Source organism: Microchirus variegatus (assembly GCF_963457635.1).
Source record: "Microchirus variegatus genome assembly, chromosome: 21".
Classification (NCBI taxonomy): Eukaryota; Metazoa; Chordata; class Actinopteri; order Pleuronectiformes; family Soleidae; genus Microchirus; species Microchirus variegatus.
In genome coordinates, this window is record NC_139822.1 from 17,307,716 (window position 1) to 17,379,804 (window position 72,089).

General features: G+C 41.0%; 3 protein-coding genes across 3 annotated transcripts; all 3 read left to right on the top strand.

Moving 5' to 3' along the window:
* Nucleotides 1–359: 359 nt before the first annotated feature.
* On the top strand, nt 360–8,869 carry uba3 (ubiquitin-like modifier activating enzyme 3; the record flags this gene model as incomplete). The annotated part of the gene is given in 19 exon segments (XM_083907627.1): nt 360–379; nt 515–530; nt 532–554; nt 1,732–1,852; nt 1,955–2,035; nt 2,118–2,200; nt 2,374–2,454; nt 2,753–2,796; nt 3,161–3,225; nt 3,357–3,512; nt 4,507–4,609; nt 4,698–4,811; nt 5,691–5,744; nt 5,898–5,934; nt 6,013–6,094; nt 7,012–7,112; nt 7,219–7,282; nt 8,305–8,359; nt 8,469–8,869. Coding segments are annotated over 19 exon segments (1,389 nt in total). The 3' UTR covers nt 8,558–8,869.
* Nucleotides 8,870–9,730: 861 nt separating this feature from the next.
* On the top strand, nt 9,731–25,131 carry tmf1 (TATA element modulatory factor 1). The gene is made up of 17 exons (XM_083908208.1): nt 9,731–10,239; nt 11,904–13,330; nt 14,877–14,980; nt 15,238–15,364; nt 15,463–15,568; nt 16,030–16,172; nt 16,727–16,893; nt 18,221–18,377; nt 19,134–19,226; nt 19,340–19,496; nt 20,417–20,609; nt 20,881–20,950; nt 21,101–21,193; nt 21,867–21,992; nt 23,523–23,681; nt 23,846–23,971; nt 24,936–25,131. Exons 1-17 carry the CDS (start codon nt 10,104–10,106, stop codon nt 25,074–25,076), a joined length of 3,525 nt encoding a protein of 1,174 aa, XP_083764334.1. The 5' UTR covers nt 9,731–10,103; the 3' UTR covers nt 25,077–25,131.
* Nucleotides 25,132–26,861: 1,730 nt separating this feature from the next.
* eogt (EGF domain-specific O-linked N-acetylglucosamine (GlcNAc) transferase) lies at nt 26,862–47,183 on the top strand (the record flags this gene model as incomplete). The annotated part of the gene is made up of 16 exons (XM_083907976.1): nt 26,862–26,871; nt 28,543–28,811; nt 29,589–29,689; nt 29,778–29,886; nt 30,754–30,848; nt 30,939–31,043; nt 33,579–33,685; nt 33,881–33,984; nt 35,799–35,891; nt 36,992–37,063; nt 37,732–37,818; nt 43,672–43,740; nt 44,069–44,130; nt 45,291–45,410; nt 46,697–46,799; nt 47,031–47,183. The coding sequence occupies exons 2-16, from the start codon at nt 28,596–28,598 to the stop codon at nt 47,181–47,183; spliced, it is 1,596 nt and encodes a 531-aa protein (XP_083764102.1). The 5' UTR covers nt 26,862–26,871; nt 28,543–28,595.
* Between the last annotated feature and the right edge of the window lie 24,906 nt (nt 47,184–72,089).

Sequence of the window (72,089 nt, forward strand, 5' to 3'; positions counted from 1 at the left end):
AATACAATGCACATTGTGTCTGCCCAGTTCACCACATAAACAAAGGATAAACGCTGCCACCTGTTGGTTGTTTAGTGTAATCGCAGACTGTCGACGGCGCTACTTTCATGACTATCGGAAAATATTCTTACTTTCGAAACTACATAGCTACAGCTTTCACCGCGTTTAATTTTTCTTATCCTCTATACAACACGTGACTGTACGAAACTTTTTGACTTTATCGGTCCAGAGTTAAAACAGGGTCCGGAAACAAAACCCCCGAACGATATTAATTTCACTATTTGTGACTTGACTGCCGGAGAGTTGTTTGGATTTACGACCGCCAACTGCGACACCTGAACGCAGCTAAGTTTCCAAATATGGCGGACGCGGATGAGCCGTAAGTAGCTGCCAAACAATCAACAATCGGAGAAAAACTGTCATTAACTGACCGGAAAAACGATGCTTTTACACCCCCGCTAACCCGCGAAAGCGCCGCACGAATGAATGAACGCCTTTTATTCTCTGTTTCTAGGGAGAAGAAAAGAAGCAAGAGTAGTGGAGCTGCCTGAAAAGTTAGTGATGAAACGGTTAGACGCTTTTCAGGTGGAGGCTTGAGGTGACGGCACTGGAGGTAGCCGTTAGCTCGCTAGCTAGCTAGCTCAGGGAAAAGCCTCACGCTCTTCTGGTTTTAAACAAAATAAAGACAAAGTGAGTTGTAGCGAGGTGATTTAGCAGCTACTTATCACATATACTTATAATTGTGTGGTGTCATTCGCTATTATTCAAGGTTACGGGGGTTTTTAACTCATTGTTGACATGTTAGCTCATTAGCCTCGTAGCAGCTGAGAGAGTACTGGAAATGTACTGTATGTGTGAAATGTGATGTTAATGAGGGAATACATATTCAATTATATTTCATATATGATTTTAAAGCTACACCAACTACTATATACGGGAAATTAGCTTAAAATCCCGATGATATTTCACAGAATTTCAAAGTAAAAGTGTTTGTTATGATATGATGGAACGAAGGACAACTGTAATAAAAACACGTATCAAACTCGTATATATCATTTTTATTAAATGTAATAAAGTTTGATATATATATATATATATATAACCTAATGTATAATTATTATTATGAATACGATATTACTCTCTGCTTATGACAATAGCTAATAATCATATGAAGCATGATTAAACCTATATTTACATACATCCAGACTATTATTCTTCATAATAATCATATATAATAGTAAATTGCCTGTATTTATATAGCTTTTTTCTAGTCTTGAAGACCACTCAAAGTACTTTATACAAGCACTTTTTGCCATAAACTCATTTATACATTGAATTTACAGACACAGGCCACTTTATTAGGTACAGAAAAACCTCATATTAGTGTATTGTTGGTGGAAAAATACATAATTACACATATGTTTAAAACATCATATTGGTTGAAATACTAGTTATATCATATACAGTATCTTTTAATGCTATAATTTCATATAGCCTGGGGGATACATATGCTATGACAATATCTTATCATCATAGGTGACATAATTTATGTGGTTTATAGCAACATTGGTCATATGTTAAATTTGCGTATGTGCAGATGCTAACCAACATCTGCTGTGAGCCATGAATGCCACCCTCACCTCATTTCTTTATGCATGATGTCTGTATGCTGTGTGTATTATTATTATTATTATCCATTAAACACTAAAACATTCTCCTTGTTGTCTTCAGTATGATGGTGGATGGAGGAAACCGTCCCGTCTGTGAATGGAGTGGTCGATGGAATCATATCAAGAAGTTTCTGGAGCGATCTGGGCCTTTCACACATCCGGACTTTGAACCAAGCAAAGAGGTTACAATTGTGAACACATATATATTATTTAATCTATACGTTATTGTTTTGTAATACTCTAAATATTCAGCGTGATGTGATGTCTGTCATCTCTGACCACAGTCGCTGCAGTTTATGTTAGAAAGCTGCAGAATCCTGCTGATCGGTGCTGGTGGTCTGGGATGTGAGCTGCTTAAAGACCTGGTACGATGACACCCTGTATATGAATAGGATTGTCTCACAAGTTAAATATTTTGCTTACTTTTTATTTCTTCTCGTGGCTCAGGCTTTGTCCGGCTTTCACAACATCCACGTTGTTGACATGGACACCATCGATGTTTCTAACCTGAATCGACAATTCCTCTTCAGGTCAGTATCATGAGAACACATTCAGTTGAATGTTTATAACCCAGGTAACCAGGTCTAAGAAGTACAACTTCTAATTTCGCCCGATGTTCTAAATAATATCTAATTTCTAATAAATGTGACTGCCTTAAGTAAATACTTATTCTTAATTGTCATTATTTTCTTTTTTTGACTAGGCCAGACGATGTGGGTCGACCTAAAGCGGACGTCGCTGCAGATTTCATCAACAGGCGAATACCTGGATGCCGCGTCGTCCCGTATCCTTTTGGCAGTGATGGACAGAGTGTCAGAGGTTTTAGAAAATGTCGGAAGATTGTTGATTTTAGAGAATTAAAAAAGAGTAGGGCTGCAAATCATTAAAAACAGAATAATTTTGGTTAGTTTACAAATAATATTGAGATATTAATTCATAAAATCTAAACAAAAACAACATGGTAGACGTAACGTAGCAGGGGAAAGACTCTGAAAATGTAATTGTGATGCTTCTATAATCTTTATTTGATGCACTTCTTTGCGCAAGATCTGTACAAATCTGTCCTTAAACGCTCCGCGCAGACATTTTAAGAAAATCCAAGACTTGGATGAAACATTTTACAGACGTGAGTATGTGGCTTCTCGTTTCCTCCTCGTAAGAAACGGTTCTTTGTGGTCGTAACAGCAGCACACGTGATAAGATAAGATCCTTTATTGTCGTGGTAGAAAACATACAGTTAGATTCAGGTGCACAACACGCAGTAATTCTCATGATATGATAAACGACTTGAACAGACTCTCGTGTATTTAACAGGAGCCCAAATTCACTCCGCTCTGCACTGCTCACATTACCAAAATAATTAGATTCCTTTTTTTTTTTAACATTACGAAATGTTGTCCCCGCAAGAATCAGTTACACCCCTGCTGGCTGGATTGCATCATGACCGCAGATTAAAGACTGCATGTTTTCATCATTCCATTTTCATCTAGAATTCCACATAATCGTCTGTGGCCTGGACTCTGTAGTTTCCAGGAGGTGGCTGAACGGTATGCTGGTAGGTTCTTCACATTCACTGCACTTTTAGTCCTCATTCTCCTCTTGACTAATGCTGCTAGATGTTTCCCTCAAGTTTGTGTTCACTTATCAGTTTAATTTGATTTACGGTGTTGTTTTTCTGCGTCGTAGCTGTCGTTGCTGGTGTACGAGGACGGAGTCTTGGATCGGAGCTCCGTCGTTCCTCTCATCGATGGTGGCACCGAGGGATTTAAAGGCAACGCCAGAGTCATTTTACCCGGCATGACGGCGTGCATCGACTGCACTATTGAGCTTTATCCTCCTCAGGTGACGTGAATATTTCATATCATAGTGTTTAAAGTGAAAACAAACACCTAAACCACTTTTCAGGTGTCTACTTTCTCTCTCCCTCACTCTGCTCTCAGTCCAGTTCTTGGCATTTTTCAAAATCAGACATCACATGGGTTTCGTTACCCTTTAAACCTGCTATGTCATGTCTTGCTAGCTTGACGTTTGTCATTCAATTAATGTCTATTTGGACGCGACAGTGCATATTATTAATGAACATACAATACATTGAGGTAAATATGCCAGATTTAGCAAAATGCTCATTTCCATCCGCTGTTCCAGACATAAAAGAAACAGACATAAAAACATAGAAACACAAAAACGGTGCAGTAGAAATGACAAGGAACAGTTTTTAAAGGCAATGTCTATCAAAAAGTTGTTTCTTTTTAGTTTCCTAAAAACTTAACTTAAAACTTTAAAGCACCCCAGTGTTTCAGCTCCCTGAATCCATTCAACCGAGCTTTATTGTGAACTATTTCCGGGGCAAATTGACGTGTAGCTTTGCACTGAAGCGTCCTGGCATTTAGTCGATTGAAATTGAATATTTGTGGTATTTATATGTGCATTTTTCAGATGTTTCACTCTGTAAAACAGAGCAGCGGGCTTGCGGCAAAAACATGCCCTTGAAATATCTAAAATTGCAATTCACATGGTGGGGAGAGAAGTGTGATAGCACACACACACATCTCCTGACCCTGTAATCCTACAAAAATGTTATATTATTACAGATATTTGTTATTTACCTTTGCTCAATGACACATTTCCTAGGTTTAGAACTCATATGGATCCTCTATTACATCCTCAATGCAGTTGGCTTTCATTTTTTGTACTAAAAAAGGTCTTAAAACTGATTTGGAGTTCCCTGATACAGGAAGTATTTCCCCATGTAATAAAATTGCTGTGGACATGGTACAAAATGCCCCTGAAACATATTTCACAGAAAGAGTTCACGGTCGTTTTTCCGTCTCTGTAGGTCAACTTCCCCATGTGCACAATCGCCTCCATGCCTCGTTTACCCGAACACTGCATTGAGTACGTGCGGATGCTGCTGTGGCCGAAGGAGTCTCCCTTTGGAGGTGTGAACTCTTGCGTACTCTCTGTCGTCAATGACTTGACTTGTATCCTGAATCCTGAATCTTGAATATTGTGTGTGTGTGTGTTTAGAGGGCGTGGCTCTGGATGGAGACGACCCCGGTCACATCCAGTGGGTTTACCAGCGCTCTGTGGAGAGGGCGGCAGAGTTTAACATAACAGGAGTCACGTATAGACTCACACAGGGTGAGTCTGTCATTTACCACAACAACAACAACAACATTACTTTATTACAGTGTCACTGGGAAAGGTATATTTAACTCGGGCTGCAATAATTATTCAATTATCAATAGAGAAATTAACTGTCAGGTATTATCTTGATAATTGAGCTCTAATGAGTTTTGCAGCTTCTTAAATGTGTGGTTTTCTTGCTCCATGTTACACAGATATTATTAAACTGCTGATTTATTTTGGTTTGGAAAACAGTTGTTAACATTTTTTTTGACATTTTGCTGACCAAACAAGGACTCAATTAATCAATTAAAGGTCTTTAGTCTTTCACCAAAAACATTTGCATACGTTTTACTTAAGATTCATTAAAAAACGTGCTTACAATTAAGTTGAGATCAATCTTTCAATCCTGTCTCTTATAGAAATGTCTATTTTACCTCAGAAAACACTCAGAAACTTATATATTACTATATTATGCCCGTTTTGGAAGATCCGATATCGATTCATAACACATTTACTTTTCAATATGACATTTCCTGGATCCCCAGCACAAATCTCGCGGGGCTAGTGCAGTTTGATTTGATCTTTAATTTGCCGTTTGTGGCGTAGAACCAGAAATACTTCCACATGCCGCTTTTTCTGATGCTTTAGCGTATTGATTCTTCTCTCAGGAGGACACTTTTGTTCGTCTGTGTCGTCCATTGTCACCTCAAAACACCTGTTACGACACTGCGTAGTTGCACCGTGTCGTTATATTATATCATAAAGTGCATTTATGTTCACATCAGCAGTGAAACCCAGCCCTTCTCACACAAGAACACTGTCTTCATCCGTCTTTAAAACAGTGTTTACTTTCATACAAGTAACTACGGCGTGTTTTCTGTGACGTCGCAGGTGTCGTTAAGAGGATAATCCCCGCCGTAGCGTCCACAAATGCCGTAATTGCTGGTAAGATATGATAAGATTATGTGAACTACAGAGCTGCATGAAGAGATTTTATGTTCCAATATATCAAACTTAATGATCTACTATACACACAGCAGACATCTGTTTCTCAGGTGTAACTTTCTCTACCTTTCGTTTCTGTTTTATTTGATATAGCTGCTTGCGCAACCGAGGTTTTCAAGTTAGCGTCAAGGTGAGTTTATGGGTTTTATCTTCACAACAATATGAATAATTCTTCCAACAGTTTGACCTTTTCTTGTTTTTTCTGCAGTGCCTACATACCTCTCAACAACTACATGGTGTTCAACGACGTCGACGGCCTGTACACGTACACTTTTGAGGCAGAACGAAAGGTTCGTCCTTTTACTGTGCGAGTAACGGCAAATGCATTTAAGTAAATTACAGCTTAGGAGTTAAGAAGTCTGAAAATATCCCCTTCAAAACATGTACAATTATAAAAAACCCTCAACAAGGTTTAATCAGGGGTTTACTGTCCACTCGTGAGGAACTGCACCTGCTGTTTTGATGTTTTGTCCTTAAAAATGCGTCTCACCTAGATGTGAAAACGCACATAAAATCTCTGCCGCTTCATTTTAAATTCCCAAATGAAGTAGAGACGAAGAGCAGACGCCTGCTGTGGCGAGGCTGCAGTACCACTGATCGGGAAAGGGGGGAGACAGAGAGCAGGACTGTAGCTAAACCGGCTCTTTGTCTGTGTGCGATTATATGTCGTTTTAACTGCGACCAAATGTCACTTGAGACGTTAATGTTCTGTACAAAACGCTCCTAAACCACTAAAGCGTGTGTTCTTGTATTTGTTGCCTCTTCAGGACCAGTAGTCCTCATGGAGACCAAAGCCTGGTCCTGATGACGCAAGAACCTCATTTGTGAGGAACTGGTTCTTAGGTTTAGAGCTAGCATCTGTATTCTGGTTGTGGTTAAGGTTTGGGATAACACTTTTTTGAAGCTTTCCAAATAAATGGAAGGCTTTGTGGGTGTGTGTACAATATACATGTTTTTATATTTTTGTGGGGACAAAAAACCCATACAAACCTGTCTTTGTGGGGACATTTTCGCCTTTTGCGGACATTTTGTCTGGTCTTTTTCAGGTCAGGATTAAGACGTTAAGAGTTAGAATTAGGGTTGTGGTTAGGGTAAGGGTTCCAGGGATGTGTCACAGAAGAGATATTTTTCATATCACTTTAAACTCTTTAATCCGTGTTTGCCACAGTGATTAAACGAGCTCTGTCGATGTTCTCTCTCGCTGCAGGAAAACTGCTCGGCCTGCAGCCAAATACCTCTGGACTTGCACTTTGCTCCGTCCTCTAAACTCCACGAGGTTCTTCACTTCCTCACTGAGAGTTCTTCTCTGTACGTTTGACTTCCTCGTTCTCATTATTCACAGCAGCATCTAACTCTTAACTAACTAATGAACCAACACACTGTGTCTTTGTTTACACTCTTTATTTTTTCCCAGACAAATGAAATCACCTTCATTAACAGCAAACGTGGAAGGAAAGAACAAGACGTTATATTTACAGGTAAATCCTTTTGTTATTGTATGTTAGTGTAAACCCTCATTTTTTCCTTACACGGTATTTCTACGGTTCCTTGAAATCCTTGAAAGTCCATTGAACATTTTTGATAATTGCCCTAAATAGACACGGGTCATTGAAAGTGCTTGAATTGTGATATCTAGGTAAATGTCTCCCTTGTTTTGTCACGACGCCACCTACTGTTTCACGCCCTACGTTGCTTGATGTACGTAAACTCGGCCTACACAGGACGAACGTAAAAACGTCATAATGTCCACTGTCTCTCTCGTCGCCAATGATGTGAGATTCTGGTGCAGAACAATGAGCAAGTAAAGCTAAGCAAGAGAGCTCAAATGACGACGTGAGGCCTTGGAAATTAGAATTCCAAGAACTCGAGGAAATTTGAGGAAATCTGTCCTGGATAGCCCTTGCATTTGATGTCAACCAAGGTTTTTGGTAACCATGGTTACAGTCACATATTACCCTTACCGCCCTTACCTTCCTTTGATCTATATGCGTGTTACCGTGGCAACCATGGCCAAAAGTATGTTAGCAGAAATAGCAACGCAGCCGGCTTCTGCCTTTGTCTCTACTGTATTCTTTTTCCATCTTCCTTTTTGTGCCAATTAAGTCCACGGTGATAAAAGAGCAAAGCCAGTTATTGCGCCACCTACTGGCAACAAGAAGGATGCTTTCAGTGACAGGGGTGTGGACTACATTTGCTTTAAAGGTGCATTATGTAATAAATCTTTGGATTAAAAAAAATATTTTGTAGACTGCAAATCATGTTTATGTTTTGAAATCATGTTTTGGCGTCATGTGGCGCCACCTACCGCCGTCTACCAATCATTGCAGTTGGTAGAGTCTCAGCTGCCGAGCAAACCACGGGTTGAATTTGAATGTAGTAACCGTTTTTGGCCACATTCTTACATATGGCACCTTTAAATTAACTAATTATTAGCAGCCTCTCTCTCTCAGCCCAACCCTGACATGCTAGTTATGTTTTTGTTTTATTTATTTTTTTGCAGTCTGTCGCTTCAATTGAACAGAGGACACGACCAAATCTCTCCAAGACTCTAAAGGGTGAGGGTTTTTCCTTTAATCAATTTATACAAAAACTGGCCAGAACTGGCGAATGACGAGGCCGTGAATATTCTGACTCATTTATTCTGCGACCGCGTTTTTTTTCCAGAGCTGGGGCTGAGCGACGGGCAGGAGCTGGCCGTGGCCGACGTCACCACACCGCAGACCATGTTGTTCAGACTCTGCTTTACCTCGTAGGACAAACTGAAGCACTACCTACACACGACGACGACCCGTCGATGTCATTTTTTTGTTTTTGTTTCGTCTCTTGGCCCCGACGATGACTGGACTCCGAATATTAATGCAATCGTCTGGAACCGTTTACAAAAATGTCTATTTTTTATTGTTTTAATGTACACATGAACTAAAGTTGCACTGAAAAGCCAAATTATACTTCACCATGTCGTCACGTTCCCACCTGCAGTTGTCATAGACGACCTGCTTCGACGTGTTATTTGCACTACAGCTCTTCAGTGTTCAAAATGAACAACAACTAAATAACACAACACATTTCTGTACTCGTCCATGTTTTTTGTTGTTCATATTTGTTTTCATATTTATTTATTTCAACACATTTTTAGGTGCAGTAAAGACTCAATAAGCAATTGACTGATATATGACATTAAATGTATGTTTGTTTTTTAAAAAACTGTTTCTGTTTTCTTTATGTGACACAGGATTGTGTAAATAAAGAATGATGCACACATACATATTGCAGAATATCAGGTTAAGTACAGTCATTTAAACTTAAAATGTATAATTTTTCAAGTTGAAGACTATTAATAAATCCAGTTTAGTCATAATTGCAGCTAAATATATATATATACATATAGTATTTTAATCAAAATAATCAATCTAGAGTTAGCTTTAGCTATTCAATGCTAAAATGGCTGTACCGAGTTTTAATTTAATATTTTTTTAAAAAGAGAATTAGAGCTACATGTGAAAACATTTTGGAAACAAAAAAAATATTTGAAAACCCCACTGAATTCTGACATAAAAGGCAAAATTCTGACTTTTAAAATCAGAATTTTGAAATTAGGCTATGACCCTCATCCTCTTCCGTAGATGTACAATATCATAAGTAAATAAAAGATAATCAATAATAAATGAAAATATGTTTTAAAAAAAATCATTAAAATATAATCATACACTGGCGTATGTTTACAGATTTAAATACGTTTATTTACGTCATCTAATAGATTAAAAGTGTGTTAAGAGTTAATTTCACAGGAGAATCTCAGACCGGATCGTGACGTCATGTTGCTACGTGGAAAAGGAAGTAGCGAGCAGGCTAATGCTAACGCTAGCTGGACTACAAGTTGAGAGCGACCAAAACAAACCGATGACGGCCGAGAAAATGCGGCGGAAAAAGCCTGGATTAACCGCGGGAACTCGTCTGTTTTGATGGTGGAGGTATCGCTGTTAAATGCGGAATTAGAAACAAGAGTGTTTCTACTCGATAAACCCGCAGACATTCGGATATTCTTGAGTGGTCTTCTGTCGCGCTGCTTTGCTAACGAGCTAGGCAGTAGCTTTCCTGTCAAAACAGGTTTCCTGGACGGGCCAACATTCGGAATAGTTAAATAAAGAAGCCGCACCGGGTTTAATGTTTACCGGTGTAACGTGCAGGGAACAAACAAAGTGACAGTTGTTGTGTGGTGACGCCACATATCCCGGCAGTATCCGTGTCACAGTTCCTGGTTGTATCTCGGTGGCTGTTAGCTGGCTTCACAGGTGAAAAATGAGCTGGTTTAACGCCTCTCACCTGTCCAGCTTCGCCAAACAAGCTTTAACGTCAGCGCAGAAGTCGATAGACCGTGTTCTGGACATCAAGGAGGAGGACCAGTGGGGGAACACCACTGTGATGCCCTACGACGGTAAGTAACCTTCTATAACGAGGCTTGTTGTTGCTGCAGTCAGGACTAAAGTGTGAGGAAACCAAGAGTAGTATGTTCTGATGAGACCAAAACCACAGTCAAGACTAAGACCAGGGTGATTTAAAACCAAGACAAATGGTCCAGATGCCAGAGATCACCAGGACGGGGACTGTGCTGACACCAAAACAAGGACAAGAGTAGAATGTTGTGGTATTGAGACCAAGATGAGACACAAATCAAGTGTATTTAGATGATCAAGATGACTCAAATCAGAGTGTATAAAGACAAGGACAAGACCAAGACTTGAGTAAACTCATCAGTGTACTGACACATGACCAAGATCAATGTTTACAGAGACCAAGATGAGACCAAATCCAAAGTGTGTTTAGATCAAGATGAGACAAAGAGTGTATTTAAACGATTGCACCGATATCAAACTAAGCCATGAGTGTACTGAGACCAAGACTAAACCAAGACCCCAGTGTACACGCTTAGAAATAAGGGTTCCTAAAGGATCCTTCTACAAGGGCGGAGGTTCTACCCGGAGCCATTTGCTTCTGTTTCAAGGGATCTTGGTAACACTAATTTTGATCCAGAGAACCCTTTAAAACCCAGTTGCTGAATAAAGGATTTTAAAAGGGTTCTTGGTAGAACCTTTCAAAAGGGTTCCAGGTGGAACCTTTATAAAAAAAGGTTCTCCTATGAGGACAAGCCGAAGAACCTTATATGGTTCTACTTATCACTTTTATTTCTAAGAGTGTACCAAGATTGAGATCAAGCCTAGAGTGTTCTCATACCAAAACAAGACCAGGACTAGAATGTTCCGAGACCAAGACCTGCCTTTATCGTCTTGTTGTTGTTTTTTTTAAAAGTCACTTGTTTTGAAAAGTGCTTTGTCAATTAGATTTGATTGATTGTCTCGCACTAGCATTTAACAACGTAGCACATTTGACCTTTAACCGCGTCGACAGACGGACTCAACACGAACAATAACAAAGTCACGCCTCCTTTGTTTTTACCCAGAAAAAGAAGCCTCGTTGATATACAGTACAGTTTTGTCTAAACTGAAATGGCTTCTTATTGTTTGCGTGACACTAACATCTTGTCCACAAGGAAACAGAAATGTACAATCCTTTTTTGAATAGACACAAGTATTCTGTAAACACAGCACTGTTTGAAGAAATGAAATCCCCCTAAAACAACTCTAAATGCTGCAGTACATATGCCAGGCCTCTACGTGGCACCGTCACGCTGCTGGAGGTATACGCTAATAATGTGTATACCGCTACCTCTGTTGACCGAAAATACTATATGATAAAAGACTTGCGCAGATTCACCTAAACTTGTTTTTGTGTGTAACTGTACTTATTTTGAAGGGACGGCAGGAAGAGGTAGAAGCTGATTCCTGGACAAAATGTTCTAACTACATACGTTACGCGTCGCACAAAAAATACAAGTTTTGTGCGACAACCAGTTGTGGTCTTGACTGGTGTTGATTTAAAATCTTGAGTAAAAATGGGTCATCAGACCTTCGAAATGTGGTCCTGAGACCAAGAGTGGTCTCGATTACAACACTTTTAAACGGGCTATTGTTGCCGTATGCAAAATTTGGACCACTTCTACAACCACTGAAGAGATTAAAAAGCAATGTTTGTTCTTCTTAGATGTGACGTTGCCTGGGAAGCTGTCATTAAGCGGAGGATGGGGAATGACGCAGTGGGAAGCTGAGCCCCCTGAAGAACAGGACCCCACTACCCCGCTGTCCTCTGAGGCCATCACGACTCCCGTCACGCGCATGGTTGTGGATGAATCGGAAGACTTTTTCGGTGCCTTCCTGCCGCCTGTAGATATACAAGGCGTGACCCAACCCCAGGTGGTGTCTGTCCCGCCCACTAAGTCCCAACGGCGGCTTCAGGAAGAGGAGGAGGAGGAGGAGGAGGAGGAGGAGGAGGAGGACAGCGACAATGAAGATGCTGTGATCCAGGAAGACGTGGACGCTCAACTGTCGGCGCCTGCTAATAACGAGAGTCAAACTGTGGTTGAAAGGCCACCGGTGGAGTCTGAGTCCTTACCAGCAGCACCTTATTCAGACACTATCCTCCTGCAGCCGGTTTCTCCGGTTGCTCCCGCCGGCGATCTTCCGTGCAACCCTGGCAGTAGTGCAAAAACAGTTCCTTCAGAGTTAACAACGGAACAGTCGTCAGAACTCCGGGACGAGCAGGAGGACACCACCGACTCCTCGGATCCTTCGCCCGTCACCCCTGAGCCGAACGTCTCTCCGCCCTCTGGTTCTCCGCCCCCCGCGTCGCAGAAGGAAGCGCTCGCAGAGCAGAAAGACTCCAAGGTGGAGGATCATCGCCAGAGCGATACCCCGTCTCCTCCGGTCAGCGCCTTCTCCTCGGGGACCTCCACCACCAGCGACATCGAAGTGCTCGACCACGAGAGCGTGCTGAGCGAGAGCTCGGCCAGCTCCAGGCAGGAAACCAGCGAGGTCAAGGCCGGCCTTCACTTAATGCAGGGCTCCTTCCAGCTCCTCTCCGCCTCCACCTGTGGGGATTTCCCGCGCATGGAGGACTACCCCAAACTCACGGAGAGCTGCGGCTCCTCGTCGGACGCGTTCGAACGCATCGACTCGTTCAGCGTGCAGTCGCTGGACAGCCGCAGCGTCAGCGAGGTGAACTCGGACGACGAGAACCCCGGTAGCCGGACGCTGGCGTCTGTCACCGCCGGTTCGACTCCTCCCGCGGTGTCGTCGGCCGCGTGTCAGACGCAGCAAGATGGAGTGGCGGCGGCGGAGGAGGAGGAGGAGGAGGCAGGAGGAGAAGAGGAGGAAGAAGAAGAAGAAGAGGAGGAGGAGGGATTGGCCGAAGCGATGAGGCAGCAGTCGCTGGACGAGATGGAGGAGAGCGGCCGGAGCGCAACGCCCGTGAACACGGAGGAGCCTGAAGAGTTGACGGAGGAGGAACCTGTGGCCGAGGCTAACGTCGCCACGCTTTCAGACCCGTTCTTTGGTGCTGAGAATCGGATCGCTCCGCCAATCACAGAAGAGATGAAGAGCGTCTCGACGGTCCAGATACTGGAGCTTCAGAAGGTAACCATTCGGATTAAAGAAGTTCTCTTTCCAGTTTATTGTGCTTTTTGAAGAGCGATGTGAAGGTACTTTGAATTTGCTTGAGGTTCCTGAAGACGTAGCACTTTATAATAAGTACACGCTATTGGCATTAGTTAAAGGTGCATTATGTAATAAATCTAAAGCAACTGGCTATAAAATCCTACTAATATGTCACAGAGACTCAGGAATAATGTTCATATAACAAACCGAACTCACCAACAACAACAGTACAGACAAAATATTTGCATTAAAACAATGTTTATGTTTTGAAATCATGTTTTAGCATGTGGCACCACCTAGCGCCATCTACCAATCATTGAGTCTCAGCTGTCGAGCAACCACGGGTTGCCAGTTGCGTCTGAGCTACAGTGGTGGAGAAAACGAAACCTAAAAGACACATCGATATTTTGAATTTGAGTGTAGTAACTGTTTTTGGCCACATTCTTACAGATGGCACCTTTAAGTATCAATAAATAATGAATTCTTAATGTATAAAGCATGAATACTCATTAGTATGTAGTTTTATAAATGCAGTTATAAATGCTTTACTCATTTAATTGCTGCTTGGCTGCTTGACTACTACATTTGGACACTGTTCCTCATCTGATGGGATAAAACACTTATAACTGTGTTTATAAACTACTTACTCATGAGTATTCATACGTTACAAAGGACAAATTCAATATTTATTCATGCTAATAGTGTGTACTTATTATAAAGTGTTACCGTCTGACCTCTTATGAAACATAAAAACAGAAGAAAACCTACCGATGTGACAATAACGCGATTCATTTTGCTATCTTAGTAAAGTGTCGCCGGATTGCCGAGCCACATTCCAAATGTAACTGGAATTTCTAGACGCAGCTAATTTACATTCAGTCCTCCGCGTTTGACTTTTGAAGAATAACAAGAATATTACAGCACTTATCCCCACACACACGCATGCAGACTAGTATTATGATCATCACAATTAACAAATAGGAAATGAAATGGGAAAACTTACTTCTTCAGACCAAGATTTCAGAGTTCTAAGTTGTGTCTATTGTACTGGGAATATTTACTTAGATAATAAAATCTCCTGCATATACACACAACGACACTTGCCACATCACTGGTAAACAAAAATTATATAATTGGAATTAAGATCTTTACATTTTTTAGCTTCTTAAATGTTAAGCTATTATGGTTTCTTTGCTCCCTGTGACAAAAAAACAATAAAATCTGAGTAATGTCGGTTGGTTTGTGGACAAAGCAAGACTTGTGAGGCTTAGGAAACATAGATTAATGTATTATGACATTTTTGTGGGACCAAAAACTACTCAATTAATAGAGAAAATAATCAATAGATTTAGTAATTATGAAAAATAATCGTCCTAGATCTCATAAAGTAGTTGAATGAGTATATAAACTGCTCTAATACGACTCATCCTCTCTTGAAAATGAATTATCTCACATGTTTGAACCAAACTTTTTTGGAATTTTTGTTAAAATTCACAACAATAACAATGTTGTCGGCGTGTTGCAGGTCATCGATGAGCTGTCAGGTCGTCTGGAGAAGAGAGAGTGTCAGCTGCTGGCGGTCAGCAAAGACAAGGCCAAGCTGGATGAGGACTGCGACAACCTCAAGGAGTCAGTATATTATTATATTATTATTATACGATACATGCCGCTGCTTCACAAAGCCATTGAGCTTGTTTTTAACATTGATATCCAGGCGTAGGCTTTGCCAACACAATAGAAATGGAGATTTTGACGTTTTCAAAACCTAGTATCTGCTTTTCTCTCTGTAACTTGCTAAGTAACGTACCTGCACAGATTTGTCTCGGCCTCGAGGCCGTATATAGATTTTTTAACAACTTCCGCTAACGACTTTGCTCACGCCGCAGTGAAGTGCTCAGCCTCAAGGAGGAAACGTCCACCGTGCAGTCGCTGAAGGACGAGTTCACCCAGCGCATCGCCGACACCGAGAGGAAAGCTCAGCTGGCCTGCAAGGAGAGGGACATCGCCAAGAAGGTACCCTGACATCGAACAAGTGCATAAATAGTCATCTGTAAACTTCATTCTCAAGGTCAAAAAACAGTTATAAATATATATTTTTTTCATATATATAGGAGATAAAGGGCTTGCGGGAAGACCTTTCTACGAGGCTGAACTCCAGTGACACGATGGAGCTCATCAGGGAGAAGGAGGAGCAGATCAGAGGTCTGCTGGAAGAAGGTACGGAGCAACAATAACACTGCTTCTTTTGAGAAATGATTCACAAGGCGCTCAAGAGATCCCCACATGCACATCATCCCGGTAATTACACATCATGCGGTGGTTAAAAATACGACAAAAACCTGGTGAAATCATGCAAAGTTTTGTCGTCACAACTTGGAAACGCGGAGCGACCTCACGTAGCCTCAGTGTTTCAGGATTCCAGGATACAAACACTGCTACTTTTAAAGTTAATATTACAGTAAATCAGTTGTACATATAGTGATATTTCATTTTTAAACATTGTTACACTGTTAAAATAGGAGATGCGTTTCCAACTTCTCAATTGGAACGTGGTGAACTTGAGTGTTAACCTTCATAAATTACTAAAATAACCCTCAGTTGTGGTTATTTGTCTATTTTATCCAAATTTTTAACGTTTCCTGAGTGCATCTTGATATTTCTTCCCCCCTCCCTCGTAGGCGAGAAGTTGTCCAAGCAGCAGCTGCAGCACAGCAACATCATCAAGAAGCTGCGCGTGAAGGAGAAGGACAGCGACGCGAGGATCGTCAAGCAGCAGAGGAAGATCAAGGACCAGGAGGAGGAGCTCGGGCATCTCCAGCAGGTCAGAGTTCAACGCAGCGACAGACAAAGGATATACACTGTGTCAGGTTCACAGTGAATCATTCGGGGGGGAAATACCCGGGTCTAACCCTTGGGTATCAAGAAGAAAGCATTCTGATACTGATTTGTTACGTTGCTCGACTTGCTTATCAGGTTTTTTCTTGTGGAACATACTCGGAAAGGATTTTATAAACAAATAACTGTTATGGGAGCTTTGCTAAATTAATTAAAAGTATATATTAATCTTCTTTGGGGACAAAAAAACCATCCCATGACTCAACCCAGTCTATGGGAAATTAAATAAATCATGTAAACTGATGCCCAAATACTCACCAAGTCATGATAGACTTGGTTTTCTGAAGGATTACGGTAGACCTGCGCTCTAATTGTGTCAGAATTATGTCAACATTTACATCTTGCAACGTATCAGGCCTTCAATGCACCCTTTCTTGTTCTAGATACCATGACACAACCTGTTTATTCTATTTATTTATAGCGCAGTAAAGCTGAAAAATGTTGTTTGTCTGTCCGTGAACTCGTTTTTTATGCGTTCAGATCCTCGAGGGGAAGGAGGAGGTGGAGAAGCAGCACCGGGAAAACATCAAGAAGCTGAACGCGGTGGTGGAGCGTCAGGAGAAGGAGCTGAGCAGGCTGCAGTCGGACGCCGAGGAGCTGCAGGAGAAAAACCGGAGTGTGCAGGCCGCGCTGGACAGCTCTTACAAGTAAACACCAGCCGCGCCCTGCCGAGTTAACACAGATTACTCATGACTGTAAATATATCCACAGAGTTCAGGGAGCAAACAACACCAGGACACCAGTCTATGAGGCAGTCTACGTTATTATAGTTCAAATGGAGAAATAATTTTTTACATTTATCTTTATTTTAAGGTGTGAAAATGTCGCTATTTTAGAGTTCTCCCACATAAATTGTCTTAAAGTGAGAGTTTTTTGAAATCTCAGCCAGTGTAAACATTGCTCCCAGCAGGAAAAACTGATTATTAGCCACTAAACAAAATGCTTGCCTACGGCGGTTAACGCACAACACGTTTCCATGACGACTGACTGGCGTGACGTCATGTTTACGTGCCGCGGCACTGTTTACCAGTTAGCTCCGTTAGCTCCTGTAGCTGCATTAGCTCCTTTAGCGCCGTTAGCATGCCTACAGTGGAACTGAACCAGGCACCCTTTACCAGTTAGCTCCGTGAGCTTTGCTAGCTCCTTTAGCTTATTAGCGGCACCTACAGTGGAACTAGAGCGGTCTGTTTATTAAAGGAAAAGAGCAGCGCTACAAATAACCAGCGTACCTGTGTACTGCGTATGTGCGTCTCCGTTTTTTAAAGTTTAGCGTTACTTTAGAGACTCATTTTAACAATCGGGAGTCAAGTAAACATGACGTCGCGAGGCGTATTTTTCTGGTCTCTAAAGTAACACAGTTTTTCGAGACGCAGCACCGGAGTCCAGGCACCGTTTACCAGTTAGCTCCGTGAGCTTTGCTAGCTCCTTTAGCGCTATAAGCGTTACTTTAGAGACTCATTTTAACAATCGTGAGTCACGTAAACATGACGTCACATGTATTTTTCAGGTTAGTCATCATGGAAACACGTCATGCCGTTAACGTGCCCAGCACTAATCTTAAGCTCATCTTTAGACACCTTTTTCCAACCGGAAACTGAAGTCTGTCACCTGCTCACTCTCCCATACCAAAGTCCATAAAGAAAAGTAGTGCTTTTAGCTCACGGGGGGACACAGGAGCTGCCTCATTCAGTCAGTTTGTGCTGCTATCATGAAACTGAACTCAGGTTTTCAAACACAGAAGAAGAAAAAATAACACATTTGAGCTCACTAATGGAGGCAGCTGTGGACAAACACTGTGTAAAATCACTGATTTTTTTGGTCTAAAAACAAGATGAAGTCAGATTTTGTGGAAGACTTAAACAACTGTTTGCACAAAGACATAGAGACATAGCCAAAAAAACGATAAATAACTGTTTCTCTGTTCTTCGTATGCGCCCACTCACTACGCTCGTCGTCTTCACCCTCTGTTGTCAGAGAGCTGGCAGAACTCCACAAGGCAAACGTCAGCCGCGCCAGCGAAGCCGAGGAAGCGGCTCATAGCAGGGAGACGCGAGCCAAGGAGCAACTGAGCGTGACCCTGGAGAAAGCTCAGGAGGAGGCCAGGATTCAGCAGGAGGCCCTGGGCAACCAGGTAACACACACACACACCCACACACACACACACACACACACACAAACAAAAACACACCGTTCAACTGTTTACTTGTTGACAAAGTAGGTTTTTGGATTGTCTTTGTTATTTATTTCCAGTAAAATCACACCAGCCGACATAAATAGTGGATTTTGTATCAGCAAGTTCATGTTTAATGTATTCTGCCCTCTAATGTTGGCCAATTAAACGTTAAAAAGCCGGATTAGAGGTTGACTGATGTGAGTTTTTCTATGACCAAGGACCAATTTTAAGAAATCAGAGCATCAGATGGTCGACAATCATTATTTTTATGGTCATGTTTGGCTGTTTTTTTCCAACTGATACAGGAAAAACATCATCATTCAGTTAATTTTATTGTTAGACTCAAATTCCAAATGACTAAAAAGACAGAAAAATACATTAAACGTGTGTGTCATCATAACTACTGCAGCACCTGTTCAATGTTTGAATATTTGCGTATTTTGAGCCTGACGAGCAAACCTTTCAGCACATATGTGATGAACAGACAGATTAGAGGATTATCCATGTGTGTGTGTGTGATATTTACCGATATCTCTTTCATTTCTTATCCAAACAACATAGAAGTCAGGAAGTTTGAAGCTTATTGTCTGTCAACGCAATTAGAAATAGATAAATAAAGGGGCAACCTGTGGGTTTATTGTGCTGAATTTTCTCCACCTGATATCCTGACTCTTGAATGTTGAACCCTCTCTCTGTGACGCCTCCGTGACACAGGTGGCCGACCTGAGGCTGGCTCTGCAGCGAGCCGAGCAGCAGCAGGCGAGGAAAGAAGATTATTTGAGGGAGGAGATCAGCGAGCTTCAGCAGGTAACGAGAACAGAAACACGTTGCCTCATAGATCACAGATGAGTGTCCCAGGACAGGGTTTTTTTTTTTTTGACGAATGGACGTTTTTGTCTTTTGTCTTCATGGTGCCACAGAGGCTTCAGGAGGCAGAGGCGAGGAACCAGGAGCTCAGTCACAGCGTGACCTCGGCCACGCGGCCTCTGCTGCGGCAGATCGAGAACCTGCAGGCGTCGCTGGGCGGACAAACGGCATCCTGGGAAAAACTGGAGAAGAACATCTCCGACAGGCTCGGTAATTACGGTTATGGCCGATTAAGCCAATTTTAAAAATAGTTTATGGTCGTTTAATGTAGATTAATAGTCATTTAATCGTCCCTAAACTTTTATATGTAAAAGAATCACCACAATACAGTTATATACATACATGTATGTGTGTATATATATATACATATATATATGTATATGTATATACGTACGTACATGTGTGTGTGTGTATATGTATGTATGTATATAGATGTATGTGTGTGTATATCTGTAAATATGGATGTTTGTATGTATATGTGTATATATATATATATATACGTATGTGTATATATATATATGTGTGTATATATATATATGTGTGTATATATATATGTGTATATATATACATATGTGTATATATATATACACGTATGTATGTTTATATATATATACCTGTGTATATATATGTATGTATGTGTATATATGTGTGTATATATATATGTATGTATGTGTATATATGTGTGTATATATACGTATGTATATGTATATATGTGTATATATACACACGTATGTATATGTATATATGTGTATATATACACACGTATGTATATGTATATATACACACGTATGTATATGTATATATGTGTATATATACACACGTATGTATATGTATATATGTGTATATATATACGTATGTATTGTATATGTGTATATATATAAACGTATGTATATGTATATATGTGTATATATATACATGTATGCATATGTATATATGTGTATATATATACACGTATGCATATGTATATATGTGTATATATATATACATATATATATATATACATATATATGTATATATATATGTATATATATATATATGTGTATATATATATATATATATATATATATATATACATATATATATGTATAAATATATATTCTCCTACTAATCGTCTTGACTTTTTAACACAGCCGATGCTCAGTCACAGCTGGCCGTCGCCGTGGAGAAGGAGCGCTCGGCGACGGACGAACTGCTGTCCTTCAGTTCCCAGCATGCCTCTCTGGAGTCCCAGAATTCCTTGCTCCGCCACGAGAAAGCCCGAGTCCTGGCGCAGCTGGACGTCGAGAGGAACAAGAGGGAGAAGCTGGAGGATGAAAGCAGCAGGTGATTAAATTATCAACAAAGAGTTTACACATCGTTTATTGACGATGACGCTCACGTTTACTGCTCCATTCTGTGCTACACAGAGGCCATGATACTTGAATGCAGTATGCAGTTATTTTGAAAAATCACAGTACCCTACGCATAACTCACTGCGACTGCTGCTTATTTGACCATTAAAAACAAGAGTAATTGGCTTGTTTGAGGTAGTGGTGTAAGAAAATATGAATTTTAAATGTTAATACTTGGCTTTTTGCTTGTTTTCGTAATGTAGGGAACACGTCGAGTTGGAGAACCTGCGAGGAGAACACGGCCGATTGTTGGAGGAGGCCAAGAAGGAAAAGGTACGACGAGAATGCTCTCTCGACTTTTTTTCTCTTGTCATACTCGATTAAAAACGGCTTTTTTTCACACATATAATTTGCTGTTTCTTCTTCTTCTTCTTCTTCTTCTTCTTCTTCTTCTTCTTCTTCTTCTTCTTCTTCTTCTTTCAGCTGCTGTTGGCCAATCAACTAGAAATGGAGAAGATGAAGGTGGAGCAGGAGAAGAAGAAATGCTACTTCGCACAAGAGGCGCTCAAGGAAAAGGTAAAGGAATTATTTCATTTTTTTTTTTTTTTTTTAGAATTTATCAACAGTATTCTGTATATTGTTGTTTAAAAGTCCAGTGTGTAACATTTAGGGTTTGAAATTCAAGTTAAGTATGTTTGTCTAAGTGTAAATATGCTTTAAAATAAGAAAAAACACTCGTTTTTGTAGCCTTTATGTGGCTTTAAGACGAGGGTTTCACTCAATCCTGGTCCTGGGGACCCACTGTTCTTCATGTTTTAGATGTTTTAGATGTTTTCTGCTCATCAGCAAACACTGAAGACGACCCATTTGTATTATTTTGAGCTCGGAACGGGGTTTTAAGGGTCGAGTTTGAATTAGATCTGAAAAGATTCATCCATTTCCTTCTTAAAACAAGATTTTAGCTTCTTAAATGTGAACATTTTCTTTGTTTCTTTGCACCACATAAACAAATAAATCATTGAAATTGAAATGGATTTTTCCATCATTTGCATACAAAGCCACAGCCACATGGTCTTTGTGTGAACGGCTGCCTTTGAAATAGAGCCTGAACACCAAAGACCTCCACAGTTCCGTACTGGCCTTGAGAGAGGGAAGAATGACCTTTTGTAAACGAAGAAGAAGAAGAAGAAAATGTTTGTTTTTTCTTGTCTTGTCTTTAACTGACAGTTGTGCAATGATTCTTTCTCAGGAGCGCAAGGTTCTCATGACTCACTCCGTAGGAGAACCTCCAGCATCGTCCACGCCCTCGCTGTCGCGCTCCAGCTCCATGAGTGGCACGGATAACGGCGGCCTCCACACCTCTCTTCTATTCCAGGTAAGGGGACCTGCGTAAAGAAACTAGTGCGGCTAACGCTAACGCACGTTAACGGACGGCGCGTTTCCATGACGACTGACCTGAAAAAGATTGCGCGTGACGCCATGTTTACGTCCCGCGGCACCGGAGTCCAGGCACCGTTTTACCAGTTAGCTCCGTTAGCTGCATGAGCTTCTTTAACGCCGTTAGGTCCTTTAGCGCCATTAGCTGCATTAGCTCCTTTAGCGTTGTTAGTTGCGTTAGCTCCTTTAACACCATTAGCTCCTTTAGCGCCATTAGCTGCGTTAGCTCCTTTAGCGTTGTTAGTTGCGTTAGCTCCTTTAACGCCGTTAGCTCCTTTAGCACCATTAGCTGCGTTAGCTCCTTTAGCATCGTTAGTTGCATTAGCTCCTTTAACGTCGTTAGCTCCTTTAACGCCATTAGCTGCGTTAGCTCCTTTAGCGTTGTTAGTTGCATTAGCTCCTCTAACGCCGTTAGCTCCTTTAGCGCCATTAGCTTTGTTAGCTCCTTTAGCTGCGTTAGCTCCTTTAGCTAGTCTACAGTCGATCTGGAGTGGTATGTTGATTAAACGAAAATAGCAGTGCTACAAATAACCAGCGTACCCGTGTACTGCGTATGTGTGCCTCTGTTTTTAAAGTTTAGCGTTACTTTAGAGCAGGGGTCACCAACGTGGTGCCCGCGGGCACCTGGTAGCCCGCAGGCAGCCAATACGGTGCCCGCGGGCTCACTTCACTTCACCTCACTTGCATGTATCCGTATGATCGCTCAGTAAAATATCTTTGATATTGTTTATACAAACTGATAATCGTTAGGAGTAAGCACTGGAATGAATGTGTATGCAGTTGAATGCATAATATTAATCATTTAAATGGTAAACAAACAAAAAAATATTATATGGTAGCCCTCCATATTATTTTTTACCCTTAAGGTAGCTCTCTGTCTCAAAAAGGTTGGTGACCCCTGCTTTAGAGACTCCTTTTAGCAATCGGGAGTCACGAAAACATGGCGTCACGCGGGTCGTTTTTCCGGTCAGTTGTCATGGAAACGTTAACGTTGATGCGGTTAACGTTGACCCAGCACTACGTACGATACATAAGTACAGTAAGTGTCATAAACTTTAAGACTTTTAGCGCGTCAACGTTAACGCATGGCGCGTTTCCATGACGACTGACCAGAAAAAGACGCGACTGACGCCATGTTTACGTGACTCCAGATTGTTATAATGAGTCTCTAAAGTCACGTGATTTTTTACATCCCACGGCAGCAGAGTCCAGGCACCGTTTACCAGTTAGCTGCGTTAGCTCCTTTAGTGCCGTTAGCGCGCCTACAGTCGAACTGGGGCGTACCTGTGTACTGCGTATGTGTGCCTCTGTTTTTAAAGTTTAGCGTTACTTTAGAGACTCATTTTAACAATCAGGAGTCACTGACGTCATGCACATCTTTTTCCACTAAAAAACATATTTACTTACATTTCTTGAGCTTGTTTTGGTTTCATACTTCATACTCTTCTTCTTCTTCTTCTTGCCACAGGACGACTACTCGGAGCACTCGCTCAGCACCATGACCATGTCCATGTCCATGAGCGGGACCAACCTGTACGAGGCCGCCAGGCTCTCGGGAGGATCCACCATCATGGAAAACCTCCAGTCACAGCTCAAACTCCGAGAAGGAGAAATCGCTCAGCTGCAGGTGAAACACATGCATTTAAATGTGAAATTGTGTGGGTTTTTTTTTTTTTTTCCCCAACAACAAAATTAACATTTTGATAGAAAAAACAAAACCCAGAGTCATCTCCCGTGGCTTCTTTTCATTTTTTTTTTGTTTTGTTCTTTTTTGTCCCTCTGCTGCTGCAGCTTGAAATCTCAAACCTGGAGAGGAGTCGCTCGGTGATGTCGGAGGAGCTGGTTCGTCTCACGAGTCAGAACGACGAGATGGAGGAGCAGGTGATGGAGATCCCCAAGCTGAAAGTTCAGCTCAAGGTGAGAAACGGACCAATCAGATATGGATGAATCGATGTCACGATCTCGGTCATTGAAAGAAATTTGCGGCCCCCAAATCAATGTTTTCTTTTTAATGGCTATATTCAACTTGCATCATAAATACATTTATATTGTGAACTTTTTATTGTTCCATATCAAAACAGACACTTTTATTGTGAAATGATGTGAAATAACATGATAAATATTAATATTTCAATGTCAAAGTTGTCTTAAAAAGTCTTAAATCCAATAATTTGAATTTAAGGCCTTGAAATGTCTTAAATTCTCCTAAAATCTCATAAAAGGTCTTAAATACAATTTTGAAAGGTCTTAAAAAAATCGTGACTTTTATTTAAAACGTGCATAAACTTCAGTCTCGCATTGAAATGTTTCTGTTTTTGAGGATGCGATAACACAACTACAATGCGGAACTAAAGTAAGGCCACCTGTGCCGCCGGTACTCAATTTTATCGAGCACCACTAGCTAGCGTGCTGTGCGCACCGCCGCGGTGTGTTACAGCTTAGCACAGCAGCGGAGAAAACTTAACGAAAGCCCACAGCTAAGCTGAATTTCAGCGATTAGTGGCTCCAATTCTGCTTCATGTCTTTTGTACTTTTTAGCCAGTATGGATTTGAAATGGGTCATAAATTGTATTCATTATGGTCTTAAAAAGTCTAAAATTTGACTTGTTGAAACCTGCAGAGACCCTGCCGCCCCTCAACTGACCAAACTAGACAGTCAGTGGCCTCCAGTGTCCAGCCCTATGTTTGGAAACCTCTGTGTTATCAAGGTTGCCGATGCCTGTCCTAGACTAAACTAGATGAGCATAAAAGTAGCAGACCAATCTTTGCTAAAAGAGAGGGGAAAAAAAGATCAGAAAATGGAATCGAGGATTTGGGGAATCGTGACACTAACCCTAATCAGAAATGATCACACTTTCACCCTCTCGTATTTTCTTCACAGGAGCTGGAGCAGAGGCACAACACCATCCTGCAGATGTACGGAGAGAAGGCCGAGGAGGCCGAGGAACTCCGCCTGGACCTGGAAGACGTGAAGAACATGTACAAGACCCAGATCGACGAGCTGCTGAAGAACCAGAAATAAACTCCTTCTCGAACCGCCTCGAGTCGAAAGAGACGGACGCGGGCTTCATTTTTTTTCATCGTTATGTAATTATTTTATTTTGTTTTAATTCTTTATAACATATTTAAGTTGGGGGGGGGGGGGGTGTGCGGGGATGAAGGAATGTTCCAGTTTGTGATTGTGAAATGTTACTGCAAAAATCGACCCTCTTTGAACCCATAGTGTCGTTTATAGACAGTTTATAACTGTAGGAGATGGTAAAGTTCTATTTGCACTACACAGTAAAATCGGTCTCGTTTTATTTCCTGACGCATAATCACAATGGGTTTTTAGATAAAGGTTTGGAAACGTGTACAAAGAAAGAAATGTATGTATTCTTAAATCCTATTAAAAAAAGAGACAAAACATCACTATCACAAAACGCGGTTTAGACCCGAGACTAGTGTGTGATTTAAAACTGTATTTTAAATTATCTATAAATATGTAAATGAATAAACTTTTATTTGGGTGGTGAAGACGGCTGATGCTCTTGATTTAAAATATGTGAAATTCTAATTTCTTTTTTTTACGAAGTTGGAAGTTTATAAAATGAATTACTGGAAAAAAAAAAACATTCAGTGACACTAAATGTATACAATAATATAAACAAACACTTTTTATGTAGTAGAATTGAATTTCTAGCTTAAAAAAAATAAAGGAACAGTTTGATTTTTGTGTGGGCAGGAAGTTGGACAAGTGTACCTAATAAAGTGGCTAGCTAGCTCTCGAGATTTTTTATTGTTTTTTTCTCACCAGTCAAGCACATTTGTAGTTAACCATATATGGACATGAATAATAAAACAACAAATAATTTTTAAGAGAATTTGTATATATATATATATATATATATATATATATATATACGTATATATGTTTAAAAAAACAACAACATTACATTAAATTAAATCACAAATTCAGAAAATAAAGATTGGAGTGCAATTATTTAAAAAATCAAGATATTAGGGATGCACTATATTGGGATTTTTGCCGATATGCCGATATAGTACCTTTCATTTTGCCCAACTGCAGCGGCCATTTAGTCTCTTTTATTGTGAAATAAAGTATTTTGAAAAAATATTTTTCATACTCGCATAGTCACAGCAGATGTGTATATAAAATATGACACTTGACATAATAATAAATTAATAAAAAAAAAAAAAAGTATTAAATAAATAAATGAATGAATAAATAAATAAAAGAAAAAAAATGTATAAAACATTTTTTATTAATTAATAAATGGGCCAATAAAACAATTAATCCATAAATAAATACAAAAATATGTATTAATAGTAAATAATGTATTTATCAATGTGATTTTTTTTAAATGGTGATTTTAATTTTGCCCACGTTTGATTAAAAAAAAATTTCACAACTAGTTAACCATATTTGGACATAAATTTGAAACAAATATATATGTTAAAACAAAAAAAACAATATAAAATTAAATACATTTAAATTCAGATTTTAAATTAAATTCAGAAACTAAAGATTGGAGTGCAATTATTTACTAAATCTAAATATTAGTGATGCTCTTTATTTAAATTAATGAATAAATGGGTCAATAAAACAATAAATCCATAAATAAATACATAAATGCAATTTAAAAAAAAAAGGCGTGTAAATGTGGTACAACAGCGCCACTCGGTGGACGTCACTGCGCATTACGTGCCGGTCTGAGGTTTCCGGTGTTATGGCGACCACCGGCAGAACAACACAGTTGTCAGTCACCACAGTGTGGAGGAGAGAGTAGCGGACCAGAGAGTGTCTAAGTGTGCAGGTAAAAAAACTGTCACCGCAGCCTCATTTTACCGCATTAACACGAACATTATCACCCAAAGCTTGTGCTCTGTGTTAAAGTTTAACAGTTTTAACATTAAACCGCTTCTCCTTTTTGTTTTTATATGTCCACGTTTACTGTGAATGAAGAACTGACGCTAAACGTTAGCCCGACAACTTAATATCAAAACACACTAGCATAATTGCGTCACGTACTATCTTTCTTTGTGTACGTGTTTTATACGTCATGAAATTAAAAAAAATACGTTACTCTTGAGTTATTACTTTAACGCGTGATTTGTCCGCTTTAACAGTTTTAACGTAACTGCGGTCGTTAAAAAACGTTAACTCGTTAACTAACTAGCAGGTTGTCGCGGCTAGCTAAGTTTGACACCAGTGAAGCTAACTAGCTAATGACGTTTCATACACGCAGGGGCGGTTCTAGAACATAACGGTCAAAGTGACCTGGGGAGCTTTAAAATTATAATTAATGTGTTATATTGTGACATCAGGGGACTGATATATACAATCGTGACATATTAAATATTAAATATTATATTTAAATATGTGGTCTCTAACCCTTAAGGACACACTAACTATAAATCATCACTACATTTAATGAATTTCCAACAGATTTTAACCATGAAGTAATGGAAGTGGCTGCAACTATTGATTATCTTTCATTATTTTCATGATTTATTGACAAGATCGTAGTTTCTAAATCCTTCAAATGATATCTGAAAATGTCTTTGTTTGTCCACAAACCAAAAATTATTATTTTGTTATATGGAGCAAAGTAGCCAAGACAGATATTCACATTTAAGAAGCTTAAATATGTTATATGTATAATATGATAACTTGTTTTAATTGTACAAAAAAACCCACTAAAACAGATGAATTGAATATCAGAATTATTGAATTGTTGACTATTAGTTTAGCAATCTATTTTTTAGGTGTGGGATCTGAAAAAAAAAAGTCCAATCTAATGTAAACATGTTCAAAAATCAAATTTTTCCAATTTTATTTTATTTTTATTTTTTTTTTGAAACAAGGTTTTAAGATGTGTTTCAAGAAAGCTAGAGTGTAAATAATTAAAAATAAGCCAATAATTGAGAACATCATTTTGAGATTTTGGGAAATGGCTATCAACATTTTCTAACATTGTAAGTAAAATAATTGACAGAATGACGAATTATGGAAAATAATTGTTAGTTGCAGCCCTAATAATCACATTTTTAGCAGCCACACAGGAGTTTTCAGTCTCGGTCAAGTAATTGATCGATTACTAAATGAATTGTCAGCTATTTTGATCACCGATTTCACGGTTTTTCTATGAGTTTTCAGCTTTGTAAATGTGACTATTTCCTGGTTCCTTTGCTCCATATGACACATAAATCACCTCCAGGTTTGTTTTGGTATTTTTACGTTGCATCAAGTACTCGATAAATCACGGGGGAAATAATTTGACACACCGACAGTCGAGGCTGTTCAGACAACAAGTGAGACTTCCTGAACGTTTCCTTGTGTGGACCTCAGATCCCACAGGGACTCACTGTTTCCACATATGTTGTGCTTATAATACACACACACACACATGCTTGTGCTCAGCTGTGTGTGTGTGTGTGGTTTCCAGGCTCACACACACTCTCTAAAGTCTCTTATCGTCCGACAGAAGGCTGCGAGGACAGCTGTGTCTCACATGTCTGTGGAAGTATCCTCACTACTATGCTGCTCTTGGTGGCGCTGGGCATAGTTTCCTGTCACCCTGCGGTCGCCGCCGCCGCCGCCACCGCCGCCGCCGACAACGACCGCAAACCAGGCGCCGCGCCGCGGCTCGACTACAGCGGAATCTCGCTGCCGCCCGAGCACGTCCCCTACTTCCTCTTCAACAACAAGAAGGTCGCCAAGCTGTGTCGCCTGGACCCGCTCTGCCCTTTTAAAGTAAGATAATAATGTGATCTCTGTCAACATCTCAGTGCGGTGCAAATGAGGTCCGAGGTGACCTCGAGGCTTGGCTGTCAATCAAATGCTATGATTGAAAGTATTATTAAAACAAGTTTTCTGCTCTTTCGGCTTCTCAAATGTGAATATTTTCTGGTTTCTTTGCTCCGTAAAACAAATAAATAATTCAATCTGAATCATTTCTGGTTCTAGAAGATTACTAATTTTAATTTTCATCGATACCGATGCTAATATCACAATCTTGAGTATCTACTGATACCGATATCAGTCCGATACAGTAATTTTACATTTTTACAATGTCTTTATAATCAAAAATGGAAAACAAAAAGCTGGTTTAGTCAATAGTTTTTTTTATTATTCATTTAACTTTACTATTATCAATATGCAACCTTTCTGCTGTATAATGGAAAAGAAGCAGGCTCCCTCTAGTGGTACGTAATAATAATACATCTAAGCTAGACATTGGAGAAATTAAAATTTTCCCCATTCACAGTCATACAATAATGAAATTTCAATCTTTTTATTGTGCCAGTATTGTAAATAAACCCATTTCTAGTCACAGTTTGCATTTCTTTAATTTTAATAAGTTTTTTTCTTGATGGAAACTGTGGTATCTTGGACCTGTGATGACCTTTGATATTATCTTTAAAGGATTAGTAGTACCTTTGATGATTACGTGCTATAATAGTATATTGCTAGACAACCCCATGTCAAGTGATCTTGTTGTAACTGCTGGAGCGACTGTTTGTATCCCAGGATGCACTGCGGGACTCGTCGGCCTGTTGGGGATACGAGAAGAACTGCGATCCAGGGAAGCGATTCGGCTATCCAGTCTGCACCAAAGCCGACTCTGGATGGTACTGATCCTCACGTCACAGTCAGTTCAGTATCATAAGTTGCTTAATTCATAGCGCGCATCACCGATCTGCCCACCTGGTTTGTCAGGGCTCGGTCACTGGAGGCGTCCCGGCAGGTTTTCTGGGAGCAGGCGGATTTCGGCTACGTCAAGGAGCGTCGCGCTGAGCTGAAGACTCTGTGCAAGGCCAGCGAGCCAGTGAGTCTGCTCATTTCCTTAGTTCCCACAGGAACTCCGACTGTGTCGACAGGAAGAAACAACAACAGGTAGCAAAGAGACGCAGCGGCCGTTCAACAGGAGGCCGCAGACAATAGGCCTGAGTTTTTTTTCCCACTCTCATAATCTAGCAACTTTGGAAGTTTATTTTTCACAGTCCAAAAACATGCAGATTTGGGCATTTTGCAATTTGGAAACAATAAATTTCCCCTTATATCAGCTGAGATTGGCACCAGCGAACCCCTCATGTGGAGCATAAAGCAGTGGAAGATGAGAGTGAGGGGAAATATCACCATTTTCGTTGAAAAAAGTTGCTGCTGGGTGTCTAGTTTGGCCAGTAGGGGGCAGGTCAAGTGAAAAGTCGCAACTTTTTGAGAAAAAAACCACATTGAATTCACATCATTTCAAAATAAAAGTGTTTGTTTTGATATGGAATGATAAATAGTTCACAATACAAACACATTTATGAGGTTAAATTCAATTTATTAATACAAAAACATAACAAAAGTATCTCAATATAACTTGGTATTAAGTGGCGGGCCACACGAAATTGATTTGGGGGCCCGTGGGTTTGAGACCTCGGGTGTAAGCTAACTTTTGCTAAGGCTCCTTCCCTACCTTTAATTCCCTCTTTACTTTCAGCTGTGTTTATTTTAACACATCTCTGCAGACACTCATTTTTCTCTCTTTGAGACACTTTTGAGAGGGGTTTTGAGGCTTTTTAAGTTGGCTAACATTGGACATTTCTGACCCGTAGCTGCAAATCTCTTGTTTTTAAATAACACGTTCACTGTTTAAATGTTAAATCTTCAACATCATGTCATGTCTTATCTTTTAATTACGTTCCAGGGTCAGTCTACATTAAAATGCAGCAGCCACGCCAGGTTCTGCAAGGCCACGAACCTTTACCTGGACTTACGAAAGCCACGCAGGAGTCATGAGAGGTCGGTACAAATCATCAAAGTTAACCGTCCAGTTAACCGTTAACGGGTTTAACCGTTTCCTTTATTATTCTTATTTTTCTCCTCCTGCAGATACAAGGAGGACTTCTTCCAGCCGGGTGAGATCGGAGGCCACTGCAGACTCAACAAGCGAGCGCTTGCCGCACAGGGAGAGCACAAGAGCCCCCTGCAGTCCTGGTGAGGCAGGAAACGCATGTTTTTCATATGATCACATGGTTAAAAATAGCATTGGTATTGTGAATAGAAACTGTGATGAATCGTTTGTTTGTTGTTAAGCACTGAAATTGCCTGTGTGTGTGTGATAGTATTCAATGTATATCCTGCTCATTTAGTGTGGAGCCAGAACAGTGACACTATGTTTTGGCACTGAAAATTACGGAAGGGTATTAGGGCCACAAAATGTTAATTCTGAGATCAAAGTCATAATTCTGACTTTTTTCGGGAGTTTTAATTCTGAGATCAAAGTCATAATTCTGACTTTTTCGGGAGTTTTTATTCTCTTTAATCTCAAATAATTCTGAGATCACTCGTAATTCTGCCTTTTTTTCGGGAGTTTTAATTCTGAGATCAAAGTCATAATTCTGACTTTTTTCTGGAGTTTTTATTCTCTTTAATCTTAAATAATTCTGAGATCAAAGTCATAATTCTGACTTTTTTCGGCAGTTTTCATACTCTTTAATCTCAAATAATTCTGAGATCAAAGTCATAATTCTGACTTTTTCGGCAGTTTTAATTCCGAGATCAAAGTCATAATTCTGACTTTTTTTTTAGATCAAAGTCATAATTCTGACTTCTTTCGGGAGTTTTAATTCTGAGATCAAAGTCATAATTCTTACTTTTCCGGCAGTTTTAATTCTGAGATCAAAGTCATAATTCTTACTTTTCCGGCAGTTTTAATTCTGAGATCAAAGTCATAATTCTGACTTTTCGGGAGTTTTAATTCTGAGATCAAAGTCATAATTCTGACTTTTCGGGAGTTTTAATTCTGAGATCAAAGTCATAATTCTGAATTCTTTCATGTGGCTTTAATACTCTTACGTAGAAGAATAAAACTTTCTGCATTAAAGGCCATTTACTACGTTTATATATTTTTTTGGTAAATAACTGTCTGTTATCGACTGTATTCACTTGTATTACCTGTAAAAATTTAAATATTTGTCTCATTACTATGTAATCGACAAGGACTAGTACAGGTTTCCATCGGGCTAGTGGCGCAATGGATAACGCGTCTGACTACGGATCAGAAGATTCTAGGTTCGACTCCTGGCTAGCTCGAAATTTTTTTTTTTAGTTAAGTTTAGTTAGTGGGGAAAAAAACATAGTTACGTACATCATGTTTCTCCAAAAAGTTGGAGGAGTTTAAACCGGGATACGTTGCGTTCAGGTTCCGCTCTCTCCTCTCCACAAACACGGTGCAGTAGTAGCAGCTGCACGGGGCTGTGCGTGTCATCGCAACCGGGGGATTTCACTGCGAGGCGCCGCTTCCGCCTTCGTCTCTCCGCTGAAACCCGACGTGTGTGTTATTTTACAGAGGGAAAAAGAAGTGTTTTCGAGCATTAAACTCGAGTCTGTTTGACGTTTGTTAGTGAAAATGTGGCTTCGCGCTGACGCTGCACACGAGGCTAGCCGCGAAAGCTAAACCGGACTGTGACTGACAGACGCGAGTTCGAATCCTGCTCTCGTCAATAAAGTCGTCTCCGTTTAAAGTTAAGCTGAATTTACTCCACGTGTTTTAAAAACTACGACATATAGCATTATATTTAAAAAGAAAACAATTCGCACGTTAAATGACCGATAATTACGTGTACCATATAGTTTAATTTAAACCGGACTTCTCCCTGTGACTGACAGTTGAACGCGAGTTCGAATCCCGCTCTCGTCAATAAAGTCGTCTCCGCTTAAAGTTCAGCTGAATTTACTACTGCGTTTTTAAAAACGACTTCATATAGCATTATATTTAAAAAGAAAAAAAAAATGCTCATTAAATTACCGCTAATTATGTGTACCATATACATTTATTTAAACCGGATTTCTCCCTGTGATTGACAGGCAAACGCGAGTTCGAATCCAGCTCTCCCCAATAAAATCGTCTCCGCTTAAAGTTCAGCTGAATTTACTACGTGTGTTTAAAAACTACTTCATATAACATAAAATTTAAATATATATATATATATATATATATATATTTTTTTATTTTTTTTAAAGTTAAATTACCCATAATTACTTCTCCCTGTGACTGACCGGTGAAAGCGAGTTCGAATCCCGCTCTCCCCAATAAAATCGTTTCCGCCTACGTTCAGTTGAACATGGCATTTAAAAAGAAGATATTTGCCCGTTGTTAAATTACCGATAATTATATAATAACAATATAATGAATTCATTTATTAATTGCACCAGAGTAAGCTTAATGCTAATTCACATCTGGGCAAACAAATAAAACCAATATTAGCTTGGATTTCAGTATTCACTATTCAATTTCTGAAGCAACACTGACAACAAGATTTTTAATTTTTTAATTTTTTAATTTAGTTCATTTTAATTAAAACAAAAAAAGATTTTAACCTGGAATGTTTTAAATACTGATGACTGATCACCAATGTTTTGTCTACCTCCAGTTGAAGGACCTTAGACCTGTAATTTAGTTTAATTATTCATGTGTTTTGTTTTATTTCCACTTATGTTTTATTTTGACACTTATTGTTGTTTTTGTAGGTATGCTGAGCTTCAAACGTACACGGAGCTGGACTTTGATCCCACACAGGACGGACACTGCGAAATCATCATTGAGAAGCCGACCGTGTTCATGAAACTGGACGCAGGTGAGTCACCGAGAGAGATCCAACGTGTACCGGCAACAGTTTTCTGCCTCGACCGTCTATTTAAATACACTGAAAGCTTGATTACAGTTGATAATTCTTTATAAAAACAGACCCGTGACAGTTCCATTAATGTGCATTTACACGTATGACACACTGACAGCATAATAACTGTGTTTTTTTGCCCTTCGCTGACAGGGGTAAACATGTACCACCACTTCTGCGACTTTGTCAACCTCTACATCTCCCAGCACGTTAACAACTCCTTCAGCACAGACGTCAACATCGTCATGTGGGACACGGTAGGTTGTCATGTGGGGAACACTTTGTCGGCTATTATACCCGCGGATGACAGCACTTTCATTAAACGACGTTACCAGTTTGCATTTTTATGTTTTGCTCGCAGTCGGCGGCAAATGAAGATAAACGTTTCAGATGTTGGTGTCACGGCGTTATTTATCTGTCAAAGTAAATGGTAAATCAGGGTTTTTTTTCCATGCAGTGAAATGCCGATCGCCTCTTCTTAGCTACGAGTCATATTTACTAAATAAATAGAATAAATCAGGCTGGAGTTTCAAATCTGTTCTTGGATTAAAACACAAGATATATCTTTTAAAATGTATCATTATAACAAATGCAACACTGGTGACAGGTGAGATGGTGTTGGAATTGTTGTATTTTATATATATATATATATATGTATATATATATATACATATATATATTTAACCCATATATTTATTTCATATTTTTGTAGCCAACCAATCAATTAAACAACAGATTAAGCAGAGCAGAGCTAAAATATACCATAAAGGGCTACTCTTAACACGTTTAAACTCGCATTTACATAAATAGAGAATATGAATCATAATCAGCTGATGTTGATTATTTCATAAAAAGGCCAAAATTGTCTGATTATTATTTGGTCTACACCTGGAATCTTACTATATATATACCAGCGATTCCGAAAAACGTGGGCCGCAGCTCTCTAGTGGGCCGTGACGGTATTGCAGGTGGACCGTGAAAAGGTCATTAAATTAAATTTTTTTAAAGTTTTTAAATTGTGGTAAAATATGTACTATGTATACTTATATATAACTTTAAGTTAGGTTATTATTAGGTATATATATATAGCGTTGTGCAATAAGTTAACGCGTGTTAACGCATAACACGTTTCCATGACAACTGACTGTGACACCAGAGTCCAGGCACCGTTTACCAGTTAGCTCCGTTAGCTGCGTTAGCTCCTTTTAGCGCCGTTAGCGTTAGCCTACAGTCGAACTGGAGCCGTCTGTTTATTAGGAAGGAAAAGAGCAGCGCTAACAAATAACCAGCGTACCTGTGTGCTGCGTATGTGCGCCTCTGTTTTTAAAGTTTAGCGTTACTTTAGAGACTCATTTTAACAATCGGGGAGTCACGTCAACGGTCACGGTCAGTCGTCATGGAAACGTGTCATTTTACATTTTACAGGTTCAGTGAAGTGGACTGATTGTTTTTTGTATCTCCATATTCACATACAAACAATAATATATATATATTTATATGGGAATTATTGATTCTAGTCTCGTGTGTGGACCTCAGAGGATTTTCACATTTCAAAGCAGGCCCCTGCACTCTTTAAGTTTGGGAACGGCTGATAAAAACTTTATTTGACTATTCTCACAGTTGTTGTTGTTGAACAAGTCAGCGGTATGATTGTCATGACGAAGACATCGGGAGGGAGAAAAAACCCCCCCTCAGAATGATTTATGGACGGCCTCATCCGGCCTATTGTTCCCTCCTGCCGCGAGCGCAGAGGTAAAGAGGAAGAAGGAAACGGAGAAAAAAAAGAGGAGAGGGAGAGAGGGAGATAAAACTTGACAGGAAGAGAGAAAGAAAGCAGTGACCTTTCATCGCAGCCTCGACGCTGCAAACCAAAACAGCCTCTCAATGCTCTGTGAAGTGAGCGTGTGCAAAACACAAAAAATACAACCGAGAACAGACTCCCAGCTCCGCCTCAGGCTGCAGCTTGAGTTTTAATTTTTTACTGCTTTTATTGTTTTCCATCTCCGTTTCGTCGTTAGCGTTCGTTTTGAAACGGCGTTTGTCTTCTTTTATTTCCCCCCTTTTTTGCCAGAGTTTTTACGATTATGGAGATTTGTTCCGTGAAACATGGGAGGCCTTCACAGAGTATGACGTCATCCACCTGAAGACCTACGACTCGAAGAGAGTAGGTGTTTTTTAATGTTGTCTCTTCGTAAATTCATTCATTGTCCACCGCTTTGTCCTCAACACGAGGGTCACGGAGAGCCGGAAGTAACCTCGGCTGACACCGGTCCTTCACATCAGGACAAACACAACTCTCGCATTCACACCCCGTCAATTTAAAAAAAAGTGTCCAGATCTGACCCTCTGCATGTTTTTTTGGAATCGAGGAAGGAAACCAGAGAACCTTCGAGAGAGAGAAACATGCAAACTCCACACAAAATTGTACCCTCAGTCGTACAGGAACAGAAAGAGCAGACTGAGCTGCTGTGAGGCTGCAGTACCACTGATATATAGACAGGGGGCGACAGAGAGCAGAGACTGGGGCTATCGTCAAACTGTCAAAGGACGTGGTTTGACGCCAACGTTTTTCCATTTTCAAATTCTGTACAAACTAGAGCTGAAACAATTAATCGATTAATTGATTATTAATCGACTATTTTGCTAATCGATTCATCGGTTTGAAGCTTTTTTCATGATTTAAACACAATTTCTGATTGTTTTAGCTTCTTAAATGTGAATATTTTTAGAACATGGTCAATTTTTTTTTGCATTTTCTGACATTTTATGGACCAAACGATTCATCGATTAATTGCGAAAATAATTGACGGATTAATCCATCTATCCATCCATCCATTATCTACCGCTTTATCCTCCAATAATTGTTAGTTGCTGCTCTACACTCTTAGAAGTAAAAGTGCTAAGTAGAACCATATAAGGTTCTTTGGCTTGTCCTCATAGGAGAACCCTTTTTGGCTCCTGGAACCCTTTTTTAAGCCCTTTATTCAGGAAAGGGGTTTTAAAGGGTTCTCTGGATCAAAAATGGCTCTTATTGGAACCATTACCAAGTGTTACCAAGAACCCTTGAAAAACCCTTTTTCAGAAGCAAATGGTTCCAGGTAGAACCTCAGCCCTTGTCGAAGAACCCTTTTGGAACCCTCATTTCTAAGCGTGCAGTACAAACACTTGACGAACCCTTTGGTCCACACTAAAGCGAGCGTGATTTTTAACCGTAAACGTGGAGCGTCATTGTCTGTCATGTGTCTGCTCTCGCTTCTCTTGCAGGTGTGTTTCAAGGACGCCTTCTTCTCCCTCCTCCCGAGAATGAGATACGGCCTCTTCTACAACACGCCTCTCGTGAGTCCACCCCCCCCCCCCCCCAACCCCACCCCCCCCCCATCTCACAAATGTTTTGTTGTTGTGTGTGTTTTCGCTTTTGTAGCCAATTAAAATCCACCCAGACAAACGTCACCGCGATTGTGTCAGAAACGTTCGCCTCGTCGTAATAAACCCCGCACACTTCATATCAAATGTTTATGCGACTCATTCAAAAAGCCCCCCCCCTCCCCCACCGTGTCATTTAAATGATAATTCCAAGGAGATTACTGTAAAAGACGATGCAACATGTAAACATTTTCCCGCCGCCGCCGCTGAACTTCATGTGTGAAATATTGATATAGGTCGGCCTCGACGCGGACGACGCTTGTGATTGTCATGTTTATATTCATGCTGCAGATTCTCTCACATGAGTAATGCATAGGCTCATATCATATTCATTCCAGGGAGATTAGGAAACATGTTTACAATTGTCACACACACACACATGTATTATGTATTTTTCAGCACAAGTGTGACCACATTCAATTTACCCTCAATTCATTCCAAACCTGCAAGAAAATAGAGATATTGTTTAGATTTTTTTCATGCCGATGTAGCCCGTAATACCACATAATCATAATAATTTTAATACAAATATTTTTGGGATTGAATGGAATTATGGCAAATGTGACCCTTTGTGTGGGCAGATCCCTGACTGCTCCAGTGACGGCATGTTCAGAGCGTTTTCTCAGCACGTCCTGCATCGGCTGAACGTCCAACAACACGCGCCAAAGGTAAGAATAACATCCGTTATCTTACACTAATGAATGTCAGGAACTGTTGGTATTAATTCAGTTCAGAGTCGCAACTTAACGTTTAGTTTCGTAAAGGATTAATCCATCAATCGTTTGGTCCATAAAATGTCAGAAATTTGTTAAAAAACGACAACCACAAACCAAAATGATTCAGTTTCAATGATTAAACTATTTCTACAAGAAAATATTCATATTTAAGAAGCTGAAAAATGACAGAAACATGAAAATATTCACATTTAAGAAGCTGAAAAGGACAGAAACACGAAAATATTCACATTTAAGAAGCTGAAAAATGACAGAAACATGAAAATATTCACATTTAAGAAGCTGAAAAAAGACAGAAACACGAAAATATTCACATTTAAGAATCTGAAAAATGACAGAAACACGAAAATATTCACATTTAAGAAGCTAAAAAATGACAGAAACACGAATATATTCACATTTAAGAAGCTGAAATATGACAGAAACATGAAAATATTCACATTTAAGAAGCTGAAAAATGACAAAAACACGAAAATATTCACATTTAAGAAGCTGAAAAATGACAGAAACACAAAATTATTCACATTTAAGAAGCTGAAAAATGACAAAAACACGAAAATATTCACATTTAAGAAGCTGAAAAATGACAGAAACACGAAAATATTCACATGTAAGAAGCTGAAAAATGACAGAAACACGAAAATATTCACATTTAAGAAGCTGAAACAATCAGAAATCTTCTTTTATTCCTGGATTCAAATATATGCTGACGTCACAAGTACAAAATTATGTTTTTATCGAGTCAGACGGGGACAGATTAGTCTGATTTTAACGTGCTGAGCTCTACTCACGCTGCTCTAACATTAAACAGCATTTTAACCACTAGAACAGAAACCGTCATTGTAGCAGCTGCTGGTACAATTGCAGCTCGTTTGGTCCGTAAAATGTCAGAAAATGTTAAAAAACGTTGATCAGTGTTTGTCAAACCTGGAAATGACGATGTTCTCGAATGTCTTCGTTTGGTCCACAAACCAAATTAAGATTAATCGATTCAGCAGCACACTAAAATCCAATAACTATGCGATGAGAAGTTTGCTCAGTCATCTCCTTCAGCAACTGCACAAAGATAACACGAGGAAAAGCATCATGTGTCTCAGTGTGACAGCAAACATCTCACATCTGTCAGCAGCCGTCGCGACACAGGTCACAGTCGGGGGGGGAAAAAACCCGAGGTGCAAACGATCAAATCCACAAAATTGGCTCTGAGTTCTATTTAGCTTCCTCCAGTTTGATGGTGCGTGCTGGTCCTTAAATGGCTCTACACTCTCTTCCCTCATCAACACATTATGTTCACCGACACAGTGGTTGGTGCACTAGTTAACTTGGTTTTTTTTGTGCGCGCTCACCGCTGTCAAAGCTAATTTGATACCCTGTCATTTTAAGAGCATAAACAGCTGTTAATGCAGCCAGAAGACACGTTTTAATGATTCCTACTTCTGTCTTTGTTCGGTCTGCTTACACTCGACAATGGAAATGGAAAACACGACAAAAATTGTATCGGTGAGCCCAAACTTTTGAACGATAGCGTACATTTATCACACATCGTAAAACGGTGACCTAACCTGGACACCGGCAGTGACGCTTCGCTCTTAAATTAAATATTATACTTTATAAGTTTATTTCAGTCTTTTTGTGCCTTTTTAAAGCAATTTCAATGAGGCAAAGGAACCTACTAACATTCAGTGCTATCTGTGCACGCTGAGACTCGCTGCGTCGTCTACAGGGGCGCAGTGATGCCTTCAGGGACACACGCTGCTGTGTTTGGGCCATTATCATTACAAATGTGCAATATTTATAACAACGCACAACACAACACACGGCACAAGTTTGCTCGAAGAAAAAGTGGAAACTTATCTGATGACGCGACGTGTCCTCTTGAGTCTATAGAAACACCAGGTTTCCTCGTGCAATATTAATGCTACAAACTACCCACAATGCATCTCTGCAGGTTGAGCTCCATTCAGAGAATTATTATACTGCACCGAATAAACGCACACTTTCAAGTTTAAGAAAACAATGTTTACGTTTGGGCAACTTTGATTTCCTTTCTCATCACCGAGTTTTTATACTCGCGCTGTTACTTGATGTTGTTTTAAATTAACTCGATATTTCCAAGAGATAAATGACAATAAATCACATGTAATGTTATAAATCATAACTAAAAGGCTTGGAAATATTAAGCAACCTCCATTTATTCTGTTTAGGTCACTCCCAAGTCTTATAACGACAGATAAAACTTGATTTTTTTTGTGGAAATTATTGAATTATGGGCGCAACTTCCTGTCTCTGAAGCAGAAACGGTGTATTCCATGGTGACTGGACTCTAATCCCCTAATCTAATACACAAGATATTTAGTTAAATTTAACTAATTCAGTGTTAACATATCACTAAAAGTTAAATATAAAGAGTTAAATTGCCTCTTTTACGGTCACTTTAACACTGTCACGCTACATTGGAGCAATGTGACGCAACAGTGTTTGTATTTTCCAAATAACAACGCATTTAAAAGCATTGAATGCACTCCTTTTTTAGATTTACCGTGTATTGTGGGGGCCTCGGCGAACGTGCGGCGACCAACATTTTAGCCTCTTTTATTAACTCTGTCGCCACAGACTACGAAGCGATAAACAATCGGGGGGAAAAAAAAGCCTCCGAGGCAGATCGGTATTTACGCAGCAATAAGGACGCTCGTGTTCTGTTCAAGGAGGTGGGACGCGGTCTTATTTATTTAAAGGCAGAAAAAGAGCCAAGTCAGAGCTGTTGGTGTCCCAAATCACCAAGCCCTGGGTTTATAGTTATAGTCTACATTCGGTGAAATACAAACCACCGCGTAGCCGCGTAACTTCTGCTGCCCCCAGAGCCCCATAACCAATTTCAAGTGTATATATCCGTGTAGATTCTTATTCTTATTCTTAAAAGTCACTGGACTTAATTGGGCTGCTCTGAGGCGAGAGACAAACTGATAAGGAACTGAAGAAACCAACATCAAGAGCTCTTACATGACCAGTTTCTCGCTTCTGGACGACTAACGTTCAAACGTTTGGGGTCACTTATACACTTTTATTGGTGTTTTCCATTAAAAGTCACCCTTTTATTCATCAAAAGAGTTGCAAAATGAATCGAAAATATAGTCAAGACATTGACAAGATTGGAAATAATGATTTTGCTTTGGTCAAAAAAGCAGCAAAACTGTTTTCAGCTGTGCTAACATCATTGCACAAGGGTTTTCAAGGGTTTTCTAATCATCCAATAGCCTTCTAACACGATTACCAAACACAATGTAGCATTAGAACACTGGAGATTGGCCTCTATACACCTATGTACATTAAAAACCAGACGTTTGCAGCAGGAATAGTGGTTTCCTTTGAAGCTAGAATAGTCGTTTACCACATTAACAATGTATAGAGTGTATTTCTGATTCATTTAATGTTATATTCATTGAAAAAAAAGTGCTTTTCCTTCAAAAATAAGGATGTTTCTAAGTGACTGCAAACTTTTGAACGGTAGTGTATAAAACTCTCCGATGTTTGTCGTATTCGGCTGTACCTGTTACGACCCTGTAAACTAAACTCTCGACATCTTCACTCTGCCCGTGGAGGAGCTCATTGGGAATTCATGGCGTTGACTGGATTTATGCTAAGAGGCCTTTTTTTTTTGGGGGGGCGAGACGCGAGGGGCTGCTGGTGATAGCAGAGCGGCGGCTGAATGAGCGAGGTCTTCTCGGCCGTGAACCCTGTTCCCCGATCCTCCTTTCATCCCGAGATTAATGACGCGTCTCATGCTGTCTCTCTTTCTTCTATTGTGTTCCATTCATCCGGCTCGACTGTTCTCCTCCTCCTCCTGCTCCTGCTGCTCGTCGTCTTTAATGGCAACTTTTTAAATCATGTTTAAATAGAAGAAGAAGAAGAAGAAGTAGAAGAAGAAGGGGGAAATGACGTGGTCTGCATGCAAACACTCACCACCAGTGATTTCAGCATTTAGGCGTTCGGGGATGGTTTGTTGAGGACCCCAAATTCAATTCAATTCAGTTTGCAATTTGTATAGTGCCAAATCATAACATATATTATCTCAAGTAACTATACAAACCCAACAATTCACACAATGAGCAAATCTATGCCAGACTCAAAGATGTGCGGCCATCTGCCTAGACCGGTTGCGGTGAAAGGACAAATGGGGGACAAATGCAGAGCTCAAAACAGAGTTGACTTTTAAAGGTGCATTATGTAATAAATCTAAAGCAACTGGACCATAAAATCCTCCTAATATGTCACAGAGACTCAGGAATAATGTTCATATAACAAACTGAACTCACCAACAACAACAGTACAGACAAAATATTTTGCATTCAAAAAAATATTTTGCAGACTGCAAATCATGTTTATGTTTTGAAATCATGTTTTGGCGTCATGTGGCGCCACCCACCGTCGTCTACCAATCATTGCAGTCGGTAGAGTCTCAGCTGCCGAGCAACCACGGGTTGCCAGTTACGCGAGAAAACGAAACCTTAAAGTGTATGTAGTACATGTAGTAACCGTTTTTGGCCACATTCTTACATATGGCACCTTTAATTTACAAGCGACTTAATAAAATGCAAAAAATCAAGAAAGAAACACTTGGGAGCATCGGGGGAACGGGAAAACCGACGTGTGAAACGCACCACGTCGCGCGGTAGACGATCCCAAGAGCAGGGAAAACAGAGCTGGAAGTAAATCTAAACCAATCAAAAAGAAAGTAAAGTAAGAGACGGAGCAAAAAGAGGCGTAAAAACATAAAGTTCAAAATAGAAAATCCCTTTAATGGACAGTTTCATGGACGGCGTCTTCAGTTGCCTCCAGCGAACTCCAGAAGATCTTGATCTACTGGGATTTTCACGCTCAACCACCTTTAGATTCGGACAAGAATGGTCCAAAAAAATAAAATATCCAGTGAGCTGTGGGTTCTCTGTTTCTAAATATATAAAACCCTTTAATGAATGAACGCAATGTCCAGATATGACAAAGGGGAGAAACTGCTGATCTGCTCTTCGTGAAGACGAGCGAAGATGACGACGTTTCACCTCTCGTCCAGGAAGCACGAGAAGAACTGAAGGAGCTTCTCGGACGAGACGTGAAACGTCTTCAGCTTAACTCCAGCGCGTACGCTCGCCTCCGGCTAACTCTGGCAAAAAATGATGATCTTCTGGGATTTTCACTCACAACCACTTTTTGGATTTTAACGAGTAGAGACCATAGAGAGCGGTAGTTCATTACATTCAAAGTATAGAGAAGACCAACTCTGAACACCTCAAAGTTTGAAACAGAAAGGTCACAGCAACACAGTTTGCCACTTTAAACGGTGCCCTCTGTTCCTAATAAAGTGGCCAATGAGCGTATATATGTGCCAGATGATTTATTTAGGTACAATAAATGCCATTAGTTTGATTAATGAGTGTCGAGATGTGATCCTTTCCGGTTAATCTCATGTAAGACAGAGTGAAAATACATCTTTCAGAACACAAGATGGCAGCAGTGAGACACAGAAGGCGAGAGAGAGAAACTTCTCTGCACTTTTACAGAAGTAAACCCCGTGTTTTTCCACTTAAGAAATTACTGATTAACGGTGATTTTATCTGCTCCTCGCAGCTCTTTAGAGGAGAAGAGTTTAAAAAAAAGAAGAAGAAGAAGAAGAAGAAGAAGAAGAAGGCGGCTTAGAGATTATCCTGAACGAGCGTCATGTTTTCTCAGGCCCGCCTGTCTTTTCTGTCCTTGGTTTGATTGATTATCGAGTGCGTTGCTTTCTTTTTCCAGGCGGGGCGTGTTCGTGTCACCCTGCTGGCTCGCAGCACAGAATACAGACGGATATTAAACCAAGCGGAGGTGAGTCCGGTTCCACCTTTTCTTCTCGTCTCTTCCTTCCTTTCGTGCACTTTGTTCCCCTCCCTCCGTCTCGCTCTATCCCACCTGTCCTCCTCCTTAGCCTCGTTCTCCGTCCTCTCACTTTATACAACCCTCCCCTCCCGCATTGATTTACTGCCTGCCGCTGTTAAGTGCCTCTTTAAAATCTTATTTCTCTATAAACAGTGTGTGTGTGTGTAAAAACGCCTGTGATTTATTTGGTCGCTGCTCGTATTCGTTTGGCCTCTCATTGATCAGACAACAACGCCCTCCTCCTCCCTATCTCTCTCTGTTGTTGTTGTTGTTACAGCTGGTAAATGCCCTGAAGACGATGCCTTTACTGGAGGTCAATGTAGTGGACTACAAATACAAGTGAGTTACAGAGCGTTAGCCACATTATCACTGTTATGAGATAGAGTCAGTGTTGTCTCAGTGATAAAAGTAGTGCTGGGCACGTTAGCGCCACCGCTAACAACACCGACGCACGTCAATGCACGACGCTTTTCCACGAAGACTGACGCGGCGTCATGGTTACGTGCCACGACACAGTTTTACCAGTTGGCTCCGTTAGCTCCTTTAGCGCCGGTTAGCGCGCCTTCAGTCGAACTGGAAGCGGTCCGTTTGTGCAACGAAAAGAGCAGCACGACAAATAACCAGCGTGCCTGTGCCTGTGCCTCTGTTTTTAAAGTTAAGCGTGACTTTAGAGACGGATTTTAACAATCGGGCGTCGCGTAAACATGACGTCACGTGCGTTTTTTTCCGCCGTTCACACGTTACACACGTGCCCAGCGCTACTTAAAAGGTAAAATGTGGGGTCACGTGTTGGGATAGTGGCTAGCACTGGTCACCAGATTAGGTTGAGGGCCTTTTTGAATGGAGTTTGAAAGTTCGCCCCCATGTGCACGTAGGTTTTCTCCAGTTTCCTATCACATTTTGGACCCCCGTGTGGAGAATGAGGAAGGTTTATTGGCATAAGTCGAATTTACTGCCCATAAGTATGTTTCTATAAGTGTATAATCACTTTTAGTAGCCGTAGAATAAGCCTTTTCTTGGCATTTAATACTACGCCTGCATTGGATAAGCCCAACTAGAGCTTGACTTGTTGTGTTTTGAAGCAGAAGCTCACGGCGTAAATAAAGTAAAATGGCTCCAAAAGATACGAGTTATTACATTATTTGTGATATGCTAAGGCCACCGTAGTTCCCCGAGTGGTTTAACAAAGCTGCCATTTTGTGCCGCCATGATCCTACAACACTCCAGCTTGACAAACCGACCAGAGCGTGTGTTTTTAATTTATAAGCCGACGCTTGCTAACCAGCAAAGTAGAAGCAGGAAATGTCAGTTATTTGTGTTTATGCCCTTTATGGTAAGCTAAGGCGCCCCTTAGTTGGGAGGGGGTCAACAGATGATTCATCCCTCTGCAGTCTCGATGTCACAAATTCTAACACACTGTACCTTTTTAAGTGTTTTCAATTATGTAACACGACAACGCTGCTGACAACGACGATGATTGATGCGTGTCTGTCTCTCAGGGACGTTCCCTTCCTGGAGCAGCTGAGGATCACCCACAACTCTGACATCTTTATAGGGATGCACGGGGCCGGCCTCACGCACCTCCTCTTCCTCCCTGACTGGGCTGTCATCTTTGAGCTGTGAGTGACACTTCCTGTCTTCCCTGTCTGAGTGTGTGAGAAACGGAGGGGGGGAAAAGACAAAGAGTGGAGTAGAAAGAGCGGTGGTTTTTGGCAGCGTTCTGTGCCCCAAAAATACGCCCACGTTTTTCTCGGAGTAGGACTGTGAAATAAAGCCTTTTTCAACTCGACCGACATCACACCTGAGAGGAGCAGCTGAGGCTTCATCCATGCTAATGCATTTTTATTTAAAAACACATAAATTATACCCTGGACACACCTGCACGTCCACACTACCATGGCGATTTAAGAAGTATGAAAACTAGCACTAACAGCGCCAACATTTACGCACATTAACACATGACGCCTGAGCGTTTCCATTAACGGTGCTAACGGAGCTAACAGAGCTAACTGGTAAACGGTGCTGCGGCACGTAAAACTGTGTGACTTTAGAGACTGACATTTACTGCGCTTAAGTATCAAAAGTAGTGCTGGGTCAACGTTTTCCATGACGTCTGACCAGAAAAAGACGCGCGCGGATTGTTAAAATGAGTCTCTAAATTAACGCTAACCTTTAAAAACAGAGGCACCCATACGCAGTACACAGGTACGCTGGTTATTCTTTTACAGTTTGATTGTAGGCGCGTTAACGGCGCTAAAGGAGCTAACGGAGCTAACTGGTAAAGGGTGCCTGGACCCCATTGCCCGCGGCACGCAAACATGACGTCACGCGCATCTCCTTCCGGTCAGTTGTTGTGAAAACGCGTCTAGGGCAGCAGCTATTTTTGTAATCCGAGTATTCGACCAATTATTTTTTGATTAATCGACGACGCAAAAAAACACATATTTATTATTATTTTATATTATTATATTATATTATATATTATATATATAATATATATTATATATTATTATATTATTATTATTATTTATTTTTAATCAGTAGTATACTCGATTACAAAAAATATTTGACAGCTGCAGCCCTAGTTAGCTACATTAAATCAGCTAACATCAATGTTTACGTTAGTTAGCCACTGGACGTTAGCGTTAGCAACTGGATGCTTTGGGCTCAGATGCTGAATCATTGAGGACGTGCTGTTTCACCGCCGTTAACGCGTTAAAAACGTGGCCAGCACTTTTAAAATCACGTAAACTATGCCCTGCACGTACGTCCACACGACCATGGTGTTTTAAGAAGTATGAAAACACTTTAGCATTTAGGATTAGAAAGAGTAAAAAAAAAAAAGAAGTGAGGCAGACCGAGGAGAGAAAAAGAGATAAAGTGCCCGTATCTCTGTCCTTCTCAGGTATAATTGTCAGGACGAGAGCTGCTATCAGGATTTGGCTCGGCTGCGGGGCGTTCGATACGTGACTTGGCAGAAAAGGGACAAAGTGGTCCCGCAGGATAAGGTAAGAGGGGGAATCTCCCGCCGCTGACAAACAGCTCCCTCGGCATGAAGCGCGTATACACACACATGCATCAGCAGGCACATGTTTAATTATTTGCAATTACGCACGAGGCAGAACAAACGTACGGCCTTGTTTTCTCACTTGTTGTCACCTGAGACGACAGCCTGACAACACACACACACACACACTGTATTTCTATGCTTCTATTCACTCTCTCTCTCCCCTCTTCAGGGTCACCACCCCACCCTCAACGAGCATCCCAAGTTCACCAACTACTCCTTCGACGTGGCCGAGTTCATGCGCCTCGTGCTGGAGGCCGTCGACCACGTCGCGCGCCATCCGAAATGGCGGCGGCGGCGGCGAGCTCCTCGCGACGAACTCTAGGCTCTGTGACGGCTACGGAGGTGTGGGATTTAAAAAAAAAAAAATGCGCTGAAGAACTCTTAAAGGTCCAGTGTGTAGGAATCGGTGACATCTAGTGGTGGAACTTGCACAGTGCAACCAACAGAGGACTCGTCTGTCTTAAAAATCATGTGTGGGACAAGTGATTGGACTTCTAGCCCCGCCCCCCAGTTTGCTGAGCAGTTAGGTCCGCCCACCAACCCTCTTCTCTTGCAATTTGCACGTCAAGGAAGTACGGTGGCCTTCACGTACCAGAAAGCATGTTTGTCGTCGCCGATTTTCACCTCATTTGCCGACGCAAGCTTCCGCTTCGAAACGCAACACTCGAGCGTTTCCCTAGTTTGTCCATTCGGGCAGCCGTAGAAATACATCGACGCGCGACGGCAGCTTCCTTAAAAGCAAGATCCTCGTCTAAAGTGTATAAAATGGCTTCAAACATATTCAGTTTCTGCCGACAACGTCCTCCTAAATGTGACGCACTGGACCTTTAACGTTTGACCATTCAGCTTTGTGGTGGACGACATTGGGTTTCGAAAAGCTTTCATCTGCTCCGTTTTTTTGGACAGCACTGAGACGAAACGTCCTACAGGATGTTTCTTCGTTATCTGCCGCCGCGCGCCAACAAAGTTAGCTTAACGAGCAGCTGTCGGCGCGTCCCGGCGTACGCGACGTCCTGTCACATTCCATCAGCGTCGCCCTCCCCCCCCGAGACGCGAGTTCCCCGGAGCACGTCCGTCATTAACGGCTCTAAATATACGATATGAAGACTGTTCACGCGTACAATTTTACCGTAGCTACAAACGTTCTTTCTTTCGTTCTTTTTGTGCCGTCGGTTTGTCGTATAATGAAGTAACGTTTGAAGTGACACAAAAATAAGGGACAGTATTTGCGTTTCGTGTACGCGGTAAGTAGATTAACACTATGAGTTTACACACTCCGGGATTACACAGGAAGTGATTCGTCTCACACGAAGACAGCAGAGACAAAGAAGTGTTCACGAAAAGAAGAAATCCTCGTCATTCAGAAGTTTTCAGACGCGTCAGGTCTGATAGTATTGCTTGACAAAGCCTGGACGCCAGCAGAAACTTTTGAGTTAAACTCAAAACAAAACTGAGGGACGGTGGGTAAGTGAGACACGCCTACTGTTTCCTCTGCTGTCGGTATTTGTGCGAGTGCATCAATATATCACGTTAATATTCTGTATTATAAAAACACACATTTATCATCTTTTGTCTGATAAATATCGAAAAGTTTGGCTTTTCAAAGCTATCGTTCACACTCCTTCACTCGTGACAGTTATTATTTAAACAAATGTACTTTTTTTTGGATGTTAATGTCTTGTTTTGCACTTTTTTATTGTCATTATTATTATTATAATATTAGCTGTTTTCTTTCACAATTTGCATGCAATCTGGTGCAATGCACACCAGATTTGACAAGTTCAGAAGACACATTTCTTTTTCTCTACTTCTTCTTCATGTGTGTGTGTGCGTTTCTCGACCTCTCCGTCAGCTCGATGTTTAATTTATCCGGTCAGACTTTTTTTTTTTTTTTTTTTGGTCTTTGGTCAATTTCACATTCCGAAGCTGTGTGTGTCAAATAAATAATTCCTAATTCCTAAAAAAAAACTGCTGCTGTAGCATGTCGTCGTCTGTCTGTGCGCCTGCCATATTAGGCATGAGGGATGGACTTCTTCATCTTAATTTAATTCCATCATCTTTCGATGTTTGGGTTCTTGCTGATGTCAGACGGCCTCGTGTGGTCCAAAGAGAGCAAAAAGAACGACTCCAGTTCTGTGTTTATGGCCTCTAAATCTACTATGAGGAGACAAGTTACCCGCTGTGGCCACATGAGGGCAGTACAACACCACGCATGAGGTCTCTAAATCCTCACTCACAACCCCCTTGCTCAGTGTAATGGAACCTGACAAGTCTTGCTCTTAACTTATGCACAAATAAATCCGCCGTGTCACAAGAGGGCAACGTTTGATAAGCTGCGTTTTGCTTTCAACGTCGCAACTTTGGGGTGTCAGCAGTCGAGCCGCCTCTCTGCCTGTCTGCCCTTTTTCTTCTTCTTCTTTTCTTTGTTCTGCAGATGTTTGTGAAGTGAACTTTTCTTGAGTATTGACACACAATACAGGGCTCCTCTGTCTGGCACGGACACGATTTTTTGGAGTTTCTCGGGGTTACTGCCGGTGACCTTGTCAAAGGGACGCGAAGGATCTCCATGCGGGCGTTAAAAAGGTGGGATCTGAAGGAACGTGAACCTTCGCGGGGCCTTCACAAATCGGATGTCCGTCCGAGTCCTGATGTCCTGTGAGCGAGGCCTGCCCGGACGCTAGCCGTGGATCGTCCAACAAAGGTAAGAGTTGACACACAAAGACACAATCTCCACGTTCGTCGCTGCTCGATTAGTTTCAGGTGTTGCTGCCACTTTCCTCTCAAACCTTCACTAACTAACATACTCTGTAAATTTACCCAATCACACACAACTTAAATAATTAGCGGGCGTCACATGCTGCCCCTTTTGCGCGGGCGGCCATTTTGACGTGTTTTCCGGCAGCACAGATGTTACACTTTGTGTAAACGAGGACAGGAAGTGAGGAAGATGAACGGCTCCTTTCGACCGATATCACAACCTTGAGTATTTTTACCAATGGTGAACTGTCCTTTTAAACCAAGTAACTCACAGTGCGATATGTTAGTGATTTTTCCTGATATCCAGACCAATATCGGGACTGATATTTTCCATTTTCACCTGTCAAAACTGCACCCGTGTAAAACTCTACCGCGATACAACCCCGTTATCTTTATCTTGCCCTCGTGTCTTCGCGCACGTGCTCTTACGGATAACATCGGCGAGAAACCTAAGTGAATTAAACCCCATATCGTTCAAACTCGCACTTTTAAAAGTCCAGCAGAGCGTTGATGTAACACGATGTGTTTTTTTTTTTTTTTTTTCTTTCCCTCGTGGAGATAGAACAGATGAGATAAGTGCTACGGGATGTTGCATCCATTAGCCGCGAGGCCTCCACCGATTCCCACTGCGACGCGCCGCCGCTCGTTGCAGACGCGGCCGCACCAGGCACCTCCGACGCAGACAGGATATATTATGTTTTATCGGCTTCTCCCGCTCACTTAAACCTCACGCGGTCAAACTGCATTTGTCCAGTTTTTCGTCCGGCGAAAACCGAATTAGCCGAGCGGCGGAGAAACGCTGGTGGACATCGCCCCCCCGCAGCTGTGTGCTCTGACTTTGATTTTATTTTGTTAGGTTGTGTGTTTTTTTTTCTCTCTGTCTTCTTCTTAAACTTGAGTTTAATGTGTTTATCTGACTCGCTGACATCTGAAGGGCTTTTCTCTCTGCTGGCAAACGTACAGCCGGCCGTCTAATCTGCGCTCGCTTCAAACGCAGACGGATCGATTTGTAACAGATTCCAGCTCAGATGAATCGTTTGGAAGATAAAATACAACACCTTTTTTTTTTTTTTTTTCCACTCTCTCTCTCTCTCTCTCTGGACTCTGTGCCGAGGCAGCAAAAAAAAAGAAAAAAACAAGCGTGGTTCATTAGTGGAGGTGGAAGAGGACAAGGATGTTGCTCTCGTTACGTGTCATATTTATTTATTTTTAGACGACATTAATTAAAAGTGCGACGGGGATCTTTAATCCGAACAAAAAAGGCAACTGTCGTGTATTTACTGTATATATATATATCTGTATCGGAACATATCGGATGCTCCTCACCTTGGGTCGTTAGCACACACACACACACACACATACACAGACCTCCTCTAAAGTCTTAACGACTGCAAATACACAGCGCAAAGCAATCAATTGCCATCAACACACACTGGTGTCGAGTCCGGGGATGGAATAATTGATGGGCTGTCTCCGAGCGCGTAATGGAGAGGTGGCTGTGATTAAATTCTCTTTAACATCTCATTGGGTGGGGGTGGAAGAGGTGGAGGTGGAGGTGGAGGTGGAGGTGGAGGAGGTGGAGCGGGGGGGAGTGTACACCATCCACACGACAGGAACCATGGAATCAGAGCGGCAAGAACAATATAAAACCTAGAAGAACTCTCAAAAACGGCTAATGTTTTGATCGGCCAATGGCTTGACTCGGTTGAGAAGAACTGCTGGAGTTCAAAAATGAGATCTATGAACAGATGGACGACAGCAGCAGGAAGCAGCAACACTGAAGTGACTCAGATTTTATTTATTTATTTATTTTGGGGGGAATTTGAGGGTGAATATAAAAAATCCGAAGTTAATCCCAGTTTTCAGATCGCCGTGTGTCACTTCAGCGTTTGGTTTTATGATCAGATAAACTGTACGTATCTGATACGTCGACCTCTGGAGCTTCAGTTTCTGAATTTCCCGCCTTTGAATGATCAAAATACAAACGTTAACGGACGCTTTCCCGTCGTCGTTGACGATGATGCGTGCAAACCGGCGTTTGTCCGCTCGTCCGCAGTCGCGTTCAGATGCAAGTCACACTGTGAACCTTCCAATCTGATCTGTAATGACTCGGATTTGATTTGTAGCCGGTAATTTGAACGTTTGGCGCGTTCCATTTACATCGGCGGTCGGAAGTCGGAACTGGGAGTAAAGTCTACGTGGGAATTTTGCGCACACGAACCGCGTTAGCGACATGTCAATGGATAAAATGTGCACGAGCGACTTAACATGAAGGATAAAAGACAGAAGTGCAATTAAAGGTGCGTTCCAGTTGTAGTCGGAAGTCGGAATTTTCCGAGTCGAGTAGGCGTTCCTTCAACTTCGCCGTCCCCAACAAACACACTTTTACGGCTTTACGACTTTTCAAATCTGATCTGTAATTAATCAGATTTGATTTGTAGCCGCTAACGTGAATGTTCGGTGCGTTCCATTTACATCGGAAGTCGGAACTGGGAGTAAAGTATCTATATTTCAACAGATAAAAGGTGTACAAGCGACTTATATAAGACAGCATTTAAGACAAAAGCGCAATTAATGGTGCCTTCCAGTTGTAGTTGGAAGTCGGACTTTCCGAGTTCAGAAGGCGTTCCTTCAATGTCGCCAACAAACACCGCAAATGTACATTTTTTATCACCTTTGTCGCATTTAATTACTTGCCGATTCTACGACATGTTGATAAGCTTTGTGGTCGACTGAGATATACGTCTTTTAGCGATTTCTCGGTTACTCCCGCTTCAGACCTCCAACTTCCGATGTAAATGGAACTCGGTACAACCGCGTAAAAGTGGCCGACACAAGGCCAGCCATAATATCGGGGTTTGTTCGGTTGCCCCCGACTTTCCGACTTGTCGTTCCAGTTGACGAAGCTCCCGACTCTGCTCAGAAATTCCGACTTCAGACTCTAACTGGAATGCACCTGCCTCCAATGTACACGAAAACAAAATGAGACTGAAGGACTTGTCAAGATGAACTTTTCGCAGATTTAGATGAAGTCATGTTTCCAGTCTCCGCCCCCCCGCTCCAACAGTCCAGGCTGTACTTGTAAACTACATGACATCAGTGAGGGAAGGTGTGTGTGTGTGTGTGTGTGTGTGTTGAACTGGGCGGGCGCTGTTGCACGTGCTCTGAATGGGGAAGACGGGACTCGCCTCGCGTTCCTTGCGTCCAATCGATCCGCGCTCGGGAGGAGCGACGGGAGCGCAACTATCGCTCCCTTCATCACAGCAGCAGCAGCAGCAGCAGCATCACTCTCATCATCATCATCACCTGCAGCAGCAGCGGCGGCGGTGACTTTAACGTCTTCACTGTGGCTCGTGAACTTGTGTGTGTGTGTGTGTGGAGTGTGAAAAACACAAAAACACACACAGCTCTGCGTCTCTTTTTGGAGAGGATTTACGCACTTTTTGGTGACTTTCTACCCGGGCGGGATCATGGTTCTGTGCGGGATCCGCGGCTCTGTTTCTCCGGTGTAGCAGTGAGACGAAACCTCCTCACCTTTGCCTCACCGTGTTTGGCGTGTTTTATGTGTGTGTGTGTGTGTGTTGCTGTGGGACGTGGACTGCACCTTCTCCAAAAAAATACGGATTTAGTTTGGAAAAGAAAACAACAAGTAAAAAGACAAAATCAGTGGAGTTTGAAGTTGGAAGTGACATTCACGGGCTCCGATTCCATCACCTGGATCCTTTAACACCAGCGATCATGGCGTCGAGTTGATAGATTCTGGGGTAAGTCGATTTATTTTGATTTTCTGTGCAATTTAGTGCAGATTTTCCAGTTTTGGTTCCGTGCGTAAATCAGTCCGTTACGCGCGGATTTTGACGATGAGACTTTTCTCTCTTTCTTCCATGTGTTACATGGACAAACTGGCTTGGTGACTGACTGACTAAATGACAAAAAAAAAAAAAGGAACTTTGATGTGTGTGTTATCAGCTGCAGAAAAACTCTTATTTCGCGTGTGATCGCCGTGCGTAAAAATGGCACAAAACAGCAGCAGCAGCTGTCACGAACCATGTGTGTGTGTGTGTGTGTGTGTGTGTGTGTGTGTGAGGCGCAGGGGAAGATCGAGGCGCGTGCGGTTGATGCAGTCAGTCAGTCTGTCAGTCAGTCAGTGTGAGGTTGGATAAACGATCGCGTCGCGCCTGGAGAGTGATCTGTGATGATGTTCGCGCTGACCGCGCTGCTTTTCTTCGTCTTCTTCTAATCGCTGCTCGCGTGGATCGTGACTGGCTGAGGGAATAAAGAGGAGAGGATGAGAAGAGGATGAGAGAGTAGAGGAGAAGAGGATGGGAGAGGAGAGGATGAGAGAGGAGAGGAGAAGAGGAGGAGACAGATATGAGAAGTGAGGAGGAGAGCTCAGCTCTGCCGTCGGGCTCTGCGAGCAGATTGCGCACAGAAGCAGGGGAGGTGTGTTGCAGAATTCGCACGTACAGCCCTGCTTCCTCTCTCTCTCTCTCTAACTCACTCACTCATACACACGCACACACACACACACACACACCCCTACACACACACACGCACCCCTACAGACACACACACACACACACACACACACCCAAATCCTTCTCCTTCTCCTTCACCAAATCTTAGCCCTAAACTTAACAAACGAGCTTCTGCCTCATTAGCTCCAGGTTTTGGGCTTTCGGTCTCCATGAGGACACACCGGTCCCGACAAGGTCAGTGTCAGTAAAGGTCCTGAAGAGGCAACAAATACAAGTTCGATCAACTTACAACCCCTGACCTTAACCATAATTACTCTTTATTTTTTTTTAACCTTTTTTTTTATCCTTAACCTGTTCTTCAGAAATGAAGGTTCTGCCTCATTAGGACCAGGTTTTGGTCTCTGCGAATCTGATACTGAATCTGACAAGGTCAGTGTTTGTGCTAGGAAAAAGGTCCTCAAGATGAAACACACAAACACACACACACACACACACACACACACACACACACACACACACACACACACACACACACACACACACACACACACACACACACACACACAGTTTGTGCAGGTAGTCTAGTGAGGACCCTACATTGACTTAGAACAACTAAGTTCCTCAGAAATCAGACCGCTGGTCTCATCGGGACCAGGTTCTGGTCTCCACGAGGACTCCTAGTGGGTCCTGGCAAGGTCAGCGTTGAATACCGTGGTCCTAAAGAGTTGACGAAAAAAAACAGAACACACACACACACACACACGCAGAAGTGTACGACTCCGTGCATGTTAATGGCCGCAGTAATGAGACCCAACCCCTATCGCGTTGTAATTGTTAGTCATCCTTGTCTACCTTCACTCCTCCCACTCCCCTCCTCCTCCTCTTCTTCCTCTCCTCCTCTTCCTCCTCCCTCTCTCTCTCTCACCGTGTCCCGCTGCTCGACCGTGCAATTTGTCCTGTATTGAGAGAGAGAGAGAGAGAGTGTGTGTGTAATTATTCCCCTATTGTTTTCCAGCGTGTGCGGCACTCCGGCGCTGGCACTCCACAGAAAGTGGTGTCATTAGTGTGACAGGGAGGACAGAAGGGAGGGAGAGGGAGAGAGAGACTACAGAAAGAGAGGAAGAGAGAGAGAGAGAGAGAGAGGGGGGATCGGTCCAGGGACTTAATTCTCATTGACAGTCACATTAACACAGGAGCAGCACTCTTAATCCTGGGGAGATTACTCTCTCCAACATGACCCCTCTTGTCTCTCTCCGTCTCACACACACACACACACGCACGCACACACACACAGACACACACACACACACACACACACACACACACACACACACACACACACACGCACAGAGCCGTCCTCATCGACCTCCGTTCATTAAGGACCGCCTCGCCAAAAAAGTGATCCCTAAACTATCCTGAACCGTAAACCAGTTAACGTAACCCTCAACGCTAACAAATCTTAGCCCTAAACTTAGCCCACGTGCCTCACAGATGAGGTTCTGCCTCGTTTAGATCCAGGTTTTTGGTTCTCCACGTTTGTACGGCTGTCTTTCTATCCATTAGCCAAACATCTGTTGAAATGTGTCACAACTTTGACCAATTTTTTTAAAAGATTCAGTAAAAAAAGAAGCATATGTGTCGTAATATTAAGAGTTAGTTCATCTTGATACGCAGTAGGTGGCGCCAAAGTCAAAACGCCTGACTCGACGACGTGAATAACACAGTATGGCTGTGTTTATCATTTATGAGGTTCTCAAGTCACTCATTTAGAACCAGGTTTTTGGTTCTCCATGAGGACTACTGGTCCTGACAAGCTCACGCGTTTGTACAGCTGGCTTCGCGAGGACGCCCCTAAGCAAAACGTCCGTTGAAATGTGTCGCAAATTTGACCAATTTTTTAAGATTCAGTAAAAAAGAAGCATGTATGTGTCGCAATATTAAGAGTTAGTTCACCTTGATACGCAGTAGGTGGCGCCAAAGTCTCCCGTCACCACAAAACGCCTGACTCGAGGACGTGAATAACACAGTTAGCGTCGCTAGCTGTACGTGATTTCTAAATGTCTATTTTTTAACGATACGCCAACTTCTCCACCTTCTCCGACTTTCAAAATTCCGCAGAAATTTAAAAATATGCCTAAAAACAGGCTGATGGAAACGCGTCTTTAGACATAAAACATTCCCTAACTCCCTAACTCAACCTTAACCATCACAACTTAAAGCCCAAACCTAACCCGTAACCCTAATCTAACCATAAAACCAGGTCTTAGTCTCACTTCCTATGCTATTTAAGTCCTCAGGACACTCCTCAATTACCCCCAAAAACCAGGTCTTAACATCCCCTTAATCTCCTCAATTTTCAAGAACGTCCTCACGTCTTATGGTTTCGTCAGCGGTCCTCACTAAGCCACACGTACGAGTACACACACTCACACACACACACACCTGTATGAGGGCAGGCACTGTGTCGCTGCCTCTCCTGTCTGTCTGCAGTGGACGGCTTCTCCTCTGTCTTTGTCACCCGCTTCCATTACCTCACACACACACACACACACACACACACACACACACACACACACACACACACACACACACTGAAAAACAGTCACACACTTTGCAATTACTCCTCACTCGGCGCTCCCTCTGTCATCTGGACTCGCCGGAGAGACGGAGCGTCGTATCCTCAGCGGGTCGCTCTCCACATGTTTCAACAGCCTCCGATCTACTTATCCCACTGAGGGCTGTTCGGGATGACTGGCCGGGAATGGAGGGATGGAGCGAGGGAGGGAGGGCGAGGAGGGCGAGGAGGGCGAGGAGGGCGAGGAGGGAATTTGTGCGTTTGTGATTGTGTACGAGGAGACGTCGTCGGAGCAGAGAGGTGAAGGAAGAGGCAGCGAGGAAGCAGAGAGAGAGAGAAATGAGCTGGAGAGACAGAAAGAAGGAATATTTGTGAGGGATGAGGCAAGGAATTTGGAGACTGTGTGTGTGTGTGTGTGTGTGTGTGTGTGTGAAATGAAGTGTGTGTTCTCTGCAGGAGAAACATTTCACACTCAAATCTTCCCCTCCCTGAACGTAAAGGCTCAGGAAATGTTACAACGCTACATTTTCCCTCCAAAATTGACCATAATTATGCACGGAAATATTGTACGAGCTAGTTGCTTTACTTTCGGTCAAGTCACTTTTTAAGGTAGCGATTAAAATGTCCGATGTACATCGTAAACGTTTACGTTGTTTTTTTTTAGTAGGTGGTTTCGAAAGGCGTCGAGGTGAATATACGACAAATCTCAAAACGCCAGCCCCGCGTTTCCGCGTCGACAGCTAATACACTACTTGAGGAAGACGATGACGTCATAGCCCATTTTACCCCGTGTGGAATTCTGACTTTAATTTCGGAATTTTAAATTTTTTCTCGGAATTCCGACTTTTTTTTTACTAAAGTCTGAGATTAACGTCAGAATTCTTAATTTTTGTTCTTCATATTTTGACTAATCTCAGAATTCCTACTTTTTTTTAATCAGAATTTTGACAACCATAAAAAAGTGAGAAATCCGAATTTTTTCCCTGAATTTTGACTTTAATCATCTCAGAATTCTTTTTTTTTTCTCCCAGAATTCTGACTTGTTTCATGAAAGTCCGAGATTAAAATCAGAATTCCAATTTTTTTGTCTGAGATTTTGACTTTAATCTCAGAATTCAGACTTTTTATCAGAATTTTGACAACCAGAAATTTTTTTCCCCTGAATTTTGACTTTAATCTTAGAATTCTGACTCTTTTCCTTAGTATTCCAACCTTTTTCTCAGAATTCTGATTTTAATCTCAGAATTTTGACTGATCTCAGAATTTTGACTGATCTCAGAATTTTGACTGATCTCAGAATTTTGACTGATCTCAGAATTTTGACTTCCAAATAATCTTTAAACGTGAGGCACCTCATACTCTGCCGTAAAATAAAAGTACTGTGGTGTGAAACATGGAATTGCGCTTCATAAACTGTTAGATTCATATACTGTTAGTGGAAAATGTCACATGTATCAAAGGTGCTTCAGACAAATAAGCAGAGATCAGCTCAATGACAGCGGTATGACAGATTAGAGCTCACACACACACACACACACACACACACACACACACACACACACACACACACACACACACACACACACACACACACACACACACATTCTTGTACTTGCTGCATACTGAGGACTGGGTTGCTGACAAAGTGAGGGCCATCATTTCCACTTTATAAATCAACACAATTACAAATATCTACTTCATGAATGACATCTATATAGAACTACTGGTTGCAGTACCATAAAATGTCTGCAGGTGGAGAACTAATTTTTGGTCCAAACTTTTACAAAAACATCGTACTAAACTATGTCGTCCAAAATTTGAAAAAAAAAAAAAATTACCCAAAATTTTTGGTCCAAAATTTGACAAAAAGTCATACTAAACTATGTCATTTAAAAGTTTAAAAAAAATGTGAAAAAAAAATATGGTCCAAAATTTGACAAAAACCTCATACTATACTGTCATTCAAAATTGAAAAAAAAATTGAAAAAAAAAATTTGGTCCAAAATTTGACAAAAATGTCATACTATACTATGTCGTCCCAAATTTTTGATTTTTTTCGAATTTTTTGACAAATTGAGTATAGCATGTTTTAGCAATCTAAGGAAGTGATTTCAATGAAAACAAAATGAGGACCGGCCAAAATGTCCTCACTTTGTAAAAATGACCTCACTTTGTTGGTTAAAAACCCTCACTGGTCCTCAGTATGCCGCAAGTACAAGAACACACACACACACACACACACACACACACACACACACACACACACACACACACACACACACACACACACACACACACACACACTCTGGCATTAACAGATTGACTGTGATGAATGATGCTTCCCAGCTGAGAGAAGGAGGAGGAGAAAAGAGAGAGAGAGATGTCACGGTCAGAGAGAAAGCGATGGCGAAAAACCCTCTCGTTTATAAAGCGACAGCGGCGTCCGGACGCGTTTTCATCCACCGCCGCCGCCTCCACCGCGCGTCACGAGCGAGCGTCAAACGCGGAGGCGATGCACGATCTTCACTCATCCTGAGAGGGAAATCCACTCAGAGACTGATGTCTCTCCTCAAACAGGAGATCTGTGACTCTTAATGGAGGAAGGAGAGATCAATGTGTGTGTGTGTGTGTGTGTGTGTGTGTGTGTGTGTGTGTGTGTGTGTGTGTGTGTCGTATCTGTTTCCTGTATCAACCGCAAAGCCACAAATGGACAGAGGTCACGACCCCCGCGGGCTCAGAGAGGGTAAAGTTCAGATGTTGGCAGCGACTCACATAGACTCGTGGCTCGGGATAAGGATTTAATAAATTTGAGTCTCGGTGAAGGAAACAGAAGCTCAGAGATGAATAAGACGGATGATTATCGTCGTAAAGTTCAAACTCGGAATGATTTTTCAGTAAATTCCCGAAAATAATTCAGTAGTTTGTAACTGTCAAACCTAAAGAAATACCTATAAGCACAGAAGAGTATTAGGGCCACAGAAAGAATAGTAGAAAAGAAACATGATAAAAGCATGAAATCTTAAGATTTAAGTCAGAATTCCGTCGGAATTCAGCGAAAAAAGTTGGAATTTTTAGATTAGTCAAAATTCTGAGAAAAAAATTCCGACTTTAATCTCGGAATTCCAACTCTTTTCCCAGACTTCCAACTTTTTCATGAAATTCAATTTTTTTTCTCCCATTTTGACTTCTCAGAATTCCGACTTTAATCTTAGAAATCTGACTTTTCCCCCCAAAATTTTGACTTTTGACTTTTGAACTACACTGAACTTAACTAATTCTGACTTCAATCTCGGAATTACAACTTTTTTCTCAGACTTCCAACTTTTTCATGAAATTTTTTCTCCAATTTCGACTTTAATCCCAGAATTCCGACTTTAATCTCAGAATTTTGACAATCAGAAAAAAGTCAGAATTCTGTATTTTTTCTCCGAAATCTTGACGTTTTTTCCCCCCGAATTTTGATTTATCTAATCTCAGAATTGTTTAGGTTTTGTGAACTAAACTGAACTAAACTAATTCTGACTTTGTTCATCTCAGAATTCGACTTTAATCTCAGAATTCATGCTCGTTTTATTTTAATTCACGTTCAGCGTTATTTCAGTTCAGTGACTGTTTAACGAACGGATTCAGTTGCACGGAAAACAACTGCTTTACAAGTCGTTAGTAGCTTGTGTCAGTTTCACGCAGCTGTCGCAATGATGACTCCGCCCACGTTGAGGAGGAGGAGGAGGAGCTATGACGTCATGGAAACACGACGTGACTGATACCAAACCGAGTAGAGCTGAGTAGAGCTAGAACTCTACAATGGTGTGATTTAGCGAGTGAGGTTGTGATAATCGCTCGGGTGTCCACAGGGGGGCGATAGAGGTTTTAAACGAAGTTAGTTTCTGTTTCCAGCCACATATTGACCACTATTTTATTAAAAAAAACAAAAAAAACAGAAGCTGATTAAATCCACTCTTGTGAGCAGCTTATTGCAGGAGTATCTGTGCATCAGTTACCTGCAGTTTGCACACACACACACACACAAACACACACACACACACACACACGTTTATTTGATACGGAGGCGCTAGCTATTACCAAGCAGATGTCACTGACAAGATCAATTTTTTCAATTATCCTCCACTGCAGCGTACGTTTTTTATTCTTATTCTTATTCACAAACGTGTTAAAAACAAACAAAAACATAGTGAAGCAGAGCGTATATCAAGATTAATCCATCAGTTAGCTTTATAATCTTAATTTACACATTTTTATTTGTTTGATTATTTTTGTGCTGAGGAAAAAAACATACGAAAAACCACCCAAAAATAAATAAATAAATATATATATATATATATATATATATATATATAACCCCAGTCAGATTAATTGGCCATATGGATAAATCAGTACACCTTGAGTAATGATTGTCCCACTGTTGTGCTCCATCAATCATCTCGGATGCAATCTGCTGCTTCCATGCTCGTGTGTGTGTGTGTGTGTGTGTGTGTGTGTGTGTGTGTGTGTGTGTGTGTGTGTGTGTGACAGACAGCGAGCGCCTGTTCGCTCTCCTCTGGCAGCTGGCAGATGTGCTGGTAACCGTGAGCGACAGCGCTAGAGTGAGTGAGTGAGTGAGTGAATGAGTGAGTGTTAGTCTGTGTTTGTGGGATTATGAAAAATGGGTGTGGCTAATTTCCCTCTGTTGTCTCTGGAGGCAGCGAATGTTAACGACGTTAAAAGATAATAATAATATGTAACATTTCTGCATTCAAGAATCTAAAAAAAAACAAATTAAAGTTGTTTTTTTTAGTGCTTGGCATGGCGTTAACGGCGGCAACGTTAGCGCATGACGCGTTTCCATGACGGCTGTTCCATGATGAGTGACGTTATGTTTACGCGACTCCTCGATTCTTACTAAAATAACGCAGTTTTCCGTTCCACGGCACCAGAGTCCACGCACCGTGTTTAGTTAGCTCCGTTAGCTCCTTTAGCATCATTAGCGGAGCCCACAGTCGAACTAGCGTGTGACGTCATGTTTCCGTGACTTCCATGATTATTAAAATTAGTCTCTAAAGTAACGCAGTTTTTCGTGCCACGGCACAGGAGTCCAGGCACCGTTTATCAGTTAGCTCCGTTAGCTGCGTCTTTAGCGTCATTATCGGAGCCCACAGTCGAACTCGCGCGTGAAGTCATGTTTACGTGACTCCCGTGATTGTTAAAATGAGTCTCTAAAGTAACGCAGTTTTTCGTGCCGCGGCACCGGACTCCAGGCACCGTGTATCAGTTAGCTCCGTTAGCTCCTTTAGCATCATTAGAGCAGCCCACAGTCGAACTCGCGCGTGAAGTCATGTTTACGTGACTCCCGTGATTGTTAAAATGAGTCTCTAAAGTAACGCAGTTTTTCGTGCCGCGGCACCGGAGTCCAGGCACCGTTTATCAGTTAGCTCCGTTAGCTGCGTCTTTAGCGTCATTAGCGGAGCACACAGTCGAACTCGCGCGTGAAGTCATGTTTCCGTGACTCCCGTGATTCTTAAAATGAGTCTATAAAGTAACGCAGTTTTTCGTGCCAAGGCACCGGACTCCAGGCACCGTTTATCAGTTAGCTCCGTTAGCTCCTTTAGCGTGATTAGCAGAGCCTACAGTCTAACTCGCACGTGACGTCATGTTTCCGTGACTCCCGTGATTCTTAAAATGAGTCTCTAAAGTAACGCAGTTTTTCGTGCCGCGTGACCGTGTGTCAGTTAGCACCGTTAGCTGCGTTAGCTCCTTTAGCGCCATTAGCGGAGCCTACAGTCGAACCGAAGCGATCTGCGGAGCGGGAGTCGCGTAAAACATGACGTCGCGCGGGTCTTTTTCTTGTCAGTCGTCATGGAAACGCGTCACGCGTTAGCGTCCCAGCACTAATATTCTTTTTTATTGTCTATTTACATTCGTCAAAAATGTTCTAATAGTCTTTAAATGCAAGGAAATCCATATTTAAATGTCAAGTAAATTGATTCATTTGGTCGACTGTTAATGACCAAGACGAATAGGAACGAAGTGGGAGTAGGTTGAACAGCCACCAGGGGGCGACTCCAAAAACATTTCCTGTGACACATCTACAGTATATAAGCAAATATATATATATATATATATTTATGTATATATATATATATATATATATATATATGAGTGTGATCACAGTGTGACTGAGAACTGGTATCAAAACTCAACGTGAAACTGATGAAAAACGTGGATCTGAAGGTTTCAGATCAGGAGTTCAGACTCTTACGACGGCGACATCAGACGCTCGCATGTGCCAAAGGTCAAGAGGTCGTGTGTGTGTGTGCGTGTGTGTGCGTGTGTGTGCGTGTGTGTGTGTGTCGCTGAGCCTCATTCATGACGAGGGAAGAGGAGGCTTAAACCTCTGTGGGGTGAGCGGAGCATTAATGGTGATGTGGAGGAGTGAACGGATGATGTGTGAACAGGTGTGTGTGTGTGTGCGCGTGCGTGTGTGTGTGTGTGTGTGTGTGTGTGCGTGTGTGTGTGTGTGTGTGTGTGTCGAGGTGATGGCTTTGTAATGAAAGCAGCAGGCAGGGAGCAGAGACTGATGTCAGTCACAGTGGACAGTGTCCTCCTCTGGGAACAGCTGCTTGGCTCAAGATGAATCATTATTGTGTGTGTGTGTGTGTGTGTGTGTGTGTGTGTGTGTGTGTGTGTGTGTGTGCGTGTGTACTTGTATTTGTCACCTCTCTAGTAGCGATGGGTATCTGTCTCGGGTCAAAATCAGACAGATAAAAATGTAAAATCCTACATATGGCGTACTTTACTCCGCACCGACTGTAAATATGTAAATATGTCAATACAAATACAGCAAGTATTGTCTGGGCCTCACATCTTTAAAGGACTTTTTGGGGGTTAAGACCTGGTTTTAGGGTTAGGGTTAGAATTGGGTTTAGGGTTAGGTTTAAGGTAAGGGGCTTGGGAATGCATTGTGCCTATGAGTGTCCACTTTGTGAGGACATTCTGGACTTTGGGGGACATTTTGTCTGGGCCCCACAGTTTTAAAGGACTTTTTCAAGGTTAAGACCTGGTTTTAGGGTTCGGGTTAAGGTTAGGCACATAGTTGTGATGGTTAAGGTTAGGATTAGGGGCTAGGGAATGAATTGTGTCTATAAGTGTCCTCTATGTGAGGACATTCTGACCTTTTGTGGACAACGTGTCTGGGCCCCACAAATTCAAAGGACTTTTTCAGGGTTAAGACCTGGTTTTAGGGTTAAGGTTAGGCACGTAGTTGTGATGGACAAGGTAAGGGTAAAGGGCTAGGGAATGAATTGTGTCCATGAGCGTCCTCTTTGTGAGGACATTCTGGCCTTTGGGGGACATTTTGTCAGGGCCCCCCCAATTTTAAAGGACTTTTGGGGGTTAAGATCTAATTTTAGGGTTAGGATTGGGTTTAGGTTAGGGTAAGGAGCTAGGGAATGCGTTATGTCCATGAGTGTCCTCTTTGTGAGGTCATTCTGACCCTTTGTGGACGTTTTTGTTCAGGCCCGACAACTTTGAAGGACTTTTTCAGGGCTAATACCTGGTTTTAGGGTTAGGGTTAGGGTTAGGGTTAGGGTTAGGCACATAGTTGTGATGGTTAAGGTTGGGGTTTGGGACTAGCGAATGCATTGTGTCTTTGAGTGTCTGATTGGTGAGGACATTCTGACCTTTGGGGGGACGTTTTGTCCAGGCCCCACAACTTTGAAGGACTTTTTCAGGGCTAAGACCTGGTTTTAGGGTTAGGGTTAAGGTTGTTTTTGTGATGGTGAAAAGTTACCCCGACACACATTCATGTTGTAACTCACGCTCTTTTGCTCTGAAGTCGTAACTGAATAAACTCTATTACGGGGCCGTTCTTTCTCGGCGCAGTCAGAGCGAGACGCGTCGATCAATTAATCAATTTCGAGTCGCAATTTTTTTAAATTTCAAACTGCACAACGAGCGAATCACGAAAAGGCCGGAACGTCAATCGTTCTCTTTTTGATGGTTTATGTTCGGTGCCAATTTTTATATTAAAAAAACGGTTGAGTTTCCATCCTAACATCACAGATGAGTACTTTTTAATTCTATAACACTGTAAAAGTCAATGTAAAGTTCTTTTAAACAATCAAAACGAGTGATTCTCTCTGGGTTTTTATTTGTTTGTTTGTCCATGAGCTGCGTAAACTTGAAAAGTCGAGGATGGAAATCGATCCGATCTTCTGGGGACGCAGGGGTCGCGGTCCACAGAAAGAAATAATTAGATTTAGTTTGTGATCCAGGATTTCTCTGAAAACAGTTGTTGACCTTGTGAGATCAGTATGTGTTTGTTCTTGTACTTGCAGCATGCTGAGGACCAGTGAGGGTTTTAAACCAACAAAGTGAGGTCATTTTTTTACGGAGTGAGGACATTTTGGCCGGTCCTCACTTTGTTTTCATTGAAATCACTTCCTTAGGTTGCTATAAAATGCTATACTCAATTTGTCCCCCCAAAAAAAATCACATTTTGGACGACATAGTATAGTAACGTTTTTGTCCAATTTTGGACCAACAATTTTGGGTCAATTTTTTTTTTTAATTTTGGACGACAGTATTGTATGACGTTTTTGTCAAAAAAAAATTCATTTTTTTTTCAAATTTTGGGCCATTTTTTTTTTCATATTTTGGGCCATTTTTTTTTTCAAATTTTGGACCAAATTTTTTTTTCAAATTTTGGACCAAATTTTTTTTTCAAATTTTGGACCAAATTTTTTTTTCAAATTTTGGACCCATTTTTTTTTTCAAATGTTGGACCAAATTTTTTATTCAAATTTTGGACCAAATTTTTTTTTTTCAAATTTGTTTTCAAATTTTGGACGACATAGTATAGTATGACTTTTTTTTAAATTTTGGACCAATTATTTTTTTCAATTTTTTTAAACTTTTGGATGACATAGTATATAATGATGTTTTTGTATTTTGTAATTTTGGACCAATAATTATTATTATTTTTTTTATGGTACTGCAACCAGTAGTTCTTTGTAGATGTCATTCATGAAGCAGATATTTGTAATTGTGTTGATTTATAAAGTGGAAATGCTGGTCCTCACTTTGTTTTCATTGAAATCACTTCCTTAGGTTGCTATAAAATGCTATACTCAATTTGTCCCCCCAAAAAAAATCACATTTTGAACGACATAGTATAGTAACGTTTTTGTCCAATTTTGGACCAAAAATTTTGGGTCCAAGTTTTTTTTTCAAATTTTAGACGACATAGTATAGTATGACGTTCTGGTCAAATTTTGGACCAACAATTTTGGGTCAATTTTTTTTTTTAATTTTGGACGACAGTATTGTATGACGTTTTTTTCAAAAAAAAATTTCAATTTTTTTTAAAATTTTGGGCCAATTTTTTTTTCAAATTTTGGACCAAATTTTTTTTTCAAATTTTGGACCAAATTTTTTTTTCAAATTTTGGACCAAATTTTTTTTTCAAATTTTGGACCAAATTTTTTTTTCAAATTTTGGACCAAATTTTTTTTCAAATTTTGGACCCAATATTTTTTTTTTCAAATTTGTTTTCTAATTTTGGACGACATAGTATAGTATGACTTTTTTTTCAAATTTTGGACCAATTATTTTTTTCAATTTTTTTAAACTTTTGGATGACATAGTATATTATGATGTTTTTGTATTTTGTAATTTTGGACCAATAATTATTATAATTTTTTTTATGGTACTGCAACCAGTAGTTCTTTGTAGATGTCATTCATGAAGTAGATATTTGTAATTGTGTTGATTTATAAAGTGGAAATGCTGGTCCTCACTTTGTCAGCACTTTTACCCGGTCCTCAGTATGCAGCAAGTACAAGAATGTGTGTGTGTGTGTGTGTGGACGCGGTGGGAAAGTGAGTGGCCTTGATGGTTTGTGTGGTTTCTTTGGCACTTTCTTTGTTTTTTTTTTATTTTATGTGTGTGTGTCAGCATATTCTTTCTTGATATCTGTGTTAGATGTGTGTTTGTGTGTGTGTGTGTGTGTGTGTGTGTCGTCTCAGGGGCAGCAGAGTGATCTGGTGTCATGCTCCACACCCACAGACAAATTAATTCACTTATTGACACTGCTGACACGTCTCAGTGACTTTGTAAAATGAACAATTGATCAGTCGTTCTCTCTCTCTCTCACTTGCTCTTCACTCTATTTTCTCTGACCTCTCTCTCTCTCTCTCTTCTCCCTCATCCTGTTCACCAAACTCCCTCATTTTTATTATTATTCATTTAATCCCTCCTCTCCACCTCTTATTTTGGGAACACTGTTTTTTTTTTTTTTTTTGGAAAATGGCTCCCAGACAGAGCACGAAAAGGCCTTTTTATTCCAAACCTGACTGTGATTGTGTGTCCATGCTTTTATTGTGGAAACAGCAGCAGCAGTGAGTGAGTGAGTGAGTGAGTGAGTGAGTGAGTGAGTGAGTGAGTGAGTGAGTGAGCTTCTTTATCAGAGTGAGAAAGACGTTGTGTGATCACTAAACTACAATCTCTTTTTTTTCATTAGCCTCTGTCATTTAAAAGTACTGAAGAGAATTATGGCCACATTTAAAATACAAAATAAAACAGCGTGAATTCAGAATTCTGCACAAGATTTAAGTCAAAGTCAGAATTCTGACTTTTTTTCTGTCTTTAATCTCAGAATTCTGACGTTTTTTAGTGAGTGAGTGTGTGAATAAGTGAGTGAGTGAGTGAGTGAGTGAATAAGTGAGTGAGTGTGTGAATGAGTGAGTGAGTGAATGAGTGAGTGAGTGAATGAGTGAGTGAGTGAATGAGTGAGTGAGTGTGAATGAGTGAGTGAGTGAATGAGTGAGTGAGTGAATAAGTGAGTGAGTGAGAGTGAATGAGTGAGTGAGTGAATAAGTGAGTGAATGAGTGAGTGAATAAGTGAGTGAGTGAATAAGTGAGTGAGTGAGTGAGTGAGTGAATAAGTGAGTGAGTGTGTGAATGAGTGAGTGAGTGAGTGAATGAGTGAGTGAGTGAGTGAGTGAATGAGTGAGTGAGTGAATGAGTGAGTGAGTGAATAAGTGAGTGAGTGAGAGTGAATGAGTGAGTGAGTGAATAAGTGAGTGAATGAGTGAGTGAATGAATGAGTGAATGAGTGAATAAGTGAACGAGTGAGTGAGTGAGTGAGCGAGTGATGAGTGAGTGAGTGAATGAGTGAGTGAGTGAATGATTGAGTGAGTGAGTGAGTGAGTGAGTGAGTGAGTGAGTGAGTGAGTGAATGAGTGAGTGAATGAGTGAGTGAGTGAGTGAGTGAGTGAGTGAGATTCTTTATCAGAGTGTCCATTGATTTAAAGACGTTGTGTGAAATCCTCCTGAGGCTCAGAGCCTGGAGTTCAGAGTGAGTTTGTGTGTTTGTCTGAACACACACACACACACACACACACACACACACACACACACACACACACACACACACACACACACACACACACACACACACACACACACACACAGAGAGAGAAAATCAACACTGGCTCCACATCAAGGCTGTTTATTTTCCATTAATCATAATTTGGCCACAAAGCACAATGAATTGCCGTCGCTCTCCAGAGACTCACTGTCAGGGCCTCGTTCTGTTTGTGTTTGGCTGTGAGCCGTCACACACACACACACACACGCGCACACACTCACGCACACACACCCCCCCCCACACACACACACACACTCTGTCCCTGTCGGTTTCTGTTTCTTATTCTTTCTTGTTGTCACAGAGGGGAACAAAGATCAGGGACTGTGTTTGTACAAACCATGTTTATGTTGCTGCCTCTCTCTCTCTCTCTCTCTCTCTCTCTCTCTCTCTCTCTCTCTCTCTCTCTCTCTCTCTCTCTCTCTCTCTCTCTCTCTCCTGTATCCTGCTCTGCTTCACTCATCCTCTCATCCTCTCATCCTCCACACCTGCCCTGGTTTTCATCCCTCACTTCTTCTTCTTCTTCTTCTTCTGGTCGAGACAGGAGGAAAAAACTGATGTACGAGGTAAAAAGATTCTTCCAGAGAAGGAAGGGAGGAAAGAAAAGGAACTAAGAATAAAGAATAAAGTATGCTGGATTCAAGTTGACAAAATAAGCATGTATTAAGAGATATATAAGTAAAGAAATATGGAAAAAAACTAAATATAGACAAGGAATAATTTTATTGAATTTTTGAAATTCAGGAAATGATCCATTTGCCCTGATGCACTTTGACAGTGAGCTGACTTTTTTCAAAAAAACAAAAAGTATCTCGGAATGACTTGAAATTTACCATCATAATAGTCGGCATCGCACTGAACAAGGATCCGTTGAAAATATTTGCAAACCTCTTAAGGAATAATTTTAATTAATTTTTGAAATAAGGAAATGATCCATTTGCCCTGATGCACTTAGTGAGCTGAGTTTAGGATTAAAAAAAAAAAGTATCTCGGAATGACTTGAAATTTACCATCATAATAGTCAGCATCACCCTGAACAAGGATCTGTTGAAAATATTCGCAAACCTCTTAAGGAATAATTTTCATGAATTTTTGAAAATCAGGAAATTATCTGTTTGACCTGTGAGCTGACTAGTCTAAAAAAAAAAAGTATCTCGGAGTGACTTGAAATTTACAGGATGAATAACATAAAAAAAAGTGTTAAAAATAACTGTTAAAAAACAATGTAAAAGATGAAGATGAGAAAAAAACGTAATAAAACAATCCAATATAAATGTAATGAGATGAATAAAATTAGAATAAAAAAGAAAACACAGATAATTAAAGTTGTATGTACTTACAATATGAGCAATATTATTTATATTATCCTGTTAAAATAGTATTAAAATTAAAACAACTATAAAGTAGATGAAGCAGGTTTGAAGACCCTATTATTTCACCTCGTAGCTGTTAATCACAGAGTGTGAACGAGTGAGAATGACAGGCTGCTTATAGATGAACGTGTGAAAACTAGTAAAAAAAAAATCCCACATAAAGAGTAAAGTTTAAACCTCACTGTTCTCAGTGTTTTACCCTTTTTTTTTTTAATCAAATACAGTGACCTGAACGAATAAAAGACAAGTACTGACCAGAGAAAAGTCTTAATATTGTTGTGTGTGTGTGTGTGTGTGTGTGTGTGTGTGTGTGTGTGTGTGTGTGTGTGACGCTGACGTTTAACAGTCTTTTATTAAAGCGCGCTGGATTTACTGTCTGTCTGTGAGACTCGCCGGACGTTTGGGTTTCTGAAACGTGTAAAATGAGAGCGAGGTCACATGGTCACAGACGCAGAGTTATATGTGTGTGTGTGTGCGTGAGTTAATGTTTATTATGGCCTGTTTAGTGTCAGTGATTCTTTTCCGTCACCGTCCGTCCGTCCACTTCATCTACTTGTGGACAGACGTCGACACGGGAGAGGACGCAAAGTAGAGCCAAAAGAGCATTAATGCCACATTTTTCTTACTTTAATCTCAGAATTCTGACGATTTTTTTCTGTCTTTAAACCTCAGAATTAAGATTTTTCTTACTTTAATCTCAGAATTCTGACTTTTCTGTCTTAAATCTCAGAATTCTGATGATTTTTTTCTGTCTTTAATCACAGAATTAAGGTTTTTCTTACTTTAATCTCAGAATTCTTGGTGTTTTTATGTCTTTAGTCTCAGAATTCTGTCTTTTTTCTGTCTTAAATCCCAGAATTCAGATTTATTTATGACTTTCTCACTTTCTCATTCTCACGTTTTTTCCTCAAGAATATGACTTTAATCTCAGAATTCTCATGTTTTTTTTTTTTTTCAAAAATCTGACTTTAATCGCAGAATTTTTTCTTTCTTTCCAAAGCATTTTTTTTACATGTGGTAATACTCTTCCGTATAAAAGCACATTGTGATCAATTTTATGCCGAGACTTGGAGCTAAATCACAAACTCCAAAGTAGGATTCCAAAATGGCCGCCGCTCACATTAACAGCAAAACAGCTTAGCGAGTTTTACCGTGAATTGCGCTTCTGTCTTTGTTTGTTGTTTCACATTGAATCAGTCATAGACATACGTCGTACTGATGATTTATTATCCGTGGACATGTCGCTACGCTGTTTGTGTGGAAATATCTGTTGCTCACGTCTCTTGGAAGAAGACAAACCACTTTTCCAGACTCACGACACAATCTCACCGACATGTGGTCTGGTGTTAGCCGCGCTATCTGTGAACGTCGCGTAGATGTTATCAAACGCGACGTATCTAGAAAACCATCTCTGTGTTTGACAGCTGCCTCCAGAAAAGTCTGCCGCGATCATGTTTGCATGTATAAACGGTGACTGCTGTGTGCTATAGATAGACACATAAGACATACATATGCACTTCGTCGGTCACCTGATCCCGAGACGATAGCCTCGCGCAACAAGGTGGGATTTGGACTTAAGTGCAGTTGGATCAATGGAGCTGTAACGGTACCTTACAGCTCAATACCAGAGGCAGGTAATGGCCCTGAAGCCTTAGTCTCTTTTCCCCTCATGTGGACGTTTTTTCACCAAACAGTGGATCCTCCACTCAGCTGCTGCTTGGTTTATTAGAGATAACAATACAGCTGTGTGTGTGTGTGTGTGTGTGTGTGTGTGTGTGTGTGTGTGTGTGTGTGTGGGCACCGACAGCCATAAACAGGTGCTCTGTTATTATTTGTTTCCTCAGACGCTCTTTCAACTTTACAACAGAGATTTTTACAAACTTTGGAGATGTGAGGGCCACTAAAAAAACTCCACTGCAAAACTTTAAAACCATAACCATAAAAACACAACACTGACGTCAACAGAGAAGATTGGAATTCAAATATCTATCTATCTATCTATCTATCTATCTATCTATCTATCTATCTATCTATCTATCTATCTATCTATCTATCTATCTATCTATCTATCTATCTATCTATCTATCTATCTATCTATCGTGCTAGTTAGCATGCTAGTATCTATCTATCTATCTATCTATCTATCTATCTATCTATCTATCTATCTATCTATCTATCTATCTATCTATCTATCTATCTATCTATCTATCTATCTATCTATCGTGCTAGTTAGCATGCTAGTATCTATCTATCTATCTATCTATCTATCTATCTATCTATCTATCTATCTATCTATCTATCTATCTATCTATCTATCTATCTATCTATCGTGCTAGTTAGCATGCTAGTTTCTATCTATCTATCTATCTATCTATCTATCTATCTATCTATCTATCTATCTATCTATCTATCTATCTATCTATCTATCTATCTATCTATCTATCATGCTAGTTAGCATGCTATTTATCTATCTTATATATTATATATAATCTTTTATCCTTTTTTTGTTTTATCCTCAATTCTTTTTCATGTAATTTTCATTTTTAGTCCATTGTAAAACAACATTAAATAAAATACTAGCACTAACATACCTAAGGACAAAAACGTCCTCATTGAAACCCAT

Excerpts from the sequence above, each read along its gene's own strand:
- tmf1 (XM_083908208.1), top strand. The coding sequence starts at position 10,104 with ATGAGCTGGTTTAACGCCTCTCACCTGTCCAGCTTCGCCAAACAAGCT. Across the intron at positions 20,951-21,100 it reads AGGAGGCCAAGAAGGAAAAG|CTGCTGTTGGCCAATCAACT; the intron begins GTACGACGAGAA and ends TTCTTCTTTCAG. Across the intron at positions 23,682-23,845 it reads GAGAAATCGCTCAGCTGCAG|CTTGAAATCTCAAACCTGGA; the intron begins GTGAAACACATG and ends CTGCTGCTGCAG.